Genomic DNA, 72089 nt, shown 5'->3' on the forward strand with positions numbered 1-72089 from the left:
GTGATGAAAGTTGCTGCCATGTAGTGTTGCATGCAAAAGAAATTTATGGTGCACTTCCTTTGAGCTTTTAAAGTGGCGCCTAATCATAGCACCCATCCTTATATCTTCCAATTGGGATATTGATTTTCATGTTCATAGTGATGGATCCAAGTATGCGATTGGGAGTGTGCTTTGTCAACCTGGTGAACATAAGAAAGACTACCCATTCTACTTTGCCAGTCAACAACTCAATGATGCGGAGCCACAGAAAGAGAAGCCCTAGCAATGATGTATAGTGTAAATCAATTTCGGCACTATCTATTAGCAAATGATTTTGTATTCTACATCGACCATCAAGCATTGCTTTATCTTGTGAACCATCCGTGTACAACAGGAAGAATAACCAAATGGCTCCTCTTGCTTCAAGAATTCAACTTCAAAATAGTGGTCCGCAAAGGTGCCCAACACTACATTGCCGATCACATATCTCGTGTCAAGTTGAGAGAAGAAGCCACTGGAGAGAAAGATGACTTGCCAGATGCCACACTATTTTAGATAGATTGGTGTGCAAATATCATTGGGTAGTTAATGGCAAGAAGACCACCCCCTAAAATGAAAGCAGTAGATGCCAGAAAACTAATTTTAAAAGCTGCACCCTATCAACTCATTGCAGGACAACTCTACAAGAAGGGCGAGGACCAAGTTTTAAAAAGATATGTTATGCCTCATTAAAAAGATTTGTTATGCCTCATGAGATCATGCCAATCCTGAGTGAAGTCCATGAAGGCATTGCAGGAGGAAACTTCCAAGGGGAAGCCACAACAAGAAAAGTCCTCCTTGCAGGCTACTAGTGGCCAACACTTTGGGCAGATGCCTATGAATATGTCAAAGGTTGTGATGTATGCCAACGGACTCCTAAACCACAACACAAGGACTTCGTATGCCAACGGACTACTAAACCACAACACAAGGACTTCAATCCCCTAACAATAGTTGTTGCACAAAAACCATTTGAAAAATGGGGGATTGTTGGTTCTTTCCCACAATTTCTGCAGGAAGAGCAAGGTATTCTCAGTTTGCAAGGTTTTTGTCACCTATAGATATATTGGGGTTGTTGTTTGTAGTATAAGTGTAGCTTAGGACCTCAAGTCATATTCCGGTGAGAGAAGTAGGCTTAAGTGTGGTAAGCAAACATAGTGCATGCATGTGTGAAAGGAACATGCATCATCATGGTTGAGGTAATGAAGGTTTTCGCCTTCATTAGGGGTTGAAGGGTTTAGGAGGAGTTTAAGGGTTAGATGGAGGTTCAGGGTTTAGAAGGAGGTTCCAAGGTTTAGAGAGCAGTTCCAAAGTTTAGAAGAGTTCAAGGGTTAGAAGGAGGATACAAGGTTCATGGTAGAGAACCTGGTGGGAGAACTCGTCTCCCTCGTAGTTCATGTAGATTAAGGGTTGAGGAACTAAGGGTTTAGGGGGAGCATAGGAGTGGGAGAGGAAGAAGAGGTAAGAGCATGGGGGGAAAGGAGAGAGAGAAGAGGAGGGAAGAGGAGGAGGGAGGAGGAGGAGGAGGAGGGAGGAGGAGGAGGGAGGAGGGGGAGGATGGGGGGGAGGAGGAGAGGGAGAGGATGGGTTGCAAGGTAGGAGGAGAGGGGAGGAGGAGTTTCAAGGTTAGCACATGCTTTTGGACATGAGTTTTAATTCACGAACTCGTCTTTTGGCTCTGCTCTTTTACTTCCTTTGACTTAAAACTCCTCAACGCGAGCTTTGATTCTCTTTTTTTATCTCCACCATCTCGCTTTCAAGTCGTTTTCTTCAAGATTAGATATAGATTCTTAGAGGGGTACTTTGGAGATATAGATTCTTAGAGGGGTAAAAAAGGATCTTAGGACCTTGGGAAAAAAAAGGGACCTTTGAAAAAATGGCATGGCTTTCTTCAAAGGTCTAAGAAACTTTGTATGACCTGGCGGTTTCTGGTCTGCAAATGACTCGACGTGCCTTTTCAAGGAATTGCTACGTGAATTTGTGTCGCATTGCCCGATCGCATCACTTTCCCAAGCAATCTCCTTGTCAATTGCAACCTTGAAATTTTGACAACGTCCTTTATAGCCTTTCGGAGAGAATTGGTGGATACGAAAATGGAATACAGAGAGGGAATCCAACCGATCTAGCAACGTAATGATTGATTATTTTTTTCCTTTGCACTTCATCCAAAAACCTTCGCACTTTAGCTTGAATGTTGTCTTGTAGTCTCTTTGACAGACATGAATACACAACTGTCATGCGATATTTTGTCTTCAACGGCACTCTCTGTCATGCGGTATTTTGTCTTCAGCGCCACGAATACGCAACTGTAATCAGGGATCAGGTTCACCAGCATTTTTATTGCGCTTCTACTTCTGGGCCTGTTTTACTATTATGTCTTCCGTGCATCCCCTACGACCACTTCGATCTTTTCAATCCACACCCGAATTACTCTACAGTGCCTCCTCTCTACCGCTCTATAATTTTTCAACACTCCAGCTAGCCCTGCAGCTAGCCCTCTAACTCTGATACCAATGATACGGGACCCCAAAAAAGGCTCATTAATGATTCTCCACCTAGCCCCACAATTCCAGAGTGCTCCCTCTTGCCTACATACGTGAACTCTCCCTGAGTTCCTTCTCTTTTCTTCCTTTTGTGGAGCCTCTCTTTAGAATCTCCCCTGAACCCAATGCTTGCCACTTGGAGCCCACCTGAGTGCCACATGTCCATATAGGGCCTTAGTACATTACTACCCTTTAGGCCTTAACATTGCACTTCATATTGATGCAAGCACTATCGAGCGCCCTGTGGTTTCCCGCTTCATCGTAACCACACCAGATGATACCGGGATTATGGCTGACGTAACACTTGCACCATGCATAATCTTAGTGATTATTAGGGGCAAGGCTCATGGCTCCCAAGGGAAAGTATTTTGGCAAAAATACCACAAGCATTGAAATATTTGCAAGGATATATCTTATGCATCCTTCTTTGTTTCTTGGTGATCTTATGGTGACCTTACATATTCCATGTGTAATATGGAATTACTTTTATCCTTGACAACTTTGTGAAAACATGGGCACATGTGTGTATGCTCTGCATGTTTTTAAGTGTGAAATTTGACTTGGTGGACCTACATCAACTTTGTGCAAAAGGATGGTGGCTTTCTTTATCGACATGGCATGATTAGCGACATGTAGATATACATTTGGTAATGTATTTTGTAAACATTATTTTTAGCAATGGGCATTTTGTGTTAGTGAGTTCATAGTGATTCCCTAGTCAAAGCACACCCTATGTGTATGGATGCTAGATCAAGGGAGAGTGTTGAGAATTAGATAATCATAGCATCCAATACTACCTTGGAGCTATGCGTACCTATGTGGAATGGTTGTTTAAGCTTCTAGTTGAGTGCTATGGCCATGCCACATGTAGGTGCTAAGTGGCAGCATCTCCTTCTACATTCTACATTAGCCTCTCTCCCTCAATTGTAACAACATTTACATATATTTTAAACATGACACCACCATGCATTATGTGTGTGTGTGCGTGCATACATGTGTGTGTGTGCACGCGCACATGCGGGGGCACACTCGTGTGTGTGTGTGTGTGTGTGTGTGTGTGTGTGATTTTACAACACCCCTTTGAATAGTGAAAAGACAAAAGAGCGAAGCTAGACAATGAAATAGGACAAATTAATGGAAAAGTTTGTACAAGTCAGTGAATCCCTGTTTGTAAAGGAAACTAGCAATGGGCTCTTCTGTAAACATGTCTTTGTGGAAACTGTCTAGAAGTTGAGCTTAGATAAGTCCTGGCAAGCATCACTTTTATTGAAGAGGGGAGTCTACTTGCTTGCGACCATCCAACAAGAAAACATGATGAGAACCAGGTTAACTTAAGTTGGGAAGACATGTGTCATAAACCCTCCTCCCTTGTTATCGGGGTCACAATAAAATAGAAGCTTAGCCATGAACTTAACCAGCATGATATGTAAAAAATTCAAGTGTGGATTAGGTGGGTGTATAAGGTAAAAGGTTAGTTAGGTAGAAGGTTAGCTGTGCAATTGTAGTTACCAATAACGAGATTTTGGAGGGTAAGAAAGAATTACTTGGGGGGATTAGTATAGGAAACCTTAAATGGGGATAAATAGTGGGGAGACTTAGGGAGACCCAAAGGAATAGATATTTAGAAAATCGGGGGGAATTTAGATATTGATTTTGAGAAGAGGGGAATTAGATGTAATCATATAGAATGGGGGAATATTAAGAACAGGAAAAAAGATTGTAAAAATATATAGAAAAAAGGTTAAAAGACTGCTTTCTAAAAACAATTTAAGAATAGGGGAAAATTTTACCCTTTAGCAAAAGTAACGAAAAAAAGAAAAGGGAGTGAACAATTAACTTCTATGAGAGCGTAAAATTAAAAAGTGCTTTGGAACAAGTAATAAAACAAGAATTAACTAAGGTGCAAGCTCATGTTAGAGAAAGACCAATAATACATTAAAAAGGTTAAATAGGGCTTAGAATTATAGCAAATCTAAAAAAGAGGGAGGGGTTATAATAAAGGATTTAAAGAGGAAGGGGAGAGGGGTATAGAAATAAATAAGGGAATTACTAACAATATGAAAAAAAGGGGGGGGGGCGTGAGTCGAGTCCATAGCGCAAAGTAAGCTAAAACTAAGGATTAAGGTCCTAATATATAGAAAAGAAATTAAAACATTATAAAAGGCCATATGTTATGAAAAAAAAGGGGGCTTAGAGTTTAATAAAATTTATATGAAAGCAAAGCAAGGCAAAAAAGTCTTATATAAAGTAAGGAAATGGGAGGATTGTAAAAAAAGAAGGGGACGGGGTTTTTCTAGAACTAAGAGAGGGGGAGGGGGGGTAGTTAATAAGAATTAGCTAGGTAAAAAGTAACCTGTGAATTCTCGGTTCCAAGGAGAGAAGAAGGCGGCCTATTGCTGGACTGAGTGGCGATGTGCGGGGACAAGGTGCGGTCTGATCATAGATTTAGTGAGCGAAAAAAAAGGGGGGCTCATCAGCACAATATTTGGCACCAGTGAGTCAATGCTGGTGGAGGTTCCTGCCGAAGGAAAGGAACTCCAACCTAGAACAAGATAGCGAGCTAAGGAGCTTAGCTTCTACTAAGAGAGCAAGGGCAGAGGCTGAGCCGCAGAGCCGCAGAGGGCAATGAAGGCAGCGGGCGCGAAGACCAGTGTGCGGGAGGTCGACTGTGGCTGTGGAGTGTCATTAAATAGGTGGGCCTAGTTGGGACTTCAGAGTTCAGTAGATCGTTGGGGATTAAAAGGGCATGAAAAGGCATGTAGTTATAGCCTTTAATAATCCTACCACTGCGTGCCAGTGGGAGACGCGGTACCTCAGTATCAATGTATTCAAAGGCAACCAAAGTCAGGGTTGACCAAGTTTTACGTCATTCCTGTAGTGTAGGTTATGGGATACATAGGAAATAATTAGAGTTGTATCTAGGAAAGTTTGCAATTAGAGTTGTATCTAGGAAATTTACAATTGGAGTTGTATATAGGAAAGTATATGGTATACATAGGAAATAATTAGAGTTGTATCTAGGAAAGTTTGCAATTTTAGAAAAGTCTAGGATACATAGGAAATAATTAGGGAAAAATATATATTAGGAAATTAATAGGGAAATTATTAGGAAGAGTTTAGAAGAAATTAGGAAAAATTAGGGAGAAATACGAAATAATTAGGAAAATAGGCAAAAAATATATAAAAATTAGGAGACAATTTTAGGAAGAAAATTAGAAAAACTGGTAGGAAAAATATAGAGAAAATTAGGGGGAGAAGGGGGAAGAAAGGGGAAGGGGGAAATTTTAAGAAGGGAAATGCGAGGGAAATGAATGGAGAGTGGGTGAAAAGAAGGAAATACTAGGGAGAGAAATTGAAAGAGGGGTTTGGGGGGAGGAGGAGGGGGAGGGGGGGGGGGTGTCGAGGGGAGAACTAATGAGCAAGTGACCAAACCATGGAGTCTCATTAAATAGGTAAACCTAGTCGGGACTTCAGAGTTCAGTAGATCGTCGGGGATTAAAAAGGGATGAAAAGGGATGTAGTTATAGCCTTTAATAATCCTACCATCGCGTGCCGGTGGGAAACGTAGTACCTCAGTATCAGTGTATTCAAAGGCAACCAAAGTCAGGGCTGACCAAGTTTTATGTGATTCCTCTAGTGTAGGTTATGGGATACATAGGAAATAATTATGATACATAGGAAATAATTAGAGTTGTATCTAGGCAATAATTGAGTTGTATCTAGGAAAGTTTGCAATTAGAGCTATATCCAGGAAAATGCAATTAGAGTTGTATCTAGGAAAGTATATGGGATACATAGGAAATAATTAGAGTTGTATCTAGGAAAGTTTGCAATTTTAGAAAAGTCTAGGATACATAGGAAATAATTAGGGAAAAATATATATTAGGAAATAAATAGGGAAATAATTAGGAAGAGTTTAGAAGAAATTAGGAAAAATTAGGGAGAAATATGAAATAATTAGGAAAATAGGCAAAAAATATATAAAAATTAGGAGACAATTTTAGGAAGAAAATTAGAAAAAATGGTAGGAAAAATATGGAGAAAAGTAGGGGGGAGAAGGGGGGAGGGGGAAATTTTAAGAAGGGAAATGCAAAGGAAATGAATGGAGAGTGGGTGAAAAGAGGGAAATACTAGGGAGAGAAATTGAAAGAGGGGTTTGGTGGGAAGGGGGGGGGGGGGGGGTCAAGGGGAGAACTAATGAGCAAGTGACCAAACCAATGGAGGAAGGGATAGTATGTGTGTGTGTGTGTGTGAGAGAGAGAGAGAGACGTATTAACGTCCGCACATTCGTGGGAGGCCTCGGGGGCCTATGGGACAAGGTACAAAGTACACCAAAAAGGAAAGTCTCATACAAGCCTCAGTGGGCTATAGCAAAGGGCATGCTAGGGTCCTTGCTAAGTGCTCAACTAGTCTAAGAAGCTCAATAGCTCGAGCAAAAATTAGATATAAATATAAATCAGAGAGTAGCTGAGGTAGGCTGAGAGAGAGTTCATCAAAGAGATATAAACAAAAATCAGACAATAGCTGAGGTAGGCTAAGAGAGAGTACATCAAAGTCTTTAAAAGACTAAAGGGTCTATGAGACTTAAAAAATGAGATACAATGAGTTGAATGGATGGAGCCACTAAGCGGGACAAACAAGAGCCCATGGGAAGAAGGAAAGATCTACCGTGTGGAATCATTGTGGTACTTCTCTATATATTGTCCAAGGAACCAACCAACTGAGGGACTAAGAGTGGATAAGAGGGCTCCGACAGTGATCGGTAATGTGGTCTATCAATTTGCATGGTCCAATGTGGTCTCCTAGCAATAGCTCTCGGTTGGGCAAGTGCCACAACCACCCCCATTGGCTATGTCCCTAATCTGGCAAACATGGAGGTAAGATCCCCAAACCTCATCTATGCAACAACATGCTAACGGGTCTGTTGTGTCTCTTGCTCCGTGTCTCGACTATCTCCCTAGGGACTGCTTATCCATGCTATCTGCCAGAAAACCCTCAGTGATAGTCTTGATTTAATGTGATTCATACACCAAGACAACATAGTCAAGTTTTCGTCATGTAGAAGGTTGAATAATGCCAAGATCTAAGAAACTACAAGAACTTTCATTTGTTGTATGATTTAAGGTCATAAATTTATGAGGATTCCTCCATAAGACAAATTTGGATCAATGTACAATAAACCTTTTTCTTTTTTCTTTTTTTGCAAAGAATGTACAATAAATCTTTTAGTTTGGAAGGTTTGGGACAAATACGTCATCGTGAACCTTCTAACATAGCGACAAACAATCTCAAAATAAATCAATTCTTGTATAGAATCAAATTTTATAAGTAAAAAATGAAGGGGCAAATTGATGTGTGTGTGTGTGTGTGTGCCAATAGGATTGGAGTCCTATGCAAGAAGTGTGTGAGTGTAGGTGTGCTAGAAGGTTCCAGTTAGGTGTGTTAGGTTGGTGTGATGAGTGAGTGATCATATGAGGTGATTGATTGAGATAATCAGGGAGATGATTGTGGATCTGGAATCTACCTACATGGAGACAGTTCCCTATATATGTAACCACTCTTGGAATAAAGATTTGCAATTTGTGTCTCATTGTTTCTATATGGATTCACACTTGGTATCAGAGCTTGGTTAGAATCTGAGTGCCTAGAATGAGATTCCTAGAAGATTCCAACTAGATCCTATCTTCTTCTCAAATGCCTCCTATCTCTCCTTTGTCTATCTTGAGCTTGGGAAGCCCTGTTCTCTCCATCCACGCAATGTCTTGAGGAGCCCCTTCAGCCAGACCTTCCTTACTTCTAGGCGACCTTCCTGACCCGTGGAACTAATGAAAGACATCGCCATGTCTGTGCACTACCTCTCTGTGTATTCCACGCCACTTCTGCAATGCTGCTCACCTCAGTCCACAACCTTGCAATTCCTCTGAGCCAAGCTTACTCTACACCTAGAGCTACCCTCTGGAAAATTTTGGAACGACTTGGTCCAGAAATGAAGGAGAAATCGACGAAAAACCAGTCGATTTAAGAGAAGACATAGCTTTCACATTTGAAGAAGATGTTGCTGCCCTGGGTAGTGTGACATGCCATTTCGTCTCAAATTTGTACTGAGTCTTGTCTTACTAGGTACCTTTGATTTCACAGCAAATTCCCCAATCTTGATGCTATGTGGAGTGAGGTAGCAATCCTCTAAGGTTACTCTATTTCTTTCTTAACTATTTTTTTGAAAATAGATGCTACACTAAATGCTAAGTTGATGCTTGAGGAGTTAGAATTCAAATCAGAGATTCAGAGATTTCTTTTTTAGATCAGAGAATGCTCTTTGAAGTTCAGCTGATGTTGATTTCTTGACAAAATGCCAAACTCTCAATCTTTTTCTTTAAGTGCCAAGAAGACTACAAAGACGAAGTACAAGGTAAAGAAGATCCCAGTTAAGAGGTTGTGGGAGAAGCCAACTGGTTATGATTATGCCGAACAATGAGGTTTTTCAGAATTCTTATCTTGCAATTTGCATCTCTATGGTGAAGGTGATTTTTTTGTTCAGAAAGATTGACCTTTTGTAAAGGGATTAGACACTACCATTACTTTGGTCAAGACCTTCCTAAATGGCTTCCAAACTGAAAATAGATAAGTTTGAAGGAGAGGGGTTCCAGACTTGGCAAACAAAACTGAAGTTTATTCTCATGAAAAAGGGAATATGGAAGATAGCAAATGGCAAAGAAACTAAACCTACAACTAGAGAAGGAGAAGCTTCATGGCTTCCAAAAGATGAAAAAGCTCTTGCTATAATTGCTCTTGGTCTAAGTGATTCCTTTATTCATCACATTGATAGATGTGAGATTGCTCATGCTGCATGGACTCATCTTGAGCATGTGTTTGGAGCACAGGGAAGATGCTCTAAGTATAGCTTGCTTATCAAGTTCTTTGACTTAAAATTGGATAGGGGGGAGTTTATCTCTTCACATCTAAATTCAATGAAGAGCATTTTGACACAGTTATCTAGCATTAAGTTTAATCTTGATGAAGATATTGTAATTGCCATCTTACTTAGCAGTGTCAATGCAGAATATGGCACTATTGTAACCACACTCACCAATATTCCAGAGGTAAGTCTGGTAGAAATTGAAGCATCACTCTTGGAGGAGGCGAGAAAGATCAAATAAAGAAGTGATTACAAAGAAGGGGCATATTTGGCCAGAAGGAACTTAAGCAACTTCAAGGGAAAGAGCAAAATGAAATGTAACTTTTGTGGTCTGAGTGAATCCTTTATTCATCACATTGATAGATGTGAGACTGCTCATGCTGCATGGACTCATCTTGAGCATGTGTTTGGAGCACAGGGAAGATGCTCTAAGTATAGCTTGCTTATCAAGTTCTTTGACTTAAAATTCGATAGGGAGGAGTATATCTCTTCACATGTAAATTCAATGAAGAGCATTTTGACACAATTATCTGGCATCAAGTTTAATCTTGATGAAGATATTGTAATTGCCATCTTACTTAAAAGTCTCAATGAAGAATATGGCACTATTGTAACCACACTTACCAATATTCCAAAGATAAGTCTGGTAGAAATTGAAGCATCACTCTTAGAGAAGGCGAGAAAGATCAAACAAAGAAGTGATTACAAAGAAGGAGCATATTACAAAGAAGGGGCATATTTGGCCAGAAGCAACTTAAGCAACTTCAAGAGAAAGAGCAAAATGAAATGTAACTTTTGTGGCAAACCTGGACACTTTGAAAAGGACTGTTATGCCAAAAAGAGATGTTCAGCCAATCTTGTTGAGAAAGCAGAAACTGAAGAAGAACCAAAGAATGTCAAAACTCAAGCTCTCACTGCTTACAACATCCAAGTCAAATCTGACAAGGGTAAGGATCCATATGTTTTCTGAGTTATGTGTGTATGAGGTCAATAATGGTTCTCTACCATGGATAGTCCATCCTTAAATGATTGTTAGTCTTTTAAGATTTTTCCTTGTTGGACTCATTGGGCTTTACATACATAGTCTGTGTCCATCTCCCAGTTGTAAACCAAGAATCCTATAAAGTGAGTCATAGGTTGGGGCCATGATTGTTGCCACATGATAGTGGGCAAGCCATGGAGCATCCCATGTACTACTGCTAAGGTGTGAGGTCATCAATTTGTGAGGGGGAATGAAGGGGCAAATTAATGTGTGTGTGTGTGCCTATGGGATTGGAGTCCTATGCAAGAAGTGTGTGAGTGTAGGTGTGCTAGAAGGTTCCAGTTAGGTGTGTCAGGTTGGTGTGATGAGTGAGTGATCATAGGAGCTGATTGATTGAGATAATCAGGGAGATGATTGTGGATCTGGAATCTACCTACATGGAGACAATTGCCTATATATGTAACCACTCTTGGAATAAAGATTTGCAATTTGTGTCTCATTGTTTCTATATGGATTCACAAAAAAATGTAAATCTCCTAAGTATACACCACAATTAGTTTCCATGGAAATACCACTACTTTGTTGATATAAAAGGGTCCCCTACACTATCAACAAATTATCTAAAGAAAACAATATACATCTTCAACATCTGCAATGTTTGTGCACTTTTTCAATCAAGGGATTCATTTTTAGATTTCGGCTGCTTAATTTGTTATACGATTGTAACACCAATGAACAAGGTTTAGTTTCAAAAGACTACAACTTGCTATAATGTCTAGTTTCAAAAGACTACAACTTGCTATAATGTCTATTTTAAAAAGCCTTATAGCCATCTATTTCGTTCAAGCCAAATGACCCCATACCAAACAAAACTCTCCTCCTTGAAAAGATCACTGATAATGGAGCTTCTCACAATCAACATCCCACAACTCATAGTGGGGTCATGCTTCCCTTTATACATCATGCATACAAAGAGCGTCGTGTGAAAGTATATACTTTCATAAGACCATTGAATTTTTTTAATAAAACTTATTCTCGAATTTTTTTAATAAAACAGGAATAAGTATAAAGAGGAGAAAGAAAGTTTATTAAAAGTTGACTAGAAGTCTTCAGAAGTCAGAAGACCAAAAAGGGTCAACCAAACTAAATGAAAATGATACAATGAGCTGAGGGGTGAATCCATAATCCTGATCATAATGGCATCATAAAGAGAAACTCATGAAGTGGAAGCAAACGTAAAAAAAAAGACGAAGGGAAGAAGGGGGCTTGTACAAGACATCAAACAAAACTAACAGTCAAAGAGAAATACAAAATAACAATAACTTAGTAAGAAAAGCTATGCTTATTCTCATCGATACACAAGCATAAGCTGCCATTTAGGTGTCGAGAGATTCTAGAATCTCTTGAGTAAACCAAATACTTACTGAGCTCTATAATCCTAATCCAAACAACAAAAATTACAACAAAAGAAGATAACATTAAGAAAAGAAAAAGAAGAAATGCACGTTCGCGCGTGCGAGAGAGAGAGAGAGAGAGAGAGAGAGAGAGAGAGTTCTGTTAACATATTTATTAAAAAGAAAAGAGACACTAATACTAACCCAAGATAACAAAACATAAACTAGTTGCCAATGCAATAAAACAAATTAGACACCAACACAAACACAAGGAAACTTAATCAAGCTCTCTATAGGCAATGGTTGCCAAAACTCAATCAAAGTACAATGCATGCCAAGCTGTTCAATCTAGATGGCAAGATAACATCAGCAATAGAGGCCCATCACACAATCTAAGCATCTGAATGAATAAGACTGCAAATAAATTGAATAGTCTCCCATCCATATATTATTGATGAACCCAAAACCAGTTCGAGAATCAGCACAAGACAACCATGATGCAAGGCTTTCAAACGTCAGTCTCCCTTAACCAAGCAAATAAGTGTTTCCTGCACGTTCATAGCTAGTAAGCTGTGAACAAATTGTTTTACATAGACCTCCAAAATACTATTTCTTTAAATGAAAAATGTGTGCAAAAAACTTCTTTTACATTGACCTGTAGAATGTTGATGCTCTGTCATTCTGATGCGATACTGAGCACCACAGTGACCTTTGATGTTAAGATGGAATTGAGCATGAGCAAGGGATGGAACCTTTCGAGTGAAGCAGAGAGCCAAATGTGGAAATCGTGTAGCGTGTGTTGTTTTCAGGTGAAGCCTAGGCCAAAAGTGGAAAGCTCTTAAACGTTGAGGTGAATAGGTTTGGCAGTCATGAAGAATTTTGGATCATTGTCATATGATTTCTTATTAGATCAACGCTGATTCAACTTGCTCAAATTGTGCTGAAACAAAGATGCCATTTCAATCTGTAAAAAAGACTCTACATCAGTTTCAAAATATATGTTACTTACGTTTGAAGATACTAAAGGAAAATATCCATGCAGACCCTTAATTTCAATTGGAAGGAAAGCTATGAAGAAGATAACTACAATATTTCATGAAGCATTGTAACAGCAAAACACAAGAGAAGAACAAAGTGTGGCTCACAGCTGTAACAGCAGCTTCTGCACCCTTGTTCCCAGATTTGCCTCCAGCCCTGTTCAGAGCCTATAATGCAAGGAAAAAATGAATTAATATACCTAGATGAATCCAGGAACATTCCCAAACTCATCCTCTAAAAACACAACATAGTGCTCTCATTATTAGTTAGCTTGAGCATTGCTCTTGTAAAGTACATGCCAGAGGGGTGTCCAAAATCAAATACACAGACAGGTACCAAGCACAGTAACCTGGCCTACAAGTCTACCACTCATATTCATAATTAGCACTTCGGGCCATTGTGGATAGTGAATCAGAGGCTAAGTAGATGTAAATTTCGTGTAAGCCCTACCTCACCTAACCCCATCACTCACTGGCTACACTCACACCCATAGTAACTCCCCGTGTGCTTTGCCCCTGCTCAAGTTAAGTTAGAGCTGATGTATCATAGTTGAGGTTTTTGATATCATATCGCTACACCTAGTGAATTTTGGATTGTAAATTAAGTATTGTGCCCTCTACAAACACCTCATGTTCTATAATAATGAGTGCAATGGAGATCACCTGGATATAACCGATGGTTGCAAGCAATTAACTATACTAAGATGTACCTGTGCGTTGTCATATTGCATCATCACTGTTGCCATCATACAAGAAATTGCTCGGAGCATGCTCCAGGTATATCACACAATGGCCCTAGCCTACAATGAGGATGAAGTACAGATGATCGCATCTGTGTTGGCTTTCAAGCTAGAATCTAGCCCAGTGGTGGTTGAGATGTCCATTGGGAACCCAAGTTGTCTAGTAATTGAAAATGAATAACTCCACGATGGTCTTCAAACACGACATCTTTTGGGGGGTCGGCATCCATTATGTGGCATTGAAGATATGACATATTTATATATAATCGTCCAATTGATGTCACAGCTTTGTATTGATGTGCAATAACTAGCCTAGCTTTATTGGTCACACTTGGAAAAATATATATAGCACCCACCAAGAATGAACAACTGAGAAAATTCAGATCTGCAGACCGCCTTAGCCTTATCCAAAGGTAGGGGAACTCTATGATCTGCAGACTGCCTTAGCCGAGAATGAACAACCTGATAGCAAATTCAGATCTGCAAAGCGCCTTATCCAAAGGTAGGAGAACTCTATGGTCCCATACTCGCTAAATTAAAAAACGAAACCCTTCACCAGAACTAACCAGAGAACTCCAGCTTCCACTCAGTCCTGAGACCGCCAGCCTGAGCTCCTCTTTAAGTAGTGCCTGAGCTCCTCATGATTTAAACCTAGACCAAGAATTAACCAGAGAACCCCAGCTTCCACTCAGTCCTGAGGCTGCCAGCCTGAGCTCCTCTTTAACAAGTGTCTGTCTCCTCCAGCCTTTCAGCCTTTTCCTTGCCTGTCTTCCTATTAATCACTTGAGTACAGCCCTGTTTGCAGGCACGCCTATTGTAGAGATTAACAGTGAATGGGCCTTGTCTTTTAGGCCAAGCCCAGACCACTACGCAATGCGGAAAATATAGATTATTAGCCCACAAGATCATTTACTGATATTGATCCTACTCCGTGTGTGTGCACACGTATGTATGAGAAAACACAACGCTCAGATCTGGAGATAGACAGCAAGATATTGCAACCAAAACTATAGATATGTCCACAGAAAGTACAAAGATAGACTCACAACCTATACCACATAAACAGCGGGATCCTGCTATATCTGCGGCTGTGAAGTGTTGTCCAACCTCCTGCTCTTGTTTTGTACTGTGTGCCTCCAAGTGAGATCTTCAGCGGCTTAGGGAGGAACCCCAAAATGCCTTGTCACCCACCCTTCTGCTGTAGATGTTCTGCCCCATTGTTGAGCTCTACACCCAAGGTTTGGGCCTGTTGGAATCCATCTGTCTCCTGGTGTTTTTGCTGCACCCTGCTGCTGCCCAAGTCACCTCTGCTAGTATCTGGATGGCACCTTGCAAGTTGCTGGCCCATTGTATCAAACCATGTGTTATCTGGCCCCCAGCTGGGGAATTCTATAGGGCACTAGGCCCTCCTAATTTCGCCAACCAGGACCTGTGATCTCCCAACCAGATCCAGGACTTGGTGCCCTTCTGGCCAACCCCACCTACCAGGCCAGCCAACCTGTTCCGCAGCCGACAAGATCTGGCCGACCTGAGGCTGCATACAGAGCCTATAAAAGGTCTATCTGCAGGCGACACATGCTGGTTCTCTGCCCAGCTCCATAGCCCATACACAACTGCAGCCCCATGTGCCCCCCCCCCCCACAGAGCTTAATTGCAGCCCCCATCCGTGCAATCCCAATGTGGACTGATCTGCCATGTTGGGGTGGGTCATAACAAAACTACAAAGTTAGAATGCATGTTGCCCACATGGGCACCAATGTGCTGCCCATGTGGCAGCCCCTTTCTCCCTCATCATTCCCCCAATCTTTCGTACACGTCACTCCCCTGTGCTCTCCTCATATGGGGGCTTACGTATGGGGTTGACCCTATTTCCTCAAGACCCCCTCTCAACAAGCCAATGTATTATGTGAGCCCATCAAGACCCCTTCTCAACAAGCCAAAGTGAGCCGGAACCCGCTCCTTGAAGAATGTGCTCCACCTACTCCCTTGGAAGAGCGCTCAGCAACACAACATGTCAAAGACATCTTTCATAGTTTCACAGGTTTAGCTCTCTGATGACCCCAACTGGTAGCAACCTCTGCAGTGCCTGATAGCACCCTAGAAGTGGCTGGAAACACCCTGCAAGTGCTGTATGCTGTGTCAACTCATGTGCTATCTTCCCCCCCAATGAGTGCTTTATATAATGCACTAGGCCCTCCTACTTTGGCCGATCAATCTGCCCACCACCTGGGGTTTTTTGCCCACAGTCTGCAGCCCTACTGACCGATCAGATCTCCTTGACCAGAGGCTGCCTGCAGGGCCTATAAAGGTCTATTTGCTGGTACCATATGACGGGTCTTAGCCCAGCTCCCTAGCCCATACACAGGGCCATGGCCCATACTGCAGCCCCATGTGCCCCTCACAGGGCTTATGTCAGCCCCATCTGTGGGCAGCACCATGTGTAGAGTCTGGACTGATCTGCCCTGAGGGGTGGGTCATAACAAACTAAGAAGGAACTTCCCCATGCTCTTCTCATAAAGGAGCATACATGTGGGGACTTGACCGTACATGCTCTTCTCATAGGGAGGATTACCTGTGGGGGCTTGCCCCTATTTCTCAAACAGCCTTCTCCTGCTGTTTTGCCTGTGTTCCTGTTGCATATCACAGCCTCTAAGGTTGACTTTGTTGCGGCTTATTTTTGTTGGTGTCCACTCCTGTCTCGCTGCCTTGCTTGCACGTTTGGCATGCACACAGTGTGCTCTGCAGTCCACCTTCAGAAGGTAGGTGCAGTTTGCAGTCTCATACTCACTAAGGCAGGCAACTGTGTAACACTGTGTGTGCTGCAGTCCATCTTCAGAAGGTAAGCACACTCTATGGTCTCAAAACTCATACTCACTAATTAACAATGGAAACCTTAGTTTATAATTTTAAACCTTAGTCACGACGATTAACCACCCCAACTCTAATTTGAAGACAGCAGACAGGTCCTATGCGATACATCAAAAGGTTTACATAAAGAAGCACATGTTTAAAGCTGCCCTTCAGTTGCCTGCCTGAAATCATCCCATACACAAGTGGACGATTGGCTCTAACCCTACTTGTACTATAATTGGAATAAGCAATCCAACCTAGAAGTCGTACCAACTCCTGAGTCCTCATAAAAGTAATCAAGATCTTTAATCGTAGTGCACCAGCAGTTATAGCTAGCCCTGCAACATGCATACCCTTGATCCAAGAGATATTTTTCGGGTCTGCTGCTGTTTCTACTCTAAAAACGTGCAATTTAAGGTTATGTTGTCAATAACAGCTAGCTGGTCCTATTTAGATGACTAAACGTAACAGAGTTTTTGTGTGGACGTAATACTATTGTCTCCCTATGCAAGTAAACAAGATTACAGAGGTGGAATGCACCCATTTGGGCACGCCGCACGAAGCAGATCTCTTTCTCATAGTATACCCCTGTTATATATATCTACATGGATCCGGGAACATAAAGATGAATCCAAGAACATGCTCAAAGTCATCCTGTAAAAACACAAACACGGTGCGGTTTCAATTTGGCGACAATCGCTCACACAAGGTTGAAAACCATAAACTCCATGCATAGCAGAGACTAGCTACTACGACATCCTCACCAATGTCATCACTGCCCAAGAGTGGGTGTAGGCCAAACATATGCTCTCACACATACATATCCACCAACCCACACATACCTGAGCATCCATGTATACAAAGGTCTTTGTACTAAGTTTCTGTCAGCACTCGGCAAACTTGACCGTGACAAAGGCTAGCACTAAAGGAGAAAACTAGTCCACATTCTGTTCATTCAAGCTACACACTGCTTGTGAAGACTATATAATTTCATTTTAGTGGCTCCCAAACGAGCAGTTCTAAGCAAAACATGCTTAGACAATCTAGCTGATAGGGCAGCACATTAATCAAGATAGAAAAGATTTATTGCAATATCCAACAAGCCGCAACAATTACCCATTATGGGCTTGGAGCCACTTAGTGCTGAGGGAGTCGTGGGGAATTATGACGAGGATAGAGCTGTTGCCTCAAGCCACTGTGACTACTCCAGCCACATCAACTGCGGCTGCAGTGACAACACCAGCGGACCTTGTTTTAGTCAGACCATGGTAGATCCGGGGTGCGAAAGCCTCCGCTATCATGTGGGTACATCGGAACATGGTCGTATGCGCCTGCCAGGAGAGATTGGATCTGTCTAGAACGGATGCAGTGCTTTCTCACATACAGATGGTAAACTTTTCTTTCGGGGCCTGGACAACATTGAGGGACATGTATGACGCTCAACAACGAGGCGAGAATCTTGGACCTCGAGACGGAGCTGTATGGCATGAGCATGGATGAAGGGGCATCAAAACAAGAACAAATCACCAAGATGAAGGTGGTGTGGGATCAACTAGCGGCAGTTGGTCAAAGGACAAGCTTGACCACGACGGCAAGGTTGTTGCTGGGAATGCTCCTCCGTAGTATAGTAGTTTTGTTACTATGATGATTGCAGGGCTGAGGGCGGCACTAGTGACTTTCGAGGAGCTGGTTCCATTGTTGTTGCAAGAAGAAGCTCAAGAATATAAGTATGAAGGAACGAATGGGATGATAAAGCCCTAGAAGCTCAGGACAGGAGCAAAGGCAAGGGCAAGGGTAAGCCAAGCAAAGGCAAGCCCAAGGACAAATCTAATGAAGGAGCAGATTCTTCAGATGAAGAGAACAAGAAGAAGAGAAAGAAAGAAAAGAAATGCTTCTATTGTGATGAGCCAAAGAATTTAGTGAAGGATCGCAAAAAGAAGGCGGCTGATCAGAAGAGGAAGGGTGCTACCTCAGAGTCAGAAGAGTCAGCTTAGTTGGTGGTGGTAAGAGAAGAACTTTTCTTGGTGGCATCTCCCAGTGCTGCTAAGATTAGGTATATGGACCTCAGTGTTACTGTCAAGATGTCTGACATTGAGGATCGGTCAAAAGAGGAGTCAGAGACCTTTGTGAAGGTGATGGACAGTGATGAGTGCCTAGAGCCATCAAGGTGCTTGGCTGGTGTTGCTGACGCAGAGGGGGGTCCTTTGACAGGACCTGAGGACTCAAAGTTAGATGGACGCTGCGACTTAGATGGGGACAACACAGAACCACACATGGAGCTTCACAGTCCAGGTGATCTGGATTTATGCCAGGGATATAATGTCTCGAGTATACTGTTTGGTTGCAGACCTAGCTAGACGGAGGACGGGTTGAAATAGACCCTAAGAGCTTGGTGCCTAGAGGACCTTAGGTTGTTCACCTATCCTAAGGGGGACAGTTGGAGGATACTGGTACCTGGAGTGCTTGAGCTCAAAGGTGGGTTCGTGACTAAAGGTGGTGGTACCAAGACGGGCTACATTGGATGACCTGTGTACCAGGCTGGTGTGCTGAACCGCACCTGGTGGAGCAGGAGCCACTGGTTGAAAAGCCAGGAAATGACTATGACAACACCAAAGCGATCTAGAGGGCTACTATATGGGAGCTACTGGAGCATCTTCATCGATGGATTCGGATTGGGCCAATGTGGGTCAGTGAGAGGGGATGTTGGATTAGGGTTGGTCACCTCCCCACCTGTGAGCCCCCAAATGAGGAGTGCATTGGGGGGGTGGACCACAGGATAATAGAGAAGGTCATGGGGCTGCCACATGAGCAGCACATGGGCTGCCATGTGGGCAGTAGAGAAAGGGAGATCCCTAGCAGAGGAGTGCCTTCATGGAGGGCAGATCTGGGAAAGACATTTCTAGAGGCTGTCCACAGATGGAAAGGGCAGATCTGGGCAGCGTTTGCGACTGTGTGGATAGGGCGCTGATGTCAGCACATGTACAGACTGTTTGGAGGCGTTCTGGGACCTGGAACAAGGCTGAGCAGGTGTGGAACAGAGGTAGGAAGAAGGTGCACAGAAATGCGGCACTTTGGAAGGCCTATGGGCTGGTTTGGGGCAGACAAACAAGGCTGGAACTGCCTGGGCCAGTGGCTGGTTGCCACGTGGACAGGCAGGCCAGTAAAAGTCTGCAAATGGAGCCCTGAAAGGGCATTTATAGAGCCCCCCCTCCAGTCAGCTGGTAGGGGGGAATCCAGTCGGCCAGCAAGCCCTTGGCGGGTCGGTTTTTTGAAGGGGGGTCAGCCCCTATAAAAGGGGTCATTTGGGCCCCTTCTTGGTATCACTTGAAGCAGCCAACCAAGAGCAGAAAGGAGCAGCAGTTAGGGCTTCACTTAGGCCTACAACTAGGAGGTGAAGGAGGTTTCCAGAAGGCAGCAGACTTAGCTTAGAAGGTGCTGCCCACCTAGGCTACTACCCGGGCAGTAGGGTGGAAGGATCATTGGACTGAGAGTCTACATAAGCTCAGAGGAGCACACGGGCTTAGAGATCTAGAGGTGCCAGGCAGATAATAGGAGGACGTTTGGTAAGATCATAGGACCATGGTTTGGTGGAACTCCCCATCTCTTTTTGAATTGTGTACGGTATTGGACGGATGGAAAATATCGTTGTTGCTTCTATATTTGTCTTGCCACAAGTCAAGACGTTTGATTCCGTGGAGAGAGATGTAGTGCAAATTCTGCCTTTTGCGTCTTTAGATCAAGATTCAAACTCAACTCAAAAGTCCTATTCTATCCTAGTTTATCTAATTTCTATAGCATGCAAGCAAGTTAGCTACAAGCAAGTTGCAACCCTACAACCTATGTAAATGACCTACGTCAACAACAAAGGACCACAGCAAGCGACCTATAGGACAGCACAAGATGAGAAACTACAAAAAAAGAAAACCAAAAAGCTTTGATAGACTCAAGACTATGTAGGCACATAGACAACAAAGAAGTAGAAGGCACAGTGCAACAACGGCTTCAACAAACACCACTAAAATAGCATGAAACTCAAGCAAGCAAGTGCACACAAACTACAATGATAGCAAGCATCACAAAACACAGGCGGCACCAATGACTGTAGATGTTAGATAGCAGCAAAGATACAACATGCAAAAGATTGACATCGATGTGACATGGAACACAAGGAAGCAAGAACATACATACACAATGTAGGTAGCAAGTAGTATACAACACAAACAACCAACAAAAAATAGCACTATATACTTAGATGAATCCAGGAACATTCCCAAACTCATCCTCTAAAAATTCAACATAGTGCAGTTTCAATCTCACGATAGTCACTCATAAGATTGAAAACCATAAACTCCATCACGCATAGCAGGGACTAGCTACTATGACATCCCCACTGACATCATCAGTGCCCAACAGTGGGTGTAGACCGTAGTATAAAAGTATGCTCTCACACATGCAAATCCACACACCCACACATACTTGAGCATCCATTTATACAAAGTCTTTGTACTGAGTTTTTGTCGGCACTCCGGAGGTGAAGGGCAAACTCAGCCATGACAAAGGCTAGCACTAAAGGAGAAGGCTAATCAAAAAGTAGTCCAAATCTCTTCATTCAAGCTACAAGTGCTTGTGAAGTCTAAACGATTTCATTTTAGTATCTCCCAAACGAGCATCTAAATCAAAATCTAGCTGATAGGGCAACGCACCATTTAAGATAGAAAGAATTATCGCAATACCAGCAGGCCGCAACTTGGACGAAAACTTCACAAGGTGAAATTTGCATGTCCGCTAATAGGGCAGAAGCATATACCTAGATGAATCCAAGAACATTCCCAAACTCATCCTCTAAAAACACAACAAATAGCACTACACTACAACCACATGGTGCTAACTAGTAAAACAACAGTAACAAGCAATTGACTAAATGAACTAATGTAACAAGACGCCAACTACAACTCAAGCAGGAGACAACATACATAGAAGTAGCATCAATAGAGTCTACAACATCATATAGAGAACTTATCTCAAACCTTACCTCTAAGCTTAACGATCACAAATGAGGCAGTGATGTTGGCTCCTCAACAAAGATCTAGTGAGATAACCACATGTCATGGACATGTGGTAGATAAGGGTCTTCCAAATAAGTACACATGGCATCACAAGCACATAGGGTCACCCAATATCCAGAGGTATGGCACACCTATGCAAGCAACATTCCGACACCACATAATTTATCTGCTCTTCCCCGTCCCACACCCTGCATTCTTTTCACTCCACAGAATGTGAGAGCTGCATTACGCTGACTCCACAACCGGAGAACCCAGACCATGAGGGCTACGGACTGATGTCCCCGATCCTAGCACACATGTTCAACCATGTGACATGTCATGGCTTCCCTCCTACTAAGTTTGATTCTGTAGTGAAACACTTTCCCGTGTAATTCTTGGGTTCATCTATTAGTCTTCCGCTGCAGGATACCCTCTGCTCGGATTTTCATTTCTAACAGAACATATCTAGATGAATGCATGAACGTGCCCAAACTCATCCTCTAAAAACAAAAAATATAGTGCACTTTCAATCTCATGATGGTCGCTCACAAGGTTGAAAACCATAAACTCCATCATGCATAGCAAGGACTAGCTGCTATGAATCGCCACCAATGTCACCAATGCCCAATTGTGGGTGTAGCCATAGTATAAACATATGTTCTCACACATACATATCCACACACCCACACATACATGGACATCCATTTATACAAAGGTCGTCGTACTGAGTGAAACTAGCCTCAACAACATAAAGGGTGGTAGGATCCACTTAATTACAGCATACACAGTAAATTGACAAGTAAATATGGCAGTGTTTTTTAATTGCACCACTCTTTTGGCCCCCCTGTTGCACACTTTGGCCCTAGGAATTAATTGCCTAGTAACTGGGCGCACATTCACTATTTCCAAGGGCCCACTAGGAATTTTAATTCCCCAAGTCCCGTCCCATGGCCGGACCCTCGTGCCCCAGAGGTTCAAGGTAGTCACCTGCAAATTACGGGAGTCGCAAATCCAAAGTCCCATAATTTTACGTCCTCGTGACACTGAGTTTCCGTCAACACACGAAAGGTGAAGGATAGACTTAGTCGTGACAAAGGCAAGCAATAAAGAAGGCGGTTAATCAAAAGGTACTCCACATTCTCTTCCTTCGAGCTACAACTACTTGTGAAGACTATACAATTTCATTTTAGTCTCTCCCAAACAAGCACTTCTAAGTAAAAGATGCTGAGACAATCATCATTTAAGATTGAAAGAATTTATCAGAATATTAGCAAGCTGCTTCACAAGGTGAAATTTGCATACCCGCTAATAGAGCCTGAACATATATCCAGATGAATGAACATGTTATAATTCTCTAAAAACACAACACACTGTGTGGTTTCAATCTCATGATAGTCACTCATACGGTTGAAAAAATCAAAAGCTCCATCACGCATAGTAGGGACTAGCTACAATGGCATCCCCACCGGCGTAATCCGTGCCCAACACTGAGTGTAGGCGATAGTATAAACATATGCTCTTACACATACTTGAGCATCCATTTATACAAAGGACTCCGTACTGAGTTTCTGTTAGTACTCCGGAGGTGAACAAAGGCTAGCACTAAAGGAGAAGGCTAATAAAAAAGAAGTCAAGCTGCAACTGCTTGTGAAGACTGTGCAATTCCATATTGGGAGTGCTCGAAGAGACCTGTGAGTGGAGGTGTGATCGTCCATTAGTTTCCGCCGGAACATATATCTAGATGAATGAACATGTTATAATTCTCTAAAAACACAACACATTGTGTGGTTTCAATCTCATGATAGTCACTCACACGGTTGAAAAAATCATAAACTCCATCACGCATAGTAGGGACTAGCTACTATGGCATCCCCACCGGCGTCATCAGTGCCCAACACTGAGTGTAGGCCATAGTATAAACATATGCTCTTACACATACTTGAGCATCCATTTATACAAAGGACTCCGTACTGAGTTTCTGTTAGTACTCCGGAGGTGAAGGGCAGACTCGGCCATAACAAAGGCTAGCACTAAAGGAGAAGGCTAATAAAAAAGAAGTCAAGCTGCAACTGCTTGTGAAGACTGTGCAATTCCATATTGGGAGTGCTCGAAGAGACCTGTGAGTGGAGCTGTGATCGTCCATTGGTTTCCGCCACTCATTAAGACTCATCCATGGTACCTAGCTCAATTGATTATGAACCCACCTAACCCAAACAAGTCATTGAGCATAGCAACTAAAGAGTGGGTTCTGAGTTGACTCCATCTTCACCAGTCTGGTTGATTGATTGATAAAAAATCCTTTTTATCTGAAAATAAGCAAAACTTAATTACACTCTTTAAAAGGATACATGCTTTTGCTTTTTTAAGGGTGTTACAGGTCAAACCACTTGGAACAAGCCTGCTCCAATGGCATAACCATTGGCATCCATCTCGACCCCAAATGGTTAACCCAGATCCACAATATGCAACATTAGTATGGTAGCCACCGCATGCTTTAACTCTCTAAAGCATGCTTCCAGACGGATGTATCCAAACAACAGGTTTGTACTTGATCTACTTGTAAGGAGCCTCATTCTCTCCTCCCTTCAAAAGATTGGAGAGGGATAGTGCAATAAACGCATATTCACAGATGAAAGTCTGGAAAAACTAAGTGAAACCCTTAAAAAATCAATTCCATGAGAGTGCATATAACTGGCCACTCATTACATACCCGAACCGTGTTAAGGTCAATACGGACATCGTCACCAAGATACAATAGTTCTCTTTTTAAGCATAGAGAAACTCTCTCCAAATGATAGTTAAAACTATCTTTAGCCGTTTTGTATAGTCAGAGAAACTGCGGCTGTACACTGTCTCCCAAGCCAGCATTTCTAAGCAAAAAGATGGCTGATAGGGCACCGCTGTACATAGAAACTATCATAATATCAACAGGCTGCAGCTTGGACAAAAACCTGATATGTGAAATTCGCATGTTCACTATGATGGCAAAATATGCACATAGATGAATCCAACAACATGCTGAGATTCGACCTCTAGAAACAAATCAAACAGTGCAGTTCTAACCATATATCTGTCACAAATAAAATCATTACATTGGAGAACAAGATATACCTGCTCCAATGTCTCACAGGTAAGGACACCAAATATGCATGGTACTCCTGCAAAACACCAAATCCAAAAATGTGATTAGGAGTAAATTTTGGTTCATCGTGAACTGAGTAAATTTTTGTTCATACTGACCTGCTCTTGATAATAGTCAGTGGTAGTTATATCTCTAGCCACAATGCCTAATTAATCAAACCAAGTATGCTTTGTCTAAATCAATCTAGTGCATATTCCACTGTTACAGTGGTGTACAAGCACGTCTGGTGTTATGGAACACCAAAACTCACCTGAATTAAGACTTGCTGACATAACTCCAGAAGCTGCAGAGTTGGCAACTGCATCATAATGGGTTGTCTCTCCCCTAATCTTGAAACAATCAATTTTGTATGAGCAACTATATCACACAGTATACATTCAAGAAAAATACTACAAAATGAAAAAAATTAAATGAAATACATATAATGCATGCTTAATTATGGTCCTGACCAAGAACAGTGTCTCACTCCCTCTCTACCACCTGCTTCCTCCTCGCACCTGCCCATTTCTAGACTCCCTGAAGCCTCCCCTCTGGATCACAAACAGCATTCTGCTTTGCCTATCTCCTTCCTCTTGTTGCTTCAATCCACCCCTCTACATTTGAAACCCTCTTTTCTGCACCCTCTCTCTAACCCATCCTCCTAATAGCCCCTAGCCAGATAGGTTCCTCTTCCTTTCCCTAACCTGCCTGTCTGTCCCTGTTTTCTATCCTTTTCTCTTTCCCCTGGTCTCTCTCTTGCCTATTGCCCCTCTCATCACTGCCTCTACTGTCTCATTTTTTAAACTCCATATCATCGCTTCACCATAGATTAATTATAATCATCACTCTGACTTGGACGACAGGAAGAAATACAGACACTGAGAATGGAACATGTAATAGGATTTCTGAGCCTTTCACACTAAAGTGCTAGCATGTCTTCGCTTCTTTGCAGGGTTCCACCGCAAATGCATTGAATGCACTGTGTTAGCATTCTGCCAAGCATGCCCATTCAACTCATTTTGAATGGCAGAAACTACTCGAGATTATACCACCAGAGAAGCAGAAAGAAAATTTTGTGAGCCAAGAATTCATATTTCACTTTTGGCCTAGAACAATAGAGGCTTGCAATATTCAAAAACTTTGCTTGGTATATCTCACTATATCAGGATCAAACCAAAACAATAACACAAGCACTAAACAGCAAACTTTACAACTGTGAGCTGATGATAAGAATCCTTACTACAGCTCCGATGCATAAAACTGCATTATATTTTCCAGTCTTTGCCAAGTATTGTGCAACAGTCGGAATCTCAAAAGATCCTGGCACCCACACCACCTGTAAAAAACGATTTCACAGAATAAGTTCAGGTTACAATTTCAACAAATGCAGACATAAAGAGCGTGTAGAACAAGTTCTGAAATCCCTCCCTATAGAATTGCAACATTAAGCATGGGTCATGTATACAAAAGCTATTTCCCTCAAGTAATCACCTGCTCCTGTTATACACCAAAAGGTTCCATTTCTACGGCTCCTTTGCAGCTAAACAACAAACTCAACCATTAAAGCTAACACTGAATAAAATCAAGTCCTCACAATCTGATTCCGAAAAGACCTGGGTGAATTAAGGGCAAACTAAGACACCAAGGATACACAAACACCCTGCTGCAACCTTTAACGGTCCGATTTAGAAATAAATATTTATAGAGTCTGAAAATGTCCGGCCAAATAACAGGTCATTAAAAAGCTTTTATTAGATAAACTTACGTTTTCCCGTTAAACTTAGAAGTGACTCAATTCTATACAATCATGTCCACAACTCAGAATCTAGCATCTTGCTCGTGGATATTCAGTAACCATAAACTGCGTTCAAGCATACGCACATCAATATGATCATCCTTGACTGTATGTCTTTGAAATGTCTCCAAGGCACCAGCTAGCAAAGGCCTTGTTATAAACTCATTGAAACGGGCAGCAACCTGTACCAAGCCGGATCACCTTCACAAATGAAGTCCTAAACCCATAGAGAATACCACCTGCTGTTCTAATTAAACATCTGAGATTGATCTTTTAATCAACAAACTTCAAGCCATAATGTAAGGGTGGGAGGTGATACCACAGCAAAGCGAAGCCCTTCTACATTTGCAATCGATCCTGTCAACTCCTTTACTGCTGCTGAGACATTTAAAGGAGATGTCTTTCTTGTTTTAGAGCCTGATGTCTTACACGTGCCAAGGGAGGACAAGCCTGCACATAAAAGTGCTAGTTGTATAGTTACAGCCTTGAAACGCAAAGTGGCAAGAAGAACATTTCCACTGTACACGAAAACTTTCATGTAAACAAAAACAGAAGCACCCCATGCGTCTAAAGAAAGACACGAACGCTTTCAAAAAAGTGTGCTACCATGAAGACGCAACCTACATTATCTTCCATTAATACTAAAACGTCCAAACCCAGTAATTGCCTCAAGTGATAACTTTTAAATCAATCTGCTTTACCGTTTGATATGTATGAGTCTGGTTACTACTTAATCTGAACTCATATTGACACTTTACGATTTAATCAGCCTCAATTGCAAAGTATCCTTAGATAAGCCGAAAATTCGATGGCACTAACGTGAAAATTTTGTTCAATGGTTACCTGGCAGGAATGTAGGCTGGTGACAAACACGGGATGACAAATTTGAGCTCCGCGGGATGATTGAAAGAGCGGTACACCGTGAAGAGAAGAGAGCCTCCTTGAAAGAGCAAGCTGCAGCCATCGGAGCTGTGAAGAGGGATTGAACAATCTATCAGCTAATGGGTTTCCAAAAATGGTTCTGTTCGTGCTAATGGGTTGAAGCTAATGGGTGTTCTTTTCGTGCGAATGAAATGGCACGTGAGTATTGCCCAAAGTCAGCGGAATAGTATTGTTAACACGTGTTCCAAAGGTTTTCGGGCAGAACTTTCTTACGGTTAATTTCTGTGTTTTATGCTAACCTAACCTAAAAACCCTAACCAATGGAAGTTTTTTGGCCGTGCAAAGGGTATGAGGAATCGAGTGGATTTTTGGGAGGTGGGTTGGGAAAGTGGGGGTTTAGTCGGTCAAGTTGACCGGGTTAGTGGGGGACTAGGGTCTAGGAATATTTGACCCGGTTAGTAACTTCCTATATAGGAACTTTCTTGAAGCAAGTTGCATGCCGAAATTTAGCAAGTTTCTTGCCCATTTATGGTCTGCCCGGGGGAAAGGCTTAAGTGAAGGCTTGGTTTTGGTGGAGATTATAAATTTCTATTTTTGGTCTGCCCGAGTGGCAATATTCGATTGGTTTTGGGGTTGGCTGCGTGGGATTGGTTATTGATTTTTGCTATTTGCATCCCATTTTTTTCTCCCCCTTTCTCTCTCTCTTCCTTCTTCTCTCTCTTTCTCTTCCCATCTTTTTCTCCCCCCCCCTCTCTCTGTGTGTTCCTTCTTCTTTCTCTTTCTCTTCCCATCTTTTTCTTCGCCCCCCCCCCCTCTCTCTCTCTCTCTCTCTCTCTCTCTCTCTCTCTCTCTCTCTCTGTGGGCAGGCCACATGAATAAAATTCATCTTGTTCACTCTCTGTGTGTTAACGGAATGATGATCACTCTAGTTACTAGGCATACTAGCTATGGCGTCCATCCCAACACATCCCTCTCTTGCCTTTCCTCTTGCTCCTGCTCCCCTCTTCTTCGACTCCAACTCCAGTGCAGAACTCAGCCCTCCTTCGCGTAATTGTAAGTTCTCTTGCACCGATTCGCCTCAATGCTTTGCTTTCTCTCTTTCCAAGCTTAATCCATCACATTCACCATTGTAACTTTATGCAATCCATCGCAGTCGTTGTGCGGTTTTGTCAACATTCATTTTGAGCGATTCTTCACAATTGTTTTTCCTTGTTTACCAAATCAATTTCTAGCCAATTGTGGTGGCGAGGATGAACTCTTGACAATGTAGGCTTTTGCGTGGCAACGGGCACTCCGACAAAAGAAGTCAAACTCATTTCCCTCAGTGTACAAATTACTAATACGATAATGCTCGCAACCCCTTTGCACGAACAATTGTGTCCACCAATGTAGAGTGAAAAAGAAAAGAAATCACAAGCATCCAATCATACGCTCAAATGGTCTGACAAAAAGATCTACGAGCCCTGTAAAACTTGTCTGACTTTCTATTATCTGCTCTATAGGTTCCAAAGATCATACTCTCATCCTTCTCTTCACTTCATGGGAACATCTGCATCCTCTGCTTGTTTTGCTTTCTACCTTGTTTTCTCTTCTGCCCTTCTACTTTCCACAACTCCCGTAAACGCAAAGTCTTCTAATCTCTATGAAGAGTGCGATTATCTTTGTGTCCTTGTTCCTAACATCACTAGTTTTTGGCAGTTTGTAAATTGTTCTGACCCTTCTAATGTCACAGGATACTCACATTGATGTCTTCACAGAGGCTGTTTAGAATTTCTCCTTCACAAAATTCAACTTCAACCCGAACAAGACTGTGGATACAATGCTATGATAATTGAATTGGCAAATAAGTACATGACCTAAACATTTCAAAATCTTCAATGCACACAGTGGATTGACTCTCAAGCAAAATCACGACCCTGTTTCTTCCCCTACTACAAGAAAAGATTATGAACGTAGTCTGCTGCTGCAAAGCGAATACCATGCAATTGTTCGAGACATGACAATTGGAGCATAGTGGGTGCAATGTTGGAACTTCAGCCAACCATACCTTCAATCTAGAATTGTAATGGTGGTAAAGGCTAGTGGGCAAGAACCTGCATATTCACCATGGATGTTCTTTTTCATACCTTTCATAGCACAGATGTGGTGCACCGTGATCGGATCGTTTATGCTCACAGGAGTGTTGTTGTGGCTATTGGAGTGCAACACTCATCCCCACTAGACAGTCGGTTGGTGGGCCTCAACTGCGCTCTCAACATTTTTACTTGAATGCACCGTTAGTAAGGGCTCCCAAACTACCCACTAATAGTTAAGTTTTGTTTTGTTTGTATTTGGTCAACATGGTTTGTGGGTTGATAGTAGTTAAGGGCTTGTAACACCTCTTTTCTCTCCTCTCTTTCACTCATCACCTTTCCCCATATTGCTCCACCTTCACTTGCTTTTTCTCTTTTCCTTTCCTTCCAATTTACACCTATCGTTTCCCTTTTACAAGTTATTGGAAATATTTATCGAGCAAATTTACACTTACACATATAATGACACTCCAAGAGGCAGGGCCTTAGTGGGATCCCCACCTTGTTGTTCTTTTGTGTTAACATTCCATTCTAATCCACTTCGTTATCATGCCTAATCGCTCAAGAAAATTAAATTCAATTAATTAGTTGCTTGTGCGTGCTTGCGCCAAGCATTATCATAGGTTAATTTGGAACATTAAGTCTCATGCTCCACCTCTCTCGTCTGTGCCTCTCACTCCTACAGTTCCCCTCTCCTCCTCGCTCGATCTCGAGAGCTTTTCTTGTGCATAGAGCACTACTACACTCATTTAGCAAGTGGTAACAAGGACGTATGGTATGTGGACAGTGGTGCCTCAAACATATGTCCAATAGGAAAGAGTGGTTCAAGACTATGGAGGGGGAATACATGGAATATTTGGTATGATGTATGTTCCAAATCTATGCAAGAATCTGCTCTCCATGAGTCAAATGGATAAGCATACGACGCAAGTAGTCTTCAAGAATAGGAAAGTCATCGTTACATCCAAGGAAAATGGATAAGTGGTGGGCCAAGGTGTCGAGAAGAATGGATTATACCAGTTACATGCCTTTGTTGTTCATGGGGACAATGGGCACACAAACTTGTGGCATGAGAGGTTTGGCCATGGCAATTACAACACTCTTACAAAATTGTAGAAGTCAAATATGGTGGAGGGACTTCCACCTATTGTTGTAGGCACAGATAAAGGCTACTAGGTTTGCTTGGAGAGCAAGTAACATAGCGAAAGAGGATACATCAAGGGCTAAGGGACCATTGGAGGTGATCCACTCCAACATTTGCGGGCCAATGTCAACAAAATCATTTGCAGGTTCAAGGTATTCTCTTCTATTTGTTGATGACTTTAGTTGGATGACTTGGGTATACTACTTGGCCAAGAAGTCTTAGGCCTTTGAGAAATTTAAAGAATGGAAGGCCAAGGTAGAGAAGGAAACAAAGAAGGATGTGCAAGCATTCCGCATTGATCGAGGGGAGGAGTTCACCTCCAAAGATTTAAATACTTTCTGCAAGAAGCATGGGATCAAGTGTTAGCTTACTTATGCCCACACATCTCAATAGAATGGGTTTGCTGAGTGAAAGCAATGAGCAATTATAGAGATAGGCTTGAATATGATCAGAGGGAAGGAGAAGTAGTAGAGGGATTTCTCAATTTGGTTTACCCTAGCCTTGCTAGATGTTTTGTAGCACTCATTGTTGAGCCTATTTTTCCCACAGTTTGGTGGATGTTCAGTTCTCTCCTTTCCTTTGCTATTCCTTGTGTTATGTTGTCTGAGTGAGGTGAGCATCATTGTGATCAAGGGAGTGATTCTACATGGCATTGAAGATTATCCTGAAGATTGAGTGATTCTATCTTCTATCTCCAACAATCAGCATCATGAGAAAGGCCAAATTTATATATATTCATTTGAACAAAAAAACAAGTCTTATATGGGGGATAATTAATGACACTTTAATGTTGAAGAAAGGTTAAAAACAAAAGGAATTATATTTTACAGACTGTACACATTTTGTAATTGAAACCCTTCATTCAATTGGATATATTAATTATGAGTTCTAGACCTCAAAGAATCCAATCATGTTACGTTTTTTAAATCTCGTACTTAAGCAACTAATAATATGCAAAAAATGATAAAACAAGATGATATGAAAGTATAAAGATATCACGATAAGCATTTATTTTACTATTTAAAATTTTTAAAATTATACGATAAAATAAAATAAAGCTTATTCACTAAATATATTAATAGATAAGCATTCCAATCAAGAAATTCAAAAAATTGATTGTAATGACACATGAAAGAAAGGAAGGAGAACTAATATTAATCAAACGTATAGGGTTAGTACATCTAATATAGTAAGAAGCTCTAAACATCTAGATGTTGCCATCATCATCACACTTGTCAATATTCTCTCCATCCTATTGCCCTCTAGTTAAGGGAATCACCACTTTACGTTCTATTGCTTCTTATAGCTCTACTTGCTCAGATTATTCATCCATGTAGGAAGGATGGGACTCCCTAGAAGCCAAGTGCTCTTTACCACTCTCCAAGTTAAACTTTGCTCCCACTTTTTGCTCATCATTAGGCAAGTCATGAACTGTGCACACCTGTTGATGCAAGATAAATGATGGTTGTTGCAACAAAACTTTCTCAAGGGCCATACAAGGTCTATATTTCTTGAGAGCACAAACCATGTTTGTCAGTACCCCAACAAATAAATCACAAACCCAATCATCTTGATCCCTAAAAAGATCCAAAATCTAATCATTGATCATACACTATGGGTTTTGGTATTGACGATGGGCTTACAAATTCTTTGCATATTGCAACTTCCATGTCACTACTAGAAAACAAAATACATCAATTACAATTTTTTCTTAGGACAATGCTAAACTATTTTACATTTCTCCATTATGTAGAAGGAATCAACACTCATAATCTTGAAAGCATGTATCATCTTGTTGCCAGGTACATGCTTCAAATTTGTCTTTACCCTATTAACCAAATCAATTAAAAAAAAGATAATAATACTATATATAATTGGCATTATTCTTTCTCTGGAACGTGATCCTCTCTCTCTACACATGTCACCTTGAAAAATCTCCCAAAAATGAGGTTTAAAAAAAATGAAGAAGTGGCACGAGAAGTAAGGGTTTCTAGGAGAGGTAGGAAAGGATGATGGCACCCTCGATGGAAGTGTCAATGTGGGAAAAGGTTCAAAATGATTAATAGATCATCTGAAGGAGTCAAACACAAAGGCTTGATGGAAGCCTATGATGCTCCTTCCATCGAACCTCTAGCCAATAGGCATGATTTAAAGAATGGTTCAATGGATTCTTGTGAATACTCCCTCCATTAAACCTCAAGGTACTAGATCAATAAGGTTCTAGTCCAGAACTCCACTAGTTCTAGGTTTGTTGAAACCTTGAGGTGGGCTTAAACAAGGCTTAAACGATCAATAGGATTAAGGACTCTACTACTTCCACATCCGTAATTGTTCCAAGAACTCCAGTTTGCCACCAAGTCCATTGAAAGCTGTTGTGATTTCCTTATTCTTAAAGTAGCCAAAGCATTGATCTTATGTTATGATTTTAGCATGAGGAGCTGGCTTAAACACTTGAATCTTCATATGCAATTGGAGTAAGAGCTTCTATATATTATACTGCAAGAATGTATGGGTTCCCTACTAGTATATCTAAAGGCATTGCAACATCTAGCACACATTAAAGATGATAAAAATGCTAAAATAAACTTAATAGATCATCCTCTTGTGTGAATGTGTGTGGTCCATCCATTCTCTACTCAAAGATGTTTTTGGGCAATGGAATGAAAAATTAAGATGCTCTAATTGGAAGATGTGTTGTGTACTTTGAAGGTTGACACCATTGCATCTATGTACCTATGACCTAGAGATAGACCATTTACACTTGCTTTTAATTTGAATATATAAGGAATACGTGCTATGTCTAACTTATATTATTTTTTAAGGATGTTTCTAGAAAAATTTCTCATCTCGCAATAGTACATATTATAATAAACAACCCTTAGAGATTAGAGATTTCTTAGCTAACTTATAATCTTTTTTTAGGAATGTTTGCAAAGAAAAATCCTGCATGTCACAATAGTATATATTATAGCAATTAACCCCTAAAGGATTAGATAGAGGGTTAATAAATTTCATTCGCTCATTGATTTGTAGAAGTTGTGGCCCCTTTCTCCTCTCTTTCTCCAGCCTTGCACCTTCTATGTGTGCTATAAAATCACTTGACAAGGGAATTCCAAGGTGCTAGATTTTGCTCTTATTTCTTTTCTAACATACAAAGCAAGAGTTAGACAAAGCATAGTTTTAATATACAATATTTTCTAACAATAAAATATAACAAACGAAACAAGAGTTAGACAAAGCGTAGTTTTAATATACAATATTTTCAAATAAGAAATTTATAATAAAATATAGCTTCAAACACTCATAGACAATGAAAAGATATCTAATCCCATTATTGCACATTGAGCTTGACCATCATCTACTCTTGAAGTTTCATGTAAGTCTTATTCCTCTACAACAAAGGGATATACAAAATTATTCCCATACCTCTTACATAGTGATAAAAAATACACACAATGAGAAAATTATCTATCAAAAAAAGAAGAAGATGTTACTCTTCAAAATATTGAGATATCTCATCCAAAGATACTCTCATGCCTTCACTCAAGTCAATTAAAAAAGAATAACGATATCATCCTTGATCCCTTGCATTGATCTCCATGATCTGATCTTCATTTCTCTTGACAAGGTCTTCAATGCAACACAAAACTATTCTCTTTCCTTTTAAAAGGATGTTGGGATCATCCTTTGCCTTTAGCTACTTCTAACCCTTCATTCCTCCTCTTTCCCACATACCTAAAATTTCTTCTTGTCAATCCAAGACTAAAATAGATCTAAAGGCAGCTAATTGGAAAAACTGGACGTACCTCCTCATGGCATTTAGACAAGAGCTAATCTCATGGCATTTGGAGAATTTGTCTCGTAAAATCTTCCTATAGCACTACCCTGTCATTACTCCTCATAAAATCGCAGTACTCAGTATGGTCCTTTGGCTAAACAACATACCCTATACGTAGTCATTATCATTATTATGGTCCCAAGCAAGAAGGGAGGCTTCTTCCTTTGTAAGACCTACATTGTTGAGGGGTAGTTTCACCACCCTGCTAGGCCATCATCCTGAGATAGACTAAGAGAGAATAGAATATTCTAATATGTTATCTTATGTAGTAGTCGAGCCTTTCTGATGCAAAGCCCAACACAACGAATCAAAGCAGCACATTGCCAATACAAAGACCGCAAGGACAACCAGTGAAGAGCAGCTTAGGGGTGACGAAACAAGAAAGCGCAAACATGATGAGCAATTTGACGGCTACAATGACACATCAACATCTTCAACAATAAAGAAGATGTTGATCATCGAATAAGAGTCCACCCACCCTAACAAAGGACAAAACATCACAAGAAGCTCGCACCAGCTGAACTTGTCCCAAGGACTTTTAAAGAATCAAATCATGTTCCAACAATCGTCTTCGACGACAGTTGGCCCATGACAAAAGAAGCAAAGCCAGCAGTCCAAGAAGAAAGACTCAAGCTTGAGAATGTTGCCACACAACATACCCAATGCACAATGGACAAGCCAAAAGAGCTGCAAAGGTGCTAAGGAGTATCTTGGGACAATATCTCAAGAAAACAGCCAAAAGTAAGGCCAAAGAATGTCTGAATCAATAGTAGTCCAAGCCAACAATAACGAAGCTCTTGAGAATATCAAGATAGCAACTTCACCGAACAGTGGTGGACAAAGATGACAACAACACTGCCAAATCTTCTACTACTGCAACCCGACTATGCTATTCAACTAGTGTCGGCATCTATGCTGCAGACTCAAGTTAGGAACACTCCGACACAATTAATCTATTTCATGGAGGTGCCTACTCCAAGAAAATGTCGGAAGAAACTGAGTACCCACCGTCACCAAATTGAGTTGGCTTGCTATACTTTACAAGAAATTGAGCAAGAGCTGAGGTTGAAAGTTAGACATATCCAAATGGTGATAGAATCTTCAACAATCCTGACTACATATCAGGTGGAGAAAGTTCATCAACAAACTCAGTTCATAGCTTGGAAATCCAAGAAGCAACAACCGAGCTTGGAGTGTATAGTGCTTCAACACCTACAAAAACTTTCTTATGAACTACACTCGGTACACATTTAGTTGCAGGCTTATACATTACTGCTCAAAGACAATTGAACTTCAATCCGTTGCCACCCCAACCAAAAAGGAGAGCACTTGTTCCACCACCTGTCAGGATGCAAAACCCACTAGTCAAAGTAGCAAAATTTGGTGGGAGAGAGGACTAGACCTAGACAGCCATGTCGGGCAGTTCGAGATCCATTGGATTGCTAGTGGATTTGGGGCACTACCTAATGCAGTTTAGAAAGAACAATTTGCAGCTACCTTTGAAGGTAGGCAATGAGTTGGTGTATGCAGTATGGTCTTGCTCATTTTGCAAATTATGATGCTTTGAAGAAGTCACTCTTGAGTAGATTTGAAAAAGAAAAAACTCCAAAAGCAGTGCTTAAAAAGCTTCAGAATATGAAGCAAAAATACCTATCGATGGAGGACTATGTGTTAGATATCAATGCTCCACTCTCGTGTAACTACGCGGGAACTAGCTAACTCTACTTGTAAGCCCCCCATATGAGGAGAAGGCGTTTGAGTAGCTCGGTTATCCGGTAGGTCCTGGTTTGGACATCAGATGGGGGCCATGTGTGGCTTGATGGTTGGACGGCTTCAGATAGATTGGCACACTGCCAACTAGGCTACATGCAAGTGCGGGAAGGCATCCCATGACTGACCGCACTAAGGGTAGATGGAGCATTTCCCGAGGCAGCCCACTCTCGGGTTGTGGGGCCCGTTTGGAGCCCTAGATAATCCCGGATGGCTCTGGGCCGAACGATAACCATAGGTTAGTTGCTCTATTCTACGCCACGGTTCTATCATGTGGTCGATGGCTTATTTCGGGACCGATCTCTAGTCGGCCAGTTTGGGCGGACTGGGTCGGTCTCCCAATTGAGTCTAACCGACTATGACTGGGGGCTATATAAGAGCAAGCTCGTGAAGCCCAATATCATCACTGGCTACAGCAACCCTAATTCCTTAGCATCCAGCCTCCATCCTCTACTGTTTCCAGATTGCCATCGAAGCTTCTCTCACAGGAGCCCACGGCTGGGAGGCAGCGCCATCTATTGTATCAATTCTACAGTAATCAAAATTTTTGATTCTCCATACTATCTGCTTTTCTCTCTTGCATACGAGATCCTGTTATTTGTTGAGCACAGCATGACAAAATATGGAGAGGGGAGAGGAGAAGAGTGGAGATGAGGAGAGAGGGCACAGCTAGAGAGCACACCACAAATGACTAACTGTACACTAGATTTAGTTGAAAAAATAGAATATATACAAACCCTTTTAGGGTCAGGGTTAGGGGATCTAACCCTTTCCTTTATAGCACTCTATAAGGTTAGTGCTATGCACATATGATCACGTGATGGTGCTATGCACACATGATCACATGATGTTGAGCGTGAACTCTCAACACCTTCCCTCAAGATCAACATCATGAAGTAGGCCTTCCCTCAAGATGGTGATTCTGGGGAATCGAAGAAGGACTGAGCATTACATTTCATCACACCCCTTTAATGGGAATGTCCTTCCTCTGTGTCAAACCAAGAGCTAGTCGGTGTTTCTCGAATAGCTCTTTACCGAGTGGTTTGGTAAAGATGTCTGCAACATTTTCTTTGCTATCACAATGCTACACTGTGACGTCACCAAGTAACACTCTTTCTCTAATGAAGTGCTCTCTGACATCAATGTGCTTTGTCTTGGAGTGATATACTGGATTCTTGGCCAATGCTTGAGTCGATTGATTATCACAGTATATTGTTGTTGGCTTTGACTCATCAAAGTAATCTGTTTCTGACAATAGTCTTCTGAGCCATATAGCCTCACATGCACCTATAGTGAGTGCTCTATATTCTGCTTCAGTCGAAGACAAAGAAACAGTTGGCTGTTTGTTTGACAACCATGATATAGCACCTTGACCAAGGAAAAATGCATATCCATGTGTCGATCTCCTGGTCTCATGATCTCCAGCATAGTCACTGTCACAGTATCCATGCAACCGTGGATGACTTCCTCTGTATTCTATCCCAAACTATCTTATACCTCTGATGTATCGCAAGACTCTTTTGGCTGCATTCCAGTGAGACTATTTTGGATTTGCCATAAATTGTGCTAGTGAGCTTACTGCATAACAAATATCTGGCCGTGTGATTGTCAGATATATAAGAGATCCGATGAGTTGCCTGTAGTATCTATCATTGACTGTAGGCTTTTCTGAATCTTTAGTAAGTTTCAAACTCTGTTCCATGGGAGTGGCTGCAATCTTGCAATCTGCCATATGAAACTTCTTCAGGAGACTGTCAACATACTTGAGCTGACTCATGAATGTACTATCTGATGCTCTCCAGAACTCAATTCCAAGACAATAGTGCATAAGTCCAAGATCTTTCATGTCGAACTCTACAGATAAGTCTTGTTTCAATTTTCTTATGAAGCTATCCTTGCTTCCTGTCACAATCAGATCATCTACGTACAAAAGTGCAATAGTAATGTCTTCCCCTTGAACTTTGTAGTAGAGAGTATGATCCGCATTGGATTTCATGTATCCCAGATCAGCAAAATACTTGTCAATTCTGTTGTACCAACTTCTGGGTGCTTGCTTTAAGCCATAGAGACTTTTCTTGAGATGGCAAGCCTTATTCTCCTTTCCTGGTTCACCATAACCTGCTGGTTGTTGCATGTAGACTTCCTCGTCTAGATAACCATTGAGAAATGCATTCTTGACATCAAGCTGGTACACATTCCATTTGCTGAGTGTCGCTAGTGATATCAAAAACCGTATGGAATCCATCTTTGCTACTGGAGCATAAGTCTCATCATAGTCTTGACCATATTGTTGTGCAAATCCTTTTGCAACTAGTTTGACTTTGTATCTCTGAATACTTCCATCTGGATTGTACTTCACTTTATATACCCATTTGTTTGCTATGGCTTTCTTTCCTGGTGGAAGGTCACATAATTCCCAAGTATTATTCTTATACAAAGCATCCATTTCTTCATTCATAGCAGTTTGCCATTCTGGCTTGTCTGCTGCGTCTTCGAAGTACACTGGCTCTTCTGTAGCCATGATGGTAGTCATAAGAGCATAGTTGGTAGTTTCCACCTGAATTGCTTTGCCTTTTTGAGCATATGTCAATCTGGCTGGAGGTTTGCTTTCCCTAGTAGACCGTCTGAGCTACTGTGGCTCTGCTTGGGGTGTTGGGGGGGTGTTGCTGGCAATTCTTGCTCTTCTTCATCAACTTGTTTTGTAGATGACTATGAAGTCGATGCTTCTATCTCCTATGTAGGTGAGGTTTTTCATTCTGATTCCTCATGAAAGATTACATCTCTGGAGATAATGACTTTGCGGTTGATGGGATCATACAATTTGTATGCTTTGCTTTCTTCATTGTAGCCAACCATGATGCATTTGCGTGACTTTGCATCCAATTTTTTGCGATGATCATCATGTATGTGGGCATATGCTATGCAACCAAATATGCGGAGATGCCCAATGCCTGGCTTGTGTCCAGTGAATGCTTCAAAAGGAGTCATACCTTGTATCGGTTCGGTAGGAAGCCGATTAAGCAAGTAGTTTGCTGTAGCTATTACTTTTGCCCAATACTAATTTGGAAGATGCTTTTCACTAAGCATTGCTGTAGCACTGTCTGCTAAAGTCCCATTCTTCCTTTCAGCTCTTGCATTCTGCTGAGGAGTATCTGCACATGTGAATTGTCTTTGAATGCCGTGATTTCTGCAAAAGTTCATGAATGTTGAAGACATGTATTCAGCTCCTCTGTCTCATCTCATGACCTTGATCTTTCTGCCTGTTTGGTTTTCTACCATGGCTTTGAATTCTTGAAATCTGGAAAACACTTCAGATTTCTCTTTCAGAAAGTAGACCCAACAATATCTGCTATAGTCATCGATGAAGGTCAAGTAATAAAGTGAACCATTGATGCTGCGGGTCTGGGCATAACCCCATACATCTGTATGAATCAAATCAAGAATATCTCGTGCACGAGAGGTACTTCTGACAAAGTTGGTTCGGTTTTGTTTGCCGAAGCAGCATGCTTCGCAAACTTTTCCAAGAAACTGTAGCTTCGGAATCCCAATTGCCATATTTTGATTCCTGAGATCTAACAAGTACTTGAAGTTGACATGACCATATCTCTTGTGCCATTTTGCAGATAGTGGCATCTATTGCATTTGAGCTGACATGGCATGCTTATCTGGTACTGTAGCTAGCATTTTGTATAAGCATCCTTCCTTGACACCTTTTGCTACTAGTTGACATCTTTTGGCGTCGAAGATGACTTTGTAATTGTGTTCCATCATTTGACCTACTAACAAAAGGTTCTTGCTGAGCTTCGGAACATAGAGCACATCTTTGACTAATCCTTTCGTACTAGTGAAATTGTTCATAGGGATAACACCTATCCCTTGAACCGGATTCGGTGTATTGTCTGCTATGTAGATGACATTTTTTTGTCCTTCTAATGGCTTCATTTCTGTATGGTGGCATGTGTGTGTGAAATCAAATGCTATCTGCCCACTGAATCAATCTGCAATGCCTCTGTACTCTCTGAAGTCTGCTCATTGAACTGATGAATGTAAGGTTTCAGGTAATGTAATGATGTGAAACCGTATGTGAGCGTATGGACTGACTCCGAGTAGGTACTAGTCGAGAATTTCGGGCATGGCTTAGATTGGCAACTTGGGGAAATTCAAAGCGTTTCCTGTATGGCGATCTAGTCTACTCTGATCTAGATCTAAACCAACCGTCGATCGATGAAAGAACAGCAAATAATTCCTTTTCTTTTGTTCTTTTTAAGTGCTAGGTCAGATACGTCGATGTAAAGGCAAATGTGCGTGAAGGAAGTGGTTTTGTCGGCGAGGCTCAAATGTGAGTGTAACTTGCGCTGAAAAGTATGCGTGATGTGACGAGCATGTAGAGCACAAAAAAACGAGCGACTTTCCTTTTTGGAGCGCCCTCAAATTCTTCCTGGATCAAGAGATATGACTTGATCTAGGTGGAGGGGCAAAAGGAGTGCAAATGGTGCTCAATGATGATGTGTCACTGTGAGTCACATGCAGTGATGATATGGCACTGTGCTCAGCAAGAGGTGTGCCTGTGAAGCCCTATGCTGAGGTGGCAGGAGTGATCACATGAAGTGCCTGTGGAGCACTGTGTGTGCCTGGCAGGGGTCAATGCTGATTGGACAGCTGAGGTGGCAGTGCTGAGGTGGCACTACTGAGGTGGCAGAGGTGACATGGCAGTGATGACATGGATTGATGACATGGCCTGATGATGTGGCTTGGTGATGTAGCACTGATGATGTGTCAACTGAGCTGGGTTACTGATGTGGCACTGATGATGTGGCATTGATGATGTGCCACTGATGACTTGGATTGCTTAGGTGGCAGGTAAGGATTACCACGTGGCAAAATTTTAACCAAAGACCAAACCCAGGGTCCACTGACCTAACTCGAGTGAAAGCCTATCTGCCACGTGTCACAACTGTGATCAAACCACCTAACTAGGGGTTGACTAAACCTAACCCTGGTTAGGTCCTATCTACCATGTGTCAAATGGATGTGGTTGCCTTATCGTCCACATGTCAGAGATTGGGTAGATGAAATCTTTTGAGATGCCGTCGATGGAGTCGTATCCCCCTCGGCCACGCTACGCTCCAGATTTTCACGCGAGCGGAGGTCCCAAGTAGTCTTGCTGCAGTGATTTGAGGAAGCCTTCCACATTCGCCTGTCCAATGAAGAAACCTTTCCTTGTCCATTCGCGGAGGCATTCAGTGCACTAATTGCTTGCCCATTTGAGGTGCCATTCTGTACTGAGCAAACCTCTTATGCAGAGAGAAATGTCTTCAGACCTTCTTGCCAAACTGTATGCTCTCACCCAGAATGTTGGCAGCCAGAGCCTTCGCGGAGCCTGGTCGAAGTTTGAGCACTTCTATAGCAGGAGACTATCTCGTTGCACAACCGGTTGATGGAGGAGGCGCTGGGTGGCCCTTGGTCGTTGGCGAAGCTCGGTTGGTGTTGGTGGAGTGCTTGGAGGACTATAGAGCCACAGATCCTTAGAAGGCTGCTAGATGGCTTTGCAAGAGTGGCTGGAGAGGAGTGTGGATGTCCGTCGGTTGCGTGCATGCGCTGTGGTAGAGTCTTATGAGGTCGTTGCCCATGAACAGAAGTCTGTCGAGAGTCGCGGCTTGTTTTGGAAGCTGTTTGCAAGCTGTTGATGGAAGCTACAGCCCGTTGATAGAGTCGGTCAGCTGAGCGAGTTCTTGGAGGGTGCTGGTCGTTGCAGTGTTGTACTGGAGTAGAATCCACCTTGCAAGCTTAGGCTATAGAAGCCTAGAATTAGTGGATGTAGATGGAGCAGCCAGCTGCTCAGGTCGAGGCTCAAAGCTGAGTCGATGCTAGTAGAGCACTCTGTAGATGCCTTTGAAAAAGCCCAAGAGCTGGGCTGAGCACTTCGCAGTCAAGGCCTTAGAGTAGTTGGAGAGGTCGCTCTCTCTCTCATAGAATCGACTCTCAGAATTGAAATCTCATGCGACAGAGAAATGAGACTCTCTTTCTCAATGAATCTCTCAAAGCGGAATGAATGAAAGCTTCTCAAAAGAATCCTCACAATATACAGACGGAAATTCTCTCACATAGACGGAATTTCTCTCAAGTGGATGGAAATCTCTTTCATCAACGGAATGAAAGGATGCTCACACAATCACTCTCAAACTCTCTCATACTCTCACGAATCGCAATGCCTCAGCGGAAGCTCTGATACCACGACAAAATATGAAGAGGGGAGAGGAGAAGAGTGGAGATGAGGAGAGAGGGCACAGCTAGAGAGCACACCACAAATGACTAACTGTACACTAGATTTAGTTGAAAAAATAGAATATATACAAACCCTTTTAGGGTTAGGGTTAGGGGATCTAACCCTTTCCTTTATAGCACTCTATAAGGTTAGTGCTATGCACATATGATCACGTGATGGTGCTATGCACATATGATCACGTGATGGTGCTATGCACACATGATCACATGATGTTGAGCGTGAACTCTCAACACATAGACGTTGTATTGTTTTCTTACATGCCATCAGAGCTTGGGCTCTAGTAAGAAGATTTGGTAGTGTGTTTCTGTTTGTGAGTAGATTGTGAGAGATGGCCCAGCTCGCAAGACTGTGAATCCCACCGTTTGGCGAAAGCGGAAAGTTGGATGGTACTAACTATCCACTCTGGAAGTTCAAGACGAAGACCATCCTAAGCGCATACGAGCTTTGGGATACTGCTACAGGGGTGGATGTGAAGCCAGTTGCGAGACCGAATCTAACCAATGCAGGACAACAAATAGTACCAATTGTGGATGAGATTCTCACGTGGACAAGAAGAAATGCAGATGCGCTGTGTTCTATTGTCTGTAGTGTAAGTGACTCTATCATGGCATTAATTCAACATGTCACCACAGCGGAGGAGGCATGGACGGTCTTGAAAAATCAGTACGAGACCATGAATCAGACGCGGATTCAGAATTTGGAGACTCAACTCACGAACGAGAAACTGTATGAGTCTAAAGCGCCACCAGGGTGAAGAATCTGCGCGATTAGATGACTGTGATTGGCATCACCATCATCAACGAGAATCTAGCATGAAGGTGCATACGAATTCTCCCACCAAAGTACGATGGTCATGTTACGGTGCTGAATACGCAGAATAGAAATCTGCCCCTCAACTTTGAGGATTTCAGCGCAATGCTTCTGGAGGAGGAGATGCATCAAAAGACGAGGATTGGAGAAGATTCAGCTTTCTATGATGGATCAAAGAAAGGTAAATGTAAGGACTCTGGTAACCCATCTTCTTCTGATGATAAAAAGAGAAAGAAGAAGATCAAGTGCTTCTATTACAACAAGGCAGGGCACAAGCAGAATGAGTGTTGAAAGAAGATTCCAGATGAGAAGAACGGAGTAAAGAAAGTGTCCAACAATAGCGCGTAGGTAGTACCAGTAGAGCTGTTCGTAGCAATTGAGGAGATTTGCATGGAGGCAGTTCATGTACTTGTGGAAGAACCTTGGATTATTGACAGTGGTGCATCACGCCACATGACCAGTCATAAGGATTTGTATACCTCTCTACATCCGGTAGGGAATGACATCCTGGTAGTAGTCGGCAATGATGCAAAATGTCCAGCAAAAGGAAAAGGTACAATTGCTCTCAAGTCAAATGGAGTTGTAAAACAGTTGTCCGATGTTCTTTATGTGCCAGATATCAAGAGGAACTTGTTGTCCGTTTCTGCGATCACGGATCGGGACCTCAAAGTTCAATTCGATAAGAATGGTGCACAGATTTTGGATCTTCAAGGGAAGGTCATTCGTAAAGGTACACGGCGCAACATCTACGAACTCTCAGCTTTTAGTGCTCGAGCCGATGTGAGCAACACTAAGCTGTGGCATGAGAGGTTTGGTCATCTAAACCTTAGCTCTTTAAAGGAGATGCATAAAAGTGGAATGATTATAGACCTACCAGAAATTACAGATCTGCTTGATGTATGTGAAGCTTGCATGATGGGCAAGCAGCATCGGTAGCCCTTTCCTAAAGAGGCCAGTAGGGCAAAGGCTCCTCTAGAGCTTGTTCACACGGACCTCTGCGGAAAGATGGAGACGGAAGCTTTGGGTGATTCCTACTACTTCATGACGCTGATCTCGACGACTACAATAGAAGGATATGGATATACTTCCTGAAGACTAAAGATGAGGCTTTTAGTAAGTTCAAAGAATGGCATGTAATGGTCGAGAAAGAAACGGGGAGGAAGGTGAAGAAGTTGAGATCAAACAAAGGTGGAGAGTTCACATCAAGTGAATTCGAAAGTTACTGCAAAAGTCATGGGATCAAGAGGCAGAAACCCCCGCCACATACATCACAGCAAAATGGAGTAGTAGAACGCAAGATGCATGTCATCTACGAAATGGGCAGGAGTATGATGAAAGGGAAAGATTTGCCAAAGTCTTTCTGGGCTGAAGCATGTAACATGGCAGTTTACATTCTGAATCATAGCTACACGAAGGCTGTGAATGGGATGACTCCATTGTAGGCCTTTTCTGGTAAGAAACCTTCAGCTGCACATTTCAGAGTTTTTGGATGTGACTGTTTTGTGCATGTCCTTGATGCTAACAGGACCAAATGGGAACCGAAGATCTAGAAGTGTATTTTCTTGGGCTACAGTGTGAAGACACGAAGGGTTACCATCTCTATAACCCTGTTACCAAGAAGGTAATAGTAAGTCGCGATGTGGTCTTCTTAGAACAGCCGCATCAATTAGAGGAGGATGCTTTCTTCCCAGACAACCAGGACCAGGATATCCATCTAGTACAACCACCAACCGAACTCCCCCAACAGTGCTTGGGAGGATTCAAGATAAAGAAGAGGAAGAAGAGCTTGCAGAACCACAATGGCAACGGCCATTCCCGAAGTGGGTAAAGCAGTTTTTGCATGGCAGAGAACCTCCAGCCATTGAGGAGAACCATGCGAACACCGCCAGTCCAAGAGATTAGAGGAGCAAAGAAGGGCACAGGAACACTTGGTCAACTACGCTTTGATGACAGAGGTAATCGGTGCTGACAAACCCGTCTCTTGAAGAGGCATAGGGTGATGATATGTGGATGGAGGTGTTAGAACATGAAGTCAAGTTGAGTGTTCTAGTGTGTACTAGGAACTAGTATTTGTGTGAGAGTGCCACGTGTCATATTGGGAATTATCCCATATACACTACGTACTTTAGTTTGTGTGTGCACTCTATAAGAGTGTTGTACTTCCTTGTGTCAAATCAGAGGAGTCAACATCTACATCAAGCTTTCCATCATGTGAGTACTTTGGTTATCTTTGCTTTGCTCTAGCATTTTCATTATGTCTTTCCATTCCATTCTTGCACCTTCATGTGGTATCAGAGCCAGCTCCCCTTCCTCCTTGCCTTCCAAGGAATGGAGTTGAGAGAGGCCAGAAAGAGAAGCTTCTCTCTCTCTCTCTCTCTCCTTGGAAGGCTTCCCTTCCCGTACCCCTTCATGTGGAGCTGGAGCTTCCCTGTGGTCTTCATCAACATGTAGCTGCCCACGATTTCCCTCTTCATTTGCCATCTTCTCCTCCAAATCTGGCCGCTCCCCTCGTGTTTGCTGCCCACCACCTCTTCTCACTTACCTCGCCATTCTCTTGCTGCTGCCCGCCTCTACATCAGGCTACCACTACCGTGCTGCTACCCGCCTGCTGCTACCCGCCTCTACATCATGTCGCTCCTATTTGTCCCTGATGCTGCTCCAAATCTGGCCACACCTCTTCCAGCCATCTTCTTCCCGCCATATCTCTAATTCTCCTTGCCAAGGCTGTCTCGATTTCTGTCCACCATTATTAGTTTCTGCCCGCTCCTGTTGCTGCCCCACATTAGGCTACCACGTCTTATTTTCAGCATCGCCACATTGCTGAATCTTCCCAGCCCCTGTTTCCTGCACGTGCTACATTTGGTCGCTCCTATTTTCTGCAAGTGCTGCACATTTTATGGCTGCCCCATCTCTGAAGCTGCCCGTCATCTTCTTCAACGAATTCATTACCAAAATCAGCACACTTCTTTGGTGAATATCTATCCACGATTTGGCCAACATATGTGATTCCTCACGATGATGAACACCCACGCTGCCATTGAAAAATTCAATGGCCAAGGATTTCACACTTGGCAAATGAAGATCAAGTTCCACTTGATGAAGTACAATCTGTGGAATCTGGTCAAGGGAACTTCTTCATCAAAAGAGAGGGAAAAGGAACCTCAATGTCTCGAGCAAGCATTCGCAATCATTGCATTGGGTCTTGGAGACAATTATCTGCATCACATTGCCAATCTTGAAGATCCTTTGGGCTGTGCTTGACCACTTATTTGGTGCAAGTAGCAAGCATTCTAAGCTGTCACTCAAGATTGAGTTCTTTGAGTTAGAGCTGACATCTGGAGCACCTCTTGATGCTCGCATCAACAAAATGAGAAGTCTCATGAACCAGTTGGCTTCGGTTGATTCACCGGTGACAGAAGATGATTCTATGGCAGTGCTTCTCAAAAGCATGCCTGAAGAATATGACAACTTGGTCACAACACTGAAATATGGTCCCGATCCTTCATTTGAAGGGATCATAAGTGCATTGCAAGAAGATGAAAGGAAGCGGGAGAAGCGAAAGGATCACCAAGTGGAGGGAGAACAAGCTTTGGCAACCAAGTTCAAAAGGATGAATTTTAAAGCTTGTAGACATTGTGGCAAAAACAATCATGATGAGAAAGATTGTTTTCGCATCAAGCCATGTGGGATTTGTGGCAAGAATGGCCACTCTGAAAGTAACTGTTTCTCAAAGAAAAATTCAGCAAATATGGTGGAGGACACAAGTGATGAAAAAGCATATATGGTAGATGATAAAGATTTTTGTTTCTAGGGTTCCTTGCCTGGATCATGTTTCCAAAAAGGATTTTGTAAACCTGTTGCAACCGCTATGAGTATGCAAAGGTATCTTGTCTTATCTGTTTGACCTCTCAGAGGTATCTATTATGTTTTGTGTGTTTATCCTGGTATATCCCATATTATGTACCTACCCAAGGATGTCCAACTTGCATGAGAGACTAGAGCCGTGGATTTATCCTTGACCAGAGACCTTGGCATGAGAGACCATGAGCCTATGATTTATCCTTGCAGTATGAGGCATTTCCTTGAATGGGGATTTGTTGGGAATATCAAGGAACTGCATCTTTTATGAACTCATGCTATCACTCACCTTTCCTTCATGGGGGGGTGTTAGAACATGAAGTCAAGTTGAGTGTTCTAGTGTGTACTAGGAACTAGTATTTGTGTGAGAGTGCCACGTGTCATATTGGGAATTATCCCATATACACTAGGTACTTTAGTTTGTGTGTGCACTCTATAAGAGAGTTGTACTTCCTTGTGTCAAATCAGAGGAGTCAACATCTACATCAAGCTTTCCATCATGTGAGTACTTTGGTTATCTTTGCTTTGCTCTAGCATTTTCATTATGTCTTTCCATTCCATTCTTGCACCTTCAGGAGGCTATGCAGTCGAAGTATGGCTCCATAATGAAGAACAACACTTGGGACCTTGTGGATCGACCACCGAAACGCAAGGTAATCGGCACTAAGTGGGTGTACAAGACCAAGTACAAGTCCAATGGCATGTTGGATAAGTACAAAGGCTCGGCTCATGGCAAAAGGATTTGCACAGGTACATGGTTTTGATTATCAGGATACTTTTGCTCCCACAGCTCGACTAACCACAATTCACAGTGTTTTGGCTTTAGCAGCCCAGGGAAGTTGGCCCATGTTTTAGATGGATGTAAAATCCACCTTTCTGAATGGAGATCTCAAGGAGGAGGTATACATGGAACAACCACCAGGTTTTGTGATCCCCGGTTCAAAAGGTAAAGTCTGTAAATTGAAGAAGGCACTTTACGGGCTGAAACAGGCCCCACGAGCATGGTACTAGTGAATTGATGCCTACTTTCTGCAAAACGGGTTCAGGAGGAGCCCATCTGATGCAAATTTGTATATCTTCAGAGAATGAGGCAGGTGTATGATTGTGGTCCTTTATGTGGACGACCTTGTCATAACAGGGAACCATGAAGAGAAGATCTCGTAGACAAAGCATTTGCTAGGAAGAGAGTTTGAAATGACAGACCTCGGACTGATGCATTTCTGTTTGGGGATTGAAGTTTGGCAAGAGCCAAAACAGATCTTCATCTCACAACTGAAGTATGCTGTAGAGATACTGAAGGCATTTGGCATGGCTGAGTGCAAGACAATTGGCACCCCTATGGAGGTTGACGTGAAGCTCTCAAACGAGGATTCATCACCACTGGTGGACAAAGCAAAGTACAGAAGGCTTGTAGGCAGTTTGATTTACTTGTGCAACACATGGCCGGACATCAGTTTTGCGACTGGTGTACTAAGCAGGTTTTCCAATAAGCCCCGAGAGAACCATTGGAGGGTAGGGATGCGGGTGCTAAAATACATCAAAGGCACACTTAATTATGGCATCACCTATACCAAGGACAACATCTTGACCAGATTCTGTAACTCGGATTGGGCAGGAGACATGGACAGCAAGAGATCAGTGACAGGTTACTGTTTCTCACTTGGATCTGGAGTTGTGTCATGGGTCAGCAAGAAGCAACCCACAGTTGCTCTTTCTTCTACTGAGGCTGAGTACAAATCAACATGTTTTGCTTCTTGTGAGGCAGTGTGGTTGAGGAGGTTTTAGGGGACATGGGTACAGTGCAGAACAAGCCTACGCAGTTATCATGTGATAATCAGAGTTGCATGGCAATTGCAAAGAACCCTGTGTTCCATGCTCGCACAAAACACATTGAGATATTACTTTGTACGCGAGCTCATCATGGATGGAGAGGTTGACTTGGTGTACTGTCCAACTACAGAGAATGCTGCGGACATCTTCACGAAGGCTCTTGGAAGAGACTTGCTAGAGAGGCATCTTCATCGACTTGGCATTGGGCCAAAAAAGTAAGTTCACTTGCGGGTGGACATTGAGGGGGGGTGTTAGATATCAATGCTCCACTCTCATGTAACTATGCAGGAACTAGCTAACTCTACTTGTAAGCCCCCCATATGAGGAGAAGGCATTTGAGTAGCTTGGTTATCCGGTAGGTCTTGGTTTGGACACTAGACGGCTTCAAATAGAGTTGGCACACCGCCAACTAGGCTACATGCAAGTGCGGGAAGGCATTCCATGACTGACCACACTGAGGGTAGATGGAACATTTCCCGGGGCAGCCCACTCTCGAGTTGCGGGGCCCATTTGGAGCCCCAGATGATCTCGGATGGTGCCACGGTTCTATCGTGTGGTCGGTCGTGTGGTCGGTGGCTTACCGACCTCCAGTCGGCCGGTTTGGGCGGACTGGGTCGGCGGTCTCCCAATTGAGTCTAACCGACTATGAGTGGTGGCTATAGAAGAGCAAGCCCGTGAAGCCCATTATCATCATTGGCTACAGCAACCCTGATTCCTTAGCATCCAGCCTCCGTCCTCTACTATTTCCAGATCGCCATCGAAGCTTCTCCCACAGAAGCGCACGGCTGGGAGGCAGCGCCATCTATTGTATCAGTTCTACAGTAATCAAAATTTTTGATTCTCCATACTATCTACTTTTCTCTCTTGCATACGAGATCCTGTTATCTGTTGAGCACAGACGTTGTATTGTTTTCTTACACTATGCATAAACGTTCAAAAATTTGAACCAGAGGCTAGTTGCCCCACAAAGGCCTACTCAAGAGCAACTTGGTGACTACTTCTGTAAAGGACTAAACAGACAATTAAAAACTACATTAGAAGCAAGAGACCAATTGGCAAGAGCAAATGACTTCAATAACTTAGTAGAAGTAGCTCAAAGAGCTGAGAAAAGATTTAGATTTAACAAAAAATCAAAGAGAGGAAAGAAGGAAAAAGCTCATAACTCTGACACAGGTTCAGACACAAAAAGTGATTCTGATGCAGAAGATGAGGATAGTGAAGACTCAGAGTCAGATAGCTCTAATGAAGATTCCAATGATGAGGAATCTAGCAAAAGCAAAAAGAAAAAGAAAGACAAGAAGTCAAGGGCCAAGGAGAAGGCAAAGAACAAAAAGAAAGAGGATCAGAGCTCAAAAGGAGACTCTAGATTGAACAAATGATAAAAGAACAAGTGCAGAAGCTGAGGTTGTCACCAAATAGAGGGAAGATTCCTTGTGAGTACTAGGGCAAAGAAAATCATGACAAAGACAAGTGTTGGTACAACCCAAACTTTAGAGCACGGGTACCCCATCACATTCAAGTAGCAACCAATATGGTCCCACCACCTACAGTCAGTCAAATTGGAGTGGGAGGACAAATGCAACAGAGGTTCAATAATATTGCATCAAGAAGGCAGAACAACCAAAATTGGGTAGCTCAACAAAGACCCAACATGAATGAAGCTTGTAATTATTATGGTGTGGATGGTCACAAGAAAGGCCCACAATGTGAACTATGGTGTAAGCATAGGGAGGAAAAAAATAGTTCCGAGGATTCCAATCAGAAAAGGCAAGAAAATTTTCAAAATCTCCCTAACAACAGAAAAGAGTTCCCTAGACATATGTAGCCATAAGAGGTAGAAGGAGTCAACATGGTGGCTGAATCAGAGGAGGATGAAGAGGAAATGTTCGCGAGAAGGAACCCATCAGTTATACCTCTATTTGAGGTGGATGTCAGATACATTGTGAAGAAATACATTAGTACAGAAGACCAACCAATAAATTCTAATCCGAACGTGAAAACTTCACATGCACACAAAATCAGGCGGATACATATTCTATCACTCCACAGCATAATGATGCAATGAGTTAGAGCAACAGTTTGAAGAACATATGAAAAGAAGTGCAAGAGTAAAAGAGGATGATCTAGAGGAGATGAATCTTGGAGACCCGAGTGACCCAAAAACAATGCTTTTAAGCACTAGACTTTAAGAGCCATTCAAAGAACACCTCAAACAATTGTTGATCGAATTCAAGGATGTGTTTGCATGGCATTATACAGATATGAAAGGGGTAGATCCTACATTTTACCAACATAAGATCAACCTGAAGAAGGATGCAATTTGAGTAATCCAACATAGGTGTAGAATGAGCCCCAATTATGCCAGACAAGTAAAAGAGGAGCTAGATAAACTACTCAAGGTTGGATTCATCTATCCTTGGATCACGTGACATGGTTGTCCCCAATTGTCATTGTTCCCAAAAAGAATGGAAAACTTAGGATATGTGTGGACTATAGAAAGTTTAATGATGCCACGATTACTTATCCCTTTCCACTACCATTTTGTGACTCAATCCTAGATGTTGTTGTAGGACATGAAATCTATAGTTTTGTTGATGGATTCAGTGGCTATAATCAGATTAGAATGGTCCCAGAAGATAAGGAAAAAACAACATTTGTGACTGAGTGGGGAGTTTTTGCATCTAATGTAATGACATTTGGACTCAAGAATGCACCGCCAACTTTTCAAAACTACATACATTAGGCATTCTCACCTTAATCAACTCAGACTATGCTTTGAGAAAAGTCGAATGGCTAGGCTCAGCAGCCTCAACCTTGCTAAATATGCATTTGCTATAAAAAGAGGAGTCCTTTTAGGCCATATCATCTCAGAAAAAAGGATGGAAGTTGATCCCAAAAAAGCATCAATGATACAAAAGGCAAACCCTCCAATTGCAAAGATTTGTTGGCCAAATCAAATGGCATTGTAGGTTTTTAAGGTATTTATTAAAAGTATGCTTCCACTCACCAAGCTGACAAGGGAGTCAGAACAATATGTATGGGGAAATGAGTAGCAAAAAGCCTTTGAAAAAGATGTTGGTCATAGCACCTATACTCTAGCCACCTGATTGGACATTACCCTTTGATGTTTTTGTGGATGCATTAGATGCGGCTATTGGTGTAGTTTTAATGCAACAAAAGAAAGACAAGCGGTTCAAACCAGTGTACTATGCAAGTAGGATTCTGTCCAAACATGAGAAGAATTATGCAGTCATTGAAAGAGAAGCACTTGGCATGGTATATGCATTACACAACTTTAGGCACTATCTACTTGGCAACAAGGTTATCTTTCATGTGGACCATCAAGCACTACTATACTTAGTCAGCAAACCTCAACTGACTAGTAGACTTGCAAGATGGATGCTTTTGCTATAGGAATTTGATTATTCAATTGTTCATAGAAGTGGAAAGCATCATGCTTTTGCATATCACCATATGCTATTGCATATTACCTAAGCAGATTAACATCGAGAGAAGATCCGACAGAAATACCAAATGAACTGCCTAATGTGGGAATGCTCACGATTCAAATAGATAATTCTCCAGACTGGTACGATATAGTGTTGTCCTTTTTGACTGATGGTTCGATCCTTCAATCTTTGACTAGAGGCCAATGGAAAAATCTGGTCATTGTTGGAGTTCTCTACAAGAAGGGGATAGATCAAGTCATTAGGAGATGTGTACAAAAGTCATGAGCAAAAGGTTGTCTTGGCAGAAGCTCATGGAAAAATCAATAGGAGGACACTTCTCAAGTGAAATAACAGGCAAAAACATAATGCAAGTAGGCCTATGGTGGCCCACCGTGCTCAAATATGCTCATAATTATGCAAAATCTTGTCTAACATGCCAAAGAGATGATAGGCCACTTGATGATGACAGAATGCCACACTAGCCCATCCTTGCATTGGGCCCATTTCAAAACTGGGGGCTAGATTTTATGGGTCCCATCAAGCCAACAACAAAATACACAAGAAACCAGTACATCCTAGGTGCAATTGACTATTGCACAAAGTGGGTAGAGGCAGTGGCCCTCAAGGAAAATAAAGCAAGAAGTGTTGCATGGCTTCTATACCATAATATTATCACAAGGTTTGGTGTTCCTATTGAATTGTGTTAGATAGGGGATTGGGGTACACACGTCATCAACAAAACAATCAGGAAGGTCACAAAACTACATATGATGCTCCACAAGAAATCAAAAGCATACTATCCACAAGGGAATGATCAAGCTGAAAGTACAAATAAAATTATGAAGAAAATATTCAAGATGACAGCGGTTGACAATCCTACAGATTGGGATCAAAAGTTAGATCCAGTCTTATGGACACTAAGAATAGCCTACAAGGTAGCAATAGGCCTGACATCTTTTAGACTAGTTTATGGCTGTGAAGTTGTAGTTCCAATGTAATTTGTTGCAGGAAGCCTAAGAGTGTTGTGGAGCACAAAATTTCCCTAGAAGAATCAATTAATTTTAGACTCCAACAACTACTACAATTGGATGAAGATAGGCTACAGAGTTCCTACATTGTTGACATCATTCAAGAAAGAAGAGCTGCTTAAATCAATAGAAACATCAAGTTCAAACTCTTCAAGAAAGGTGATCTAGTATTAGTGTTCAATAGAAAATTAGGAAAAAGGCCACGTAAATTCAAACTTAGGTATGATGGCCCTTTTAGAATTATGGAGCTGTTTGATCAGGGCATCTTCAAGATTGCTAGTCTTTATGGTAATGTGTTCGACAAACCAGTCAATGGATCTAGGCCAAAGCCTTATGTGGGGCCTGATCCACCATTTGAGAAAACATGTGTGCCTCAGGATCTATGGAGCGCTCTAAGGTGGATGGAACCTATGTGGGAACATGATGAAGAGAGTGCTCATGACATGTACCTCAAGTCAATTAGGTTCCAAGATAAATTAGCTTGGACTCATAAACAAAATCTTGAGTGTATGCGTATATCTCTATTCAACAATACAAGATAGGCTTCTTATATAGAGAGAGCCCTTTGAATAGTCAACACATGTGGAATCCTGTGATCCACATCTCTCCTTGTGGATGTCCTTGATCCACATCCTCACATCATGTAGTCCACAACCTAGGGTGGCTACTTTAATACATTCCTATACCATACCTTAGCCTCTAATATGTGCACATGGCACCAAATCTCAACACCTCCCCTTGGTGCCATAATCCATTGGCTACTGCAAGGTGGTCAGATGTGAGTTACAAGATCAAATCCTCCCTTGGGTGCTTACATAGCCACTCTTAGGTGGTCAGGTTTGATTTACAAACATGTGGGCTAAAGGTGGAAAGGCTTTTGCTTCTCAATACATGTTGATGATGGCGTTATCCTCTTTGCTTGATGTAGCTTGATGCATGATGCTTTGTGCCTTAATGCTTTATGTGTGGATGCCATGCTTTGTGCTATGGTCATCTCATACACTTGTGCTTTTGGCATGCTTTTTGTATTCATACGTTGCTTTACCATTTGTTGCAAAGGTCTTACCATGATCTTTGTTTTGCTTCAATGGTAGTGTCTAATTTCTAACAATGATTCTGACTTGACAACCACGTAGAGCTTGAAAAGGCGATCACTTTTCCTTTTTGGAGCATGTGCAAATTCATTTTGGATTGTAAGTTTTGGCTTCTCGAAGTTTTTGTGAAGAAAAGGCCTTTTGATGATGTGGCATATGGAGTCACATGTTGCATGCAAAGTGTGCTTGTGAAGGGACTGTGTGCTTAGTTGGCTGAGGTGGCATAATTAACTAACCACATAACTTAACCATGGATACTATAGTTAACTTGACCAGAGTTAAGTCTTATCTGCCACTTGGTAAAACTTTGACCCCACTCTCTAATTAACCAAACCCAAACTTGGCCATACCCTAACGAAACCTTCTTGCCATGTGTCCTAAGGTATGAACCTTGGAATTCTGGATAGACCTGCATAGAGATGGTGTCACGGGGAGTCCTCTACATAGGTGGTGTGCGATGTGTGAAGGGCTGGTCGGAGTAGCCACTGTTGATGGCTATTGCTTGGGCTCTTGAGTGAAGGAACTGTTTGGATGCTCCAAAGGAGGGCTGACTTCGAGGTCCAATATAGAACAGGACTCTGATAGCATGCCAGACTGATGTAGCCGCTTCTTCTTGATGTTTGATGGTGGCAAAGTCGAACAATCTCTCAGCACCAGTGAGGAAGACGATGGTAGAGAATCATCTACGCTATGTACACCTCGAAAGGCCATGTAGAGAAATCAACCTTTTCCACAGTCTTTGAAAATATCATTGTACCAAATCGAAGGCTTTGCTCTTTCAATTTCTAGGTTATCTCAAGCCCGAAGATACCTTGAGAGAAGCCAAGAAAGTCTTCCATGTCCGTCGTAGCTTGCCTTCTCAAGCAACCAATTTTTATGTGATACACATGGGTAGGGAAGGCCTATTCAAAGAACATAAAATGAAACTCTCTCTCTCAAAATAAAGCTAGAGTATTCGTAAGGGTTTAGAGGATAAAGAAGCTTAAAAGAATCCTCTTTCTGTAAAGCTCTCAAGAACCTAGAGCTTCACTCAAGAGGAATAGACTTTCTACAAGGAAAAACTCTCACAAATTTCTCATAAGAAGAATCAAAATGAGTGGAAACATATGGATGGAAATTTGTCTCACAAAGAATACTCAAGAAAACCACTCAATCTAAAACTAAAACTAACCTAGGAGAAAACAAGGCATGCCTACAACTAATCTAGGAGTCCAAACCTAAGCTCTGATAACATGAGAAAACATGTGTGCCTCAGGATCTATGGAGCACTCTAAGGTGGATGGAACCTATGTGGGAATATGATGAAGAGAGTGCTCATGACATGCACCTCAAGTCAATTATGTTCCAAGATAGATTAGCTTGGACTTATAAATAGAATCTTGAGTGTATGTGTACATTGCTATTCAACAATACAAGATAAGCTTCTTATATAGAGAGAGCCCTTTGAATAGTCAACACCTATGGGATCCTCTGATCCACATCTCTCCTTGTGGATGTCCTTGATCCACATCCTCACATCATGTAGTCCACATCCTAGGGTGGCTACTTTAATACATTCCTATACCATACCTTAGCCTCTAATATGTGCTCATGGCACCATATCTCAACACCATCAGCACCCAAGATAATTTTAATGAGTGTTTCTAGAAGGCTATACTAACATCTATCAAATTGCCATTGTAATCCATGTGATACAGGTACTAGAAAAAAATAGAAATGGCATTTGACTGTTAGCCGACACTGCCAAAGACCAGAAGATTGGAAAATTCCAATCTACTCCGAAATGGTACCAACAAAAGTTTCACCAAAATGAGCAGTAGCACAAGCATGAGCCTCATGACCAGATTTCCCAACCCATCTCGATCCAATGTCAGCAGATCAAAGAAGAGATGCATTTTGACAACAACAAGAAGCAATATGATAAACAACATACCCTCACCAAGGACTCTGATACATCCGACATTGAGGATGTTAGAATTTGAGCATGAGCAAGACTAAGCGAGACAATGAGGGCGATAGCAAGTATGATTTCATTCATGAGTAGAGTTACATATAGTGGAATACCCTAAGTAGGTGGCTCCAGATTCATGATTATCTCCCTGATTGTCTCCATCAGTAACACCCCCAAGTCCTCCATCAACCTGACCACCAAGTCCCTTACTTATCTCAATCACACCAACATAGGTGACACCTAACTGATGAGTCACCTGACACACCTACCATGGTGCTCACTAGCACTTGCACCATGTCCTACACTAGCACAAGCACACTGGCACACACACACCACATGACCATGTCCATAGGTGTGTCCCATAAACATCAATTTACCCAACTTTTCTCAAAATTCTATTGTCAAATTTTAGGATATGCCTATGCACTAGACAAAAGAGCAAACAAAGAATAAGCAAGATAAACAGGAAGAAAGAACAAAATGGAAGGAAGTCAAAGCATTGAAGGCAACCAACTATAGCATTGAGGAGGCCAATATGTTAGTCTTTGGTATGTCCTTAGCAAAAAGTCTCTGGGATACTCCCATAGGAGGAGAGGAAATGTTGGCAAGTACATCCGACTCCAAGAAAGCCAAGAAAACAAAGTTGATCCCTAAAAAGATGCCTATCAATAAACTCGACAAGTAGTTCAAAGGAGTTGATGAGGATCTAGAACTGGTCATGATGACACCACCAAAGAGATCTATAGAGTATCAACAATCTCCACCATAGGAAGCCTCGACTGTAGGTATAGTGGGTAACATATCTATCATGGAAGCTCACTATGGTATGGGTGTTTTGAGATCCTTTCATGAGCAACAGGGCAATGAAAACCAATAGCTGACCGAGGAGATTCAAGACTTGCAAAAAGAGGATGATGCCTTAAAGCAAAAGTTAGATGTGCAGAGTAGGATCAAGAAAAGGAATTGGCACACTGCCAGTAGGAATTGGCAAAACTGCAAGAGGAGTATCAGCAATACAATGAGTTAGAAGAGCAGCATGTAGCCAAATTGCTTACTCAAGTGAGAGTTAAAAAAGAATATGCCCACAGTGACTAAATGGCTCGAGGAAATGAAGACTGAATTCTTCTTGCAACTCCAGAGGCTAGCAGCAAGACCACATAGACATGCACATTGAGAACACAATCCTCAAGGAGAGGATCAAAGCACTTGAAGGAGTAGAATAGTCATTAAAGGAAATGATTGAGAAAGTTGATGGCACTTGAACATGTCATCCACTGAAATCAATGAGCTGAAAATGCAGCTAATTGAAACCTCGTAGAGTCTTTGGGCAAATTTGAAGAACGAACTGATGGTAATTGCAAAGAGACCCTATGAAGCCATTGGCTGCTTATGCATATGATATCATGGCCCAACAGATGGACAAAATGTAGGTCCAACTGAACAAAGCCCCTAGCCATGAACCATTCATTGAGCCATATGCATTATTTACTGATTCCAAAATAGAGTGTTTTACTCTAATGTTCTGATTTTGGTTGAGGTGACAGTAGGAGAAGACACTACTATAAAAGATGTGCCACCTGATGTGTCTACCAAGCTTATCACTGGTGTTGATGCTGAAGACAAAATAAAGGATGATGAGCGGACTTCTACAAACCCTGAGGCTGAATTACAGACATTAGAAAACCAGCCAACTGATGAATATATCTCTCAATGGGAGGAGGCCACCCTACTGAGCATGAGGGAAAACATTGGGATTAAGTGCACTCAAACAAGTAACTTGCAATACAGCAAGGATTACTTTCAATAAAAGGGTCAGGGTCTTCATCTTTTTGTTCCAAAAAGTCTATCCATTGTGAGTGCCAGGTGTTGAGGGGTAGTTTCACCACCCTGCCAAGACATCATCTCGAGATAGACTAAGAGAGAATATAATATTCTGATACGTTATCTTGTGTAGTAGTCGATTATAATAGATAGCAAGCCACTACGTTGGATTTTGTCCCAACAATGATTTTGTCAGGTCCGACTATTATTGGACTATTGTAATGACTCATGCCAAGTTCAAGAAGGATCTTCATGTAGTTTTCAAGAAAGAACATGAATGGAGAGTTTTGTATGTAGTAGTTGCTGTAGTTTTTGACTCCAAAAATTACGTGTACAGTGGTTCTTTCATTGCCATTTCTTTTCCAATTCTGTTCTGACTACATTTTCAGTTCTCAGGATCTTATGGATTTCTGTACATGATATTACTAAGTGTTTTGCATTGTGCATACCAAGAACATACATATATCTTACACTTTGCTACTATGAAATGCACAAAGTGCATAGCTACCTCTAGGACTATCCATTACGACATCCTCCAAACACCAAATAGTCATACTAGTTAGACTATAAAATATCAAAATTGCCATTGTTTAGGCAGTGAGATGGATCAACCATCACAAGCTCTCTAACTTCTGAGGGGTCTCCTTCTAGGCTCTGAGCAATAGGAGGCATGTGGATCTTCTTCACTTGCAATAACCTATTTTTATTAGATGAATCTTAGGGTGTCTAGTATCTAGACCAATAGGGGTGTGTGGATCTTCTTTCACTTGCAACTTAATAGTCCTCATGTCCATAAGATTTGTTAAGCAAACCTAGTCTCTTAGAGTATTCTATTTTGTGCTCACCATCAAGAAGTCAATAAAATTCTAGGAACTTCTAAATCTTGCTCCTCATGCTATGGTGATGAGCTAACCTCCACTTCTTGGGCCATTTTCTTTTGCATCTTCTTTGAGGCCTCAAGGCTTGCCTTGATTAATCCCTTCTTAGAGCATTCACTGCTTCCTGGTTGGGTCTTTTCCTCCCTCTTTGGATATTTTTTGCTCTCTAATTCCAAAGATGCATTTACTTGGAACATATAAGGAATAATCTTGGGTAGGCAATTATAGTTGGTCATGGTAGATTCTAGTACTTCTTCCTTGAGAAATATGGACTTGATTCTTTCAAAATCACAATTCCTCTCAATGACTGAGATCTGCTTCTATGGAGGTTCAACTTTGCTAGGCATTGTGAATGTCAATGAAGAAGTTTCATCTTCATTTTTTTTTCCAAAGAAGAAGTTTCATCTTCATTGTAAGTGAATGAACTCATTGTGCCAAAGCATTTATAGTTCTTCTCACCATCTTGTAGAACGGAACCCCTTGACAATTAAAAGAGTAGACTCTTTCCCAAAAACTCAAGGAACCATCTATGATGAGGCTACTAGTGGGTAGTCTTTCATTGTGGTATTGTGATACTGCTAGGAGCCTTGTGAAGTAATTTAGGGTTAATAACCCTTTTTTATGACCATTAGAAGAAAATAACTGTGACTTAGCAATTGGAGATGTAAGTTTGGTCTTGCTGAAGTCTAGTGTCGAAAGAGGGGCTCTAATTACATTGTATTGATGGTATAGCAAATCTTAATAATGCAATAAAATACATGAATTCCTTCAAAACCAAGGAGCCACGGGACATACATGCAAATTCATGATTGATTTTTGTCTAAAACATGGGTGTTAAAAAACAAGGGTATACATAATGATAGTACACTGCATGCACATTCATGATTGATAGTTGCTAAAAATGAGGGCTCCACTTAGAGCGTGCTCAAATTTAAAGGTTGCAACAATTGACAAATGGAGAAATGAACCTTCAAAAGAAGTGCCACAATGGGAAAATAGCTTAATTAATGATTGTGCCAACTAGTTCATTTATCATGATTGTGTCAAATGGTTTTTTATCTTTGTATAAGTTTAGTTAGTTTGTGTTTGTTTTAGTTAAGCAAAGTATGTTTTGTGAATTTCATGCTGGATGCTTTGAAAATGGAGTAATTCTTTGTGAACCTAGCTTGGCTTCTGGGCCCCTATCCTTGTGTCGCTTGCAAAGAGTTGATCTCATCCTTCAATAGTGCCCCATAGAGCTTGCTAAGTTATGGCCAATCATGATAGTCTGATAGTTCTTGGATTCATGGGTCTCCTACTTTGTGGATGGAAAAGAACACTCACAAGATCAAAGAACCTAGGAATTTACAAGTAGGTAAATGCCCCAAAGAAAATTTGCTTTGACACTATGTATCACAATAAAATGTGTCTAGAAACTATGTCTTAGATACCATGTAACAAGCTCTCTAGATATCATTTCAATGGAGACAATGCAATGACTATAAGAGAAATTGCACAAAGCTACAATAGGTGGAGTCCACAAAGGGTTTAGAGCTACTTCTCAACTCATTGAGGATATTTTTGTATTGAGGTGATGTCCATGCACTTTTATTATTGATCTATATCCACTAACTTTGGTGTCCTTAAAGAATGTTTGACCTTGAAAATTATATTTGGGCTTTCAAGTAGCATTCCTATATTTATCCTCAAGGTTTTGTATAAGCCTATTGAATCATCTAGATGAGAACTAATGCTTGATTGTTGTGGGAAACTACTTGTTTGCTGGAAATTCTATCCACAAGATTGAATAGTTTAAATTTCAATTAGCATTCTTATATTTGTCCTCAAGGCTTTATATAAGCCTGTTGAATCATTTAGATGAGAACTTATGCTTGATTGTTGTGGGAAACTACTTGTTTGTTTTGTTAGCTTATTACTTATAGTATGCTCTTTTCCTTTTTGGTTGTTGAAAATACAATTGCTACGTTGGATCAACATATCAATAAGCTAAAATAAGCAAGGTATTGACATATCTAGTGGGGGCATTCTTTGACAAACTATGCAAATATTTTTGTTTGCACTTTGTTTGGATTGTTTTTTTTAATGCCTCTTGTAACTTTGTTGTGGAAAGTATCCAATTGCACAAATTGTTAATGTTTTTCTAGTGAGATTGGTTGAGATATGTACATGAGATATGCAAGATACGGTGATACACTTTTTACACTTTAAAGTAGTCAGGTTTTAGTGCCAAAAAAGCACATGGTGCATGAGATTGAGCATGCTTAGACCCACATAGCAGGAGCTTGCAATGCTTAGACCCACATAGTGCATGAGATTGAGCATGCTTAGACCCACATAGTAGGAGCTTGCAATAACATCCTACAATTGGATAGCCTTCAAGCCCACTTTGAGTCAAGGTAAGCTCCCCATGAAGATGGATCATTGGAGGCAAGACCTAGGCAGGACAATGCTCCATTTTCCCTCCATTAAACATTGTTTCTCATAGCATTACATTTAACATGAGACAACATAATGATTTATAGATCTTAGAGGGTGGAGTGCACTAAAATAAGACAATAGCTATGCTTGAGGTAGAAAGATGCTTTGAATGAAAAAAAGATAGTTGTAAAGAATACAGCTGCTACATTGGAGGATGCAAAGAATAGAAAACATCAACACAAAGAGGTGCCACACATGCTGTTCATGCTCTACAAAAGGAATTGGCAAATTCAAAAACAACATTACATGATCTTTTGAAGTGTAGATAATAATGGAAGAGCCTACATGTTTCAAGTTAGAGGCAGAAGTAACGGCCCTTAAAAAAACACTTTCTATTGTACATGGCATTTTGCACTCCTCATTGGCATTGGCATCTAGCATGGTGTCCTTACCAGTTGCTTAAGGGATTTCGCAGTGGGTGTAGACCTAATTTTTTTAAATGTCTTGACCTCTTTACTTACATTATTTCCCCTGGTTTTGCAAGAAGTCTATGACAATATACTTGAAGAAGTGAAAGAGTCTATTGGCCATTGTGCATTTGTTTGTTGCACCACATGTAGGTCAGCTCATTTCATAGTTCCCACACCTCCAATGCTTGCACATCCCCAACATGGATAATATGAAGATTGATAGCATGTGGCCTCTGTCCTTGAATGACATGGAGGTAGTGGGTGTGTGCGAGCATTTGCACACCCCTTCCATCGAATATGTTCTTGGCAAGCTTGAGTTTAAGAAAGGATGAATGTCTACACTATGGCTACACACAATCTATCAACCGATGCTCAGATGGTTTTGGGATGCCATGTTGATTGATCCGTGCATCAAATACTCACAGGGTATGTTCTTTTATCAGTGCATCATTACTCAAATGTACCATGCATTATCACTTTATTCATTATGCAAATGTACCACATATTATCACTTTATTGAAGATGATCGTGTCAACATTTTGATTTGCGGCAAACCATCTTGAACCAGTTTCAAAGCACTATTATGCACCTTTAAGTAGCTTTCTACACTTTTTGGCACTTTTGAGTACTTGTAGCCACTTGAAGACAATACAAATTTTTCACATTCCCTTAGTTTTCTCTAAGCACTTTTGAGGACTCTTGCAGTACTTTCTAAGACTATTTCACACTTTTCTAGCACTTTTTGCCATATTTGCCACTTCTTAGCACTTCTTCAAAGTAGTGAGCACTTTTTTGAGGCTTCTTGGCACTTTTATGTTGTTGTAGGAACTTCTAAGCACTCTCATAGGACTCTTTAGCACTTTTCTTGCACTTCCAAGCACTTCTTAGCACAATCGGTACTTTTTTTGCACTTTCTAGCACTTTTTGGCACATTTGTGCACTTTGAGAACCTTTTAGCCTGTTTGAGAACTTTTAAGCATGTCTATGCACTTTTACCACATCTGAGCACTTTTTAGCTTGTCTAAACACTTTTCAGCACATTTGAACACTTTTTAGGACTATGAGCACTTTTTGGCACGCTTGCTCCCATATTATGGCACATTTTAGCACAAGCCAAGCATTTTATCATTACCTTCCCATAATTTTTTGGCACCCATCCCAGTGGTTAAAATATAAACCACTATGCTATCTGCTACTACCACTATGCTAGTTGCAGCTACCGGGCTTGTTCACTCCAATCACAAGGCTGATTCTCTATGTACTCTTTATAGCAACTAGCACGGTGATTGATATAACAACCACCATTGTATTTCTATGCAAGACTCAAATATACTCATATAAATATATATGTTACTCTATCCCTTAAGATGCTAGAATGGTCTCCATTTTAAAAAATTTACATAAAATCATACCCAATTATGTGCAATTCATCTTGATATATAATACCATCATCAAGCCAATCGTTTATGAGATGAAGAAAATAAATAAATATTGTACTTCATCACTTCTTACATTGTTTTCATCTTGAAGATATAATAATTTCAAGGAGTGAATGCTTTCTATGGATCTTGGAAACCCTTTGCCCTTCATCTCCTCAACCAAGATCAGTTTTGAAACCAATCTTGGTTGAGGGGATAAAGGGCAAAGGGTTTCACTTTCATCCCCTAATCCTTTATCTTGGATTGTGGGAGAAGGGATTGGGGGATGAAGGTAAAATCCTTTGCCCTTCGAGGATTACCAAAAAGCGAGCGACAAAAAGTGAGCAAGCCTAAAAATTTGAGCGATACAAAACAATAAAAGATTTATAAATCCCCGATTTGAGTAGAAAAAATATATAATTTATTTCAAAATCCATATGTTTCCTCAATGCTAGAAGGTTAAATATGAACATAACTTTAATGAGACTAACACTAATTTCACATCCCCCATAAGAGAGTTGGTATGTTTTAGTTCCAAGTCATCATTAATATGAATGACAAACCCTACTACAATCAAGTTCTCTCTTTCCACCATAGTAATTGAGAACAACTACAACCTTCCCCACAAGTGGGGCATTTCCAAGGATTGCTTAAATGGATTAGTCTGCATTCCATGCATATGTAAATGCTTAGCTTTTTTAATTCTATTCACTCTTGGAACAAAACCCATGTTTCTTTGTTACTGCAAAACATCGGTCCCCAATGATTCACTCTTACACCCTAGTAATCCAACTAGTGCAACAAATTGACCACAAATTCATATTTTGGTGCATGAAATTTTACTAGATGGTGCAAAAAGGCATTATAATAATCTAAATCATGCCTTGCCATTTGATTTGATATGTAACATGACCCCATTTGGACTTGCAAATCAAAAGATACAGGGATGTGAAAATGTAATCTTTTGGGCCAAACTAGGAGCGTGTTAACGCGCTCCCTATTTTGGCCCAAAAGCTGACATTTTCACATCCAGGTATCTTTGCAAGTTGTCAAAATTTGGTTGTTTTGGCCCAAAAGATGAGCTTTTGATATCCTTGTATCATTTGATTGTCAAAACCAAATGGCATAACATTACATATCAAATCAAATGATTTAGATGAATATCGTGCCTTTTTGCACCATCTAAAAAAATTTGTGCATCAAAATATGAATTTCATGAATTTTTGGCCAATCAGTTGCACCAAATTTAAATAGGGAGTGAGAAGACACCCCTTCATATATCTACATATGAAAATTACATTAAGTTGTTATTTTATAAATCCCCTCGTGCACATAAATGGCATGTAAGTCCCCCCATTGAAAAAATACTCACCCCTCAGTGTACTAAAGTATTATGTTACATGTTTATGAGTGACTCCCAAGGGTATTACCAAACCCAAATTGGTTCAAGATTCTTTCTTTGCTTGCTTGATTTTCCTACTGCTTCAACAAATTCTCCCTCGCTTTTTTGGGCTCACTCGCTTTTCCCACTAGCTCTATCGACTACCTCCCTTTGACCAATCTTAACTAGTTGAGTCTAAGGCCTCCCTTTATTGCATGAGTCTCCTCTCTGCATGTGCTATACATACCTTGCATTCAATCAGACAATAATATTAGTACCTATCCACCAATTGTATGCATTTTAATCTTTTAATTAATCACCTCTCATTTTGCCCCCCCATTCATATTAAGGTTCTTAGTGTGGTTTTTCTTACACAAAGTCACATCCCAAGTGAGATGGGTGGGCAACATGAAATCACCACCACTGAAACTTGAAACAAATTGGATGTCAATAATGTTATCACTTTATAGCCAAGTATTTTTTGTTCACTTATGTGCCACTGATTCTCATGAAATTGCTTTGTCATTTATGCTGATTGTGACACATTGTCTAGAATCGGATCCTCTAATATTGCTGACAAAGATCCACAAACCTGTGACTTAGATGACTGCAGCTTGATGACTTAGATATACTATAGCTTGCAATTGACAAAGATGATTGGGCAAGAGATTCTTTGCTTTTGGGTTTGTTCTATGGATTACCATAAAGCCAGACAAGATTTATTAGATTACCTCATTAACAAAATGCGTGCCTCTATCCGACACAATTTTAATGGGGCATCCAAATCAAGTGATCACATTCTTGTATAAGAATCTTGTTGTGCTTTTGGCATCTGCCTTTGTTACTGCTTTAGCTTCAGCCCATTTGGTAAAGTAATCAGTGGTCACAATGATGTAGCATGCATGTGTTCCCTTTGCTACTAGATGGATGGGACCCACATAGTCAATCCCTATTGTCTCTGTGCCAACATGGACTTAGGTAGTACAGTATGTGTGTGTAGAGTAGCGACAAAACTCTGCTTGTACTTGCATAAGGCTAGGAATAATCTCTCTAAGGAATCCTCAACATGCAAGTTCTACTTGCAACTCCTACATGCATGTTTTACATGCAAATCCTACATGCATGTTCTACATGCAAGTCCTACATGCGATTCCTACATGTGAGTTCTACATGCAACATGCGAGTTCTACATGCAACTTGCAACTCTTACATGCAGCTTCTATATGCAAGTTCTATAAGTAGAGAGAGAATTCTTACGATTCCTACATGTAGAGAGAGAAGCTCTCCAACTTGTATAAATACCCCATAATGGAATGAAGCCCACACTCTTTGGGGCATTGTGGTGAGCTCTACTTTGGTATTCCAAGCAATTGTCTCAAGTGTCCATGCTTCCTTACATTCCACATCCAAAAGCATGTCCTAACCTTGCAACTCCTCCTCCCCTCTCCTCCTGCCTTGCAACCCATCCTCTCCTCATCCTCCTCCCTCCTCTTCTCTCTCTCTTTTCCCCCCATGCTCTTACATCTTCTTCATCTCCCACTCCTATGCTCCCCCTAAACCCTTAGTTCCTCAACCCTTAACCTCCATGAACTATGAGGGAGATGAGTTCTCCACCATGTACTCTACCCTGAACCTTGGATCCTCCTTCTAACCCTTAAGCCTCTTCTAAACTCTGCAACCTCTTCTAAACTCTGGAACCTCTCTCTAAACCTTGGAACCTCCTTCGAAACCCTGAACCTCCCTCTAACCCTTAAACTCCTCCTAAACCCTTCAACCCCCAATGAAGGTGAAAGCCTTCATTACCTCAACCATGATGATGCACGTTCCTTTCACACATGCATGCACTATGTTTACTTACCACAGTTAAGCCTACGTCTCTCATCGAAATATGACTCGAGGTCCTAATCTACACTTATACTACAAACGACAACCCCGATATATTTGTAGGTGACAAAAAGCCACGGGACCCTGCAAACTGAGAATACCCTACTCTTCCTGTAGAAGTCGTGGGAAAGAACCAACATTTGGCACCATTGCCGAGGAGACTAGCGTCTCAAGTAACGAGTAAACATACGCAAGTATGTGTAAAACACGAACTACTATGAACTTTCACGAACATAACACTCAAGGGCAAGGAGAGTAAATTTTTTTCCCCAACTCTAGCCAAACATATCAGCCCCAAGCATCACCCTTGGTTACTACCTTAAGAAATTATCTTTATTTCTTAAAAAGAAGCCACTTGATAAACAAATCAAGCTAGGTAATGGACACAAATGCGTAGAGCTTGCAATTTCAATCATTTCACCTTTTTATAGAAGAGCGATCCGAGCTAACCATGAAAAGTTATGACTCGGGAAGAGTTTAGGGTTCAACCCTGAACCTACACCCATTTCGTATTAAAACCCACTCCACCCCCTCATTCTTCTTTCACATATAGCCTCCATCCTCTTCCCCATTCCGAGCCCTACGCAAGACACTCCTCCCTCTCCATCGTCCACCACCCTACTCCCATCCTCACACGGTGAGTTATTTTGAGCCCTTCTCGCAGTGATAACCTAGCCATCCACCCACCGTCCATTCGCCCTCAATAATCCCGTTACATTGAGAAAGACTTGGAGAGCATTCAGGTGACCATCTCTTGCTCCCTTTGGATTTCCGTCAAAGTTTTATGTCCGTTAAGTTTCCTCCAGCCCCCCTCCCCCTCCACCCCCCCCCCTCCATCCCCTCCACCACCCCCCCACTCCCTCCACCCCTCCGCGCCCCCCACCCATCTCCACCACCCCTTCCATCCCCCTTCCACCAACCCCCCTCCATTCCAACACCCCCCTGTTGAGAGTTCATGCTCAACATCATGTGATCATGTGTGCATAGCACCATCACGTGATCATATGTGCATAGCACTAACCTTATAGAGTGCTATAAAGGAAAGGGTTAGATCCCCTAATCCAAACCCTAAATGGGTTTGTATATATTCTATTTTTTCAACTAAATCTAGTGTACAGTTAGTCATTTGTGGTGTGCTCTCTAGCTGTGCCCTCTCTCCTCATCTCCACTCTTCTCCTCTCCCGTCTTTATATTTTGTCATGGTATCAGAGCATGGTTTTGCCTTCCGCTAAGGCGCCATCCTTCTTGTGAGAGAGATTGAGTGATTGAGAGATTAAGTGTCCTTTCACTTCCGTTGAGTGATAGAAAATTTTCGTCCATTTGGTGAGATATTTCCGTTCATCTCCTTCGAGAGTTTGTGTTCTCTTACGTTGAGAGAAATTCATCCATTGCATGTCTGAGAATTCCTTTCATTCCTTGAGAGAGAGAGAGAGAGAGAGAGAGAAGATTCATTGAGTGTTGAGATCTATTCTCTGTGAGGAAGAAACTTTTAGTTGTGAGAGATTTGTTCTTCTGCAGCTCTAGTAAAGACCTTTTGCAGCTTCGACTTCTATTGCCTTCCTTGCAAAGCCTCTAAGGTTCACAGTCATCGACCATCGACCAAAGCCTTGCATAAGGAGCTCCGTACGAATTCAGCATAAGGTTTGTCTTCCAACATAGTGTACTGTTGAGTATAAAGTCGGCCAACCTCACTCTGCTCTGCAGCCTACGACTTAGGCGGCCATCAAGGCTCCCTTCAAATCTTGGCTTTCATAGCCTCTAGCCCATGAACAACTGCTACACAGAGCAAACATAGCTGCCGGCTTCCACAACACCAGTAAACGAGCTTCTCCGAACGAGCTTGGACTCCCTATGCAAAATCGGTCGACCTGCATCGACGTGCAGTATCTAAGGCTCCAAGACGACTGAGGTGACTCTAGTCTCCAAACGAATGTGGTCGACGGAGGCAATGGCAGATTGTCATGACAATAGCCCAACGCTCAACAACCAAGCTCCTATGCTAGCAACAGCTGGCTCCTCCTTGGCGGCTGCATCGTCGTGACCAATAGTAGCAAATGGCCGACCTTCAGATCTGCAGCTCCAAAGGTGAGACAACCTGCTCCCTAGAAACCACCGACGGACAGGCTCCAGCAACCTCCAAGAGTCTGTCCCTAAGCGCCTACACAACAGCCGCCATTGACCTTCTCCAATGAGCGCCAAACCGAGCCGCTTCTCCAGCACCTGCCTCTCCAGTAGACTACCCAGCAAGCAACGCTCCAGTGCGGCTGCTCCACCAACGTGCTCCGCCATCAACGGAAGCTTCACCAATGGCTGCATTCCACAATGGCCTATGCTGCACCAAATAGCTCTACGTCTGCTCACATCTACCTAGCAATAGCTGCGCCACAAAGAGCCATCACCTCCAGCGCCAACGTACTCAATGCATTAGCAGCTCGACCTTCGCCAATAGACCTCCTCAATGACCTACGCAAGCTTTCAGCATACGGCCAGCGCCTCCACACACGAAGCTCATGGGCTCCCAAGCTGAGCATCTTCAAAGTTTCGTCGATGGAATCTCGTAGATTCCGTCAGTACCTTTCCTTGATTTTGGTGCCCAGCAGCCAGATACGTGGCAAGCTGGCCACCCTTTGTCAAGATAGGATAGGGTTGGTTAGGTAAACCCGGGTCAAGTTAACCCCCAGTTAAGCTATGGTCAAGACACTGCCATGTGGCAATCCTTATTTGCCACATCACTTGCCATGTCAGTGCCACCTCACTTATGCCACATCATCAGTTGCCACATCATCTATTGACATCATCATCTGTGCCACCTCAGTAGTGCCACCTCAGCTGTCAGTCAGCACTGACCCCTGCAGGCACAGTTACCTCTTCACAGTCATTGCATGTGGCCACTCTTGCTACCTCAGCACAGGACTGCATTGGCACACCTCTTGCTAGGCACAGTGCCACATCACACTGCATGTGACCCACAGTGACAACACATCATTGAGCACCATTTGCACTCCTTTTGCCCCTCCACCTAGATCAAGTCATATCTCTTGATCCAGGAAGAATTTGAGGGCGCTCCAAAAAGGAAAGTCGCTCATTTTTTCATGCTCTATGTGCTCGTTACATCACACACACATTTCAATGCAAGTTACACTCACATTTGAGCCTTGTCGACAAAACCACTTCCTTCACGCACATTTGCCTCTACATCGACGCATCTCTAACTTAGCACTTAAAAAGAACAAAAGAAAAGGAATTATTTGTTGTTCTTTCATCGATCGACGGTTGGTTTAGATCTAGATCAGAGTAGACTAGATTGCCATAGAGGGGACGCTTTGAATTTCTCCAAGTTGCCAATCTAAGCCATGCCCAAAATTCCTGACTAGTACCTACTCGGAGTCAGTCCATATGCTCACATACGGTTTCACATCATTACATTACCTGAAACCTTACATTCATCAGTTCAGTGAGCAGACTACAGAGGCATTGCAGATTGTTTCAGTGGGCAAATAGCATTTGATTTCACACACACATGCCACCATTGTAAAGCCTATTCGGCTATCTCACGGCATCGTGCACATCATTTCACCCTTATAAAGCCTCTTGGCTATTCCCGGCATCATTGCCACAAGCCTTGTAATACAGATCAGATTTTATATATTGCAGTTCTATCTTCACCGATGGTTCAGAGATTTCACTTGGCATAGTCAGTGTATTTGCAGTTGATTCATACAGAGCTCTTCACGACACTTTTGAGTACATTTCTTGCACCATGTCGACTAGCAACCTCAATTTGGAGGCATCTGCTAAGTTAGACAACTCCAATTATGGTACATGGAAATACCGAAGGGAGACCATTCATGTGCTTCAGGACAAATGGGAGTATGTCGATGGGTCTACACCTAGACCATTGGACGATCTACCCACAAGTAGCTCTACTCCATTTGTTGTCACAACATCTACAATGGGATCTACAGCTACACAAATAGTTTCCGCATCAGTAGCAAATCCTGCCATTGCCCAAGGTCAAGCAGAATGGTATAAGAAAGACAAGTATGCCTATCATCTGATCAAGCAGAATGTGCAAGATGTCATGCTAGGACAGCTCAACACAATCAAGACATCAAAAGAAGCATGGGATATGTTCGCAGCTCTCTACGAGTCCAAGAACACATCCAAGATTCTCACCCTGAGAAACCAGATCAACCAGAGTTTTCGCAACATCAATGAAACCAGTCATGCTTATGTACTCCACATAAAAGGCTACAACAATCAACTTGCAGCAACAGGAGAGACTATGAACCCTGCAGAAATGGTTCAAGTCATTCTGAATGGACTAGGAGAGGGATACGAGAATCTAGTCCAAAGTATTGCCATCCAATGGCAAATTTTGACACTGGAAGAACTTCAGTCAGGGTCCTACTTGGTGAAGAACTCAAGACTCATGCCATTCAAGCACGTAAAGGTCATTCTAATGATCAGGCATTCACAGCTTCAGACAGAAGCAGAGGCAGAGGCAGAGGTAGATCATATCAGAAAAGTGGTCATCATTAGCAACAAAATCAAAGTCAGCATCAACATCAGCATCAGCATCATCCTCAGCAACATCAGAATCAGCAAAGAAGAAATCATTCCAACCGAGGAAGATTCCAAGGACGAGGGAATGCATCCACCAATGTGTCAAACATTCAGTGTAACTACTGTCACAAGTTTGGACACTATGAAAGAGATTGCCACAAGAAGCAGTACGACCAAGGTGGTCAATCCAGTAGTAATTGAGGGAATTCCCGAGGCAGAGGAAATCATCGTGGTGGACATTCTAGTCACAGTCATTTTGTAAATGAACATGGAAATATGTTTCTTGCAAGTGAGGAATTGCATCAGACTGATATAGAGTGTACCTAGACACTGATTTCAATCCCAAAGAGGATTATAGCTATCAAGTCGACCAAGTGGAACAAGATCCTTGGTACATCGACAGCGGTGCATCATCTCATATGACAAATCATTAGGAATGGTTCACAGAAATGAAGCCATTAGACGGACAAAAAAATGTCATCTACATAGGAGACAATACACCGAATCCAGTTCAAGGGATAGGTGTTATCCCTATGAAAAATTTCACTGGTACGAAAGGATTGGTGAAAGATGTGCTCTATGTTTCGAAGCTCAGCAAGAAACTTTTGTCAGTAGGTCAAATGACATAACACAATTATAAAGTCATCTTCGACGGTGATGAATGCACTATCAGAGATAAATCCAAAAGATGTCAGCTAGTAGCAAAAGGTGTCAAGGAAGGATGCCTAAATCAGAATATGGCAATTGGGATTCTGAAGCTATAGTTTCTTGGAAAGGTTTGCAAAGCATGCTACTTCGGT

The 72089-nt window shown here is 41.8% G+C and overlaps 1 protein-coding gene across 5 annotated transcripts; it reads right to left on the minus strand.

Moving 5' to 3' along the window:
* Positions 1-12284: 12284 nt before the first annotated feature.
* Positions 12285-27533, minus strand: COS1 (6,7-dimethyl-8-ribityllumazine synthase / DMRL synthase / lumazine synthase / riboflavin synthase). Of its 5 annotated transcripts, XR_015542238.1 has the most exons (9): positions 27285-27531; positions 26761-26891; positions 26528-26623; positions 25887-25982; positions 24918-24996; positions 24637-24686; positions 12999-13058; positions 12509-12817; positions 12290-12401 (listed from the first exon to the last, which is right to left on the minus strand). XR_015542238.1 is itself a non-coding variant. In XM_087386154.1 (8 exons), the coding sequence occupies exons 1-8, from the start codon at positions 27403-27405 to the stop codon at positions 12764-12766; spliced, it is 687 nt and encodes a 228-aa protein (XP_087242280.1). In that variant the 5' UTR covers positions 27406-27531; the 3' UTR covers positions 12285-12763. The 5 variants fall into 5 exon arrangements, 4 of the variants coding, with proteins under 4 accessions (XP_087242280.1, XP_087242281.1, XP_087242282.1 ...); XM_087386154.1 differs by having other exon boundaries at positions 12285-12817; XM_087386155.1 differs by having other exon boundaries at positions 12285-12817; positions 24637-24683; positions 27285-27529.
* Positions 27534-72089: the final 44556 nt, after the last annotated feature.

This window comes from Dipteris shenzhenensis, chromosome 15 (assembly GCF_047967505.1).
Source record: "Dipteris shenzhenensis isolate YYH24624 ecotype China chromosome 15, Dip_SZ_1.0, whole genome shotgun sequence".
Lineage (NCBI taxonomy): Eukaryota > Viridiplantae > Streptophyta > Polypodiopsida > Gleicheniales > Dipteridaceae > Dipteris > Dipteris shenzhenensis.

Bases quoted from the DNA above. Each gene is read 5' to 3' on its own strand.
- COS1 (XM_087386154.1), bottom strand. From the start codon at position 27,405: ATGGCTGCAGCTTGCTCTTTCAAGGAGGCTCTCTTCTCTTCACGGTGT. The intron at 26,892-27,284 runs GTAACCATTGAA...TTTTATGTGCAG, and splicing joins CCAGCCTACATTCCTGCCAG to GCTTGTCCTCCCTTGGCACG. The intron at 24,687-24,917 runs GTGAGTTTTGGT...TTTGGTGTTTTG, and splicing joins GTCAGCAAGTCTTAATTCAG to CAGGAGTACCATGCATATTT.